General features: G+C 46.2%; 1 protein-coding gene, 1 long non-coding RNA gene, 4 other non-coding genes and 1 pseudogene across 7 annotated transcripts in view; 2 read left to right on the forward strand and 5 right to left on the reverse strand.

Moving 5' to 3' along the window:
- Positions 1-2,175, reverse strand: part of LOC109764378 (transcription termination factor MTERF8, chloroplastic) — a 2,622-nt gene extending 447 nt beyond the window's left edge. Inside the window, exons 1-2 of one of the 2 annotated variants that reach the window (XR_012189969.1) lie at positions 148-1,271; positions 1-79 (exon numbers count right to left, since the gene is read on the reverse strand). The exon at positions 1-79 is cut by the window's left edge and continues 447 nt beyond it. This is a non-coding gene — a transcript (transcription termination factor MTERF8, chloroplastic). The other variant, XR_005763532.3, reaches the window with a different exon arrangement.
- A 22,879-nt stretch (positions 2,176-25,054) lies between these two features.
- LOC109764379 (transcription termination factor MTERF8, chloroplastic) lies at positions 25,055-27,550 on the reverse strand. Its single transcript, XR_005763815.3, has one exon. It is a non-coding gene; the product is annotated as a transcription termination factor MTERF8, chloroplastic (transcript).
- A 4,463-nt stretch (positions 27,551-32,013) lies between these two features.
- LOC109764380 (uncharacterized) lies at positions 32,014-34,946 on the reverse strand. Its single transcript, XR_002233162.4, has 5 exons — positions 34,444-34,946; positions 33,942-34,010; positions 33,062-33,710; positions 32,688-32,803; positions 32,014-32,332 (listed from the first exon to the last, which is right to left on the reverse strand). It is a non-coding gene; the product is annotated as an uncharacterized lncRNA (long non-coding RNA).
- A 2,255-nt stretch (positions 34,947-37,201) lies between these two features.
- Positions 37,202-37,362, forward strand: LOC120970012 (U1 spliceosomal RNA). The gene has a single exon (XR_005764785.2). It is a non-coding gene; the product is annotated as a U1 spliceosomal RNA (small nuclear RNA).
- Positions 37,363-37,432: 70 nt separating this feature from the next.
- Positions 37,433-38,426, reverse strand: LOC109764392 (17.4 kDa class I heat shock protein-like). Its single transcript, XM_020323226.4, has 2 exons — positions 38,138-38,426; positions 37,433-38,044 (listed from the first exon to the last, which is right to left on the reverse strand). The coding sequence occupies exons 1-2, from the start codon at positions 38,346-38,348 to the stop codon at positions 37,773-37,775; spliced, it is 483 nt and encodes a 160-aa protein (XP_020178815.1). The 5' UTR covers positions 38,349-38,426; the 3' UTR covers positions 37,433-37,772.
- A 27,481-nt stretch (positions 38,427-65,907) lies between these two features.
- Positions 65,908-66,068, forward strand: LOC120970219 (U1 spliceosomal RNA). The gene has a single exon (XR_005764950.2). It is a non-coding gene; the product is annotated as a U1 spliceosomal RNA (small nuclear RNA).
- Positions 66,069-66,207: 139 nt separating this feature from the next.
- LOC109764393 (16.9 kDa class I heat shock protein 2-like) lies at positions 66,208-67,095 on the reverse strand (annotated as a pseudogene).
- Positions 67,096-72,089: the final 4,994 nt, after the last annotated feature.

Here is a 72,089-nt window from a genome sequence, read left to right on the forward strand (position 1 = left end):
TAGTCTTCAGCGAGGCGAGGCGCAGCTTCCTTGTGAGGACGTATGAACTTCTCCACGAATACCTTCTCGCTCACCTGGGCTGCGGTGTAGAAGCTTCGGTTAGGCTTTAGCAATCCATGTTCTTTAAGAAACTTCACAACATAGTACCGAGGTTTGAGCCGAGCCTCTAAGCTACAAGCGAGCATTGCCGGCCTGTGAGCAATGTACTCCGGCTCTAACCCAACCTCCGACATCAAGAATTCCGACATGCGCAGCAGCCTCTCCTGGGAGTTCCTCAGCACCACCGGAAGCTTGGCAACAGCAATGGCCACCTCAGCTTCCGACCACCTGAATGTCTTCTTCAGGAACTCCACCTTAGCAGCAATCTTCTCCTCGCTGAGGAATGCAACAGCCAGCAGCGCGTGCCTGAACATCGCAGAGCCACGGGGCACACCGACATCTTCGGCACGCGCCACCATGGCCTGGATGCGCTCTGGCTTGCTGGTGAGCAGCCTCGGCACGGGGATGCATAGCTTGGCAATATCACAGTCACCTAACCCGCACTCCCGGAGGAGCGCGACGTTGGGCTTGACAACGTTCTCCAGGTCGGAGCTGAGGAGGTAGGAGTTGTACTTGAGCGCCTGGAGGAGGTTCTCGAAGGAGCCGAAGAGGGGGACGTAGTACTGCAGCTTGGAGATGATGGTGGGGCGGCGGAAGCGGGCGGGGTCGACCAGGACGAGGCGGGCGATCTGGGACGGGGAGAGCCCGAGGTCCCGGAGCTCGGCGAGGCGCGGGGCCAGGGTCTTGTCGACCTCGGAGCAGAGGAGGAGAGGGTCGTACACGACGACGGCGGCGACGTCGGCGTCGGAGAGGCCGAGGTCGGAGAGGAAGGCGAGGACGGCCTCGGGCTTGGAGGGGGACTTGAGGCGGGAGAGGACCTTGGAGGCCTTGACGGCCTGCGCCAGGGTGAGGTGGCAAGACGTGACGAGGTAGTCCTCCATGGCGAACGGAGCAGGGCTAGCCGACGCTGCCACGGCGGCGGTGGCGGCGAATCGGGTGTTGGAGAAGAGGCATCGGTGGCGGAACGCGAGTATGGCACTTGTGGCGCGGGGACGGAGAGAGAGGAGGAGGACGTGTTTCTTGAGGAGAAGCATGGCTGGCGGCGGCGGCGGAGGCGACAGCGGGGGGAGGGCACGGCGCCGGCGAGAGTCGTAAGAAAGAAAAGTAAAGTGTGGAAGTAGACCTAGCACCACACGTCCACACCTGAAGATTTGGCCAAGACTTAGAGCATCTCCAGCCGTTGGGCCTCTCAGAACGCATTTTTTTCGCCGTTTGAGGGGCTGCCGGCGAAAATTTTAGGACGTGGGTGAAAAATTTTCACACGTTGTCCCTCCCACCCTCTCGTCTGTCTCTCCTCTGCTCCTCCTCCTCTCCATTCACCACAACCCGCTGCTGCAGCCACCTCCGGACCTCGTCGCCGCCACGTCCTTGCTGGCCGCCGACTCCTTCTTGTCCTTGAAGAACCCGAAGACCGGCCGCGAGCAGACCGGCACGTTGAGCACCACGGGCGCCACGCGGACGCCGGACGAGTAGGACCTGGCCACGGCGTGGAGGCTGCACGGGGAGCTGCAGCTGCGCTCCAGGCCCTGCTGGAAGACGATCTTGCCCGAGGAGTTCATGCGCGGGGAGTCCACGGAGAGGCACCTAGACGCGTTCTGCCTGGGCGGCAACGGTCGGCGGCACGCGGGGTTGTGGGCCGCGCGGCTGGACATGGAGTGGCGGTGCAAGGAGCGGCCACGGCGAGCTCCGCCCCTGCCTCGCCGTCGCGTTCGACATCGCCGAGAAGACCTGGGCGCGGTGTCGTGGCGTCCCGGACCGTCGTGCCGAGCGCGCCCGTCCGGCTGCTGCTGCCCGTGCATGCCCGGCCACGCAGAGGCGGGCGCGGGCGAGCTCCGCCCCGGCCCGCTCAAGCGCTGGTCGGACTGGGGCCTCGGTTGGCTGGTCTCCAAGAAGCTCGGCTTCGCCGGCGACCTGGAGATGAACGAGGAGGAGGCGGCCACGCTCGGCCGCCATAGCAGGGACACCGGGGCCGGCCACGCAGAGGCGGGCGCGGGCGAGCTTCGCCCCGGCCACGCGCGACAAGTGCGAGCTCCGGCCATGGCTCCTCCCCGTGCAGCTCGGCGCGCAGAGTTCTCTTCCACTAGGCAGAAGGAAAGAGAAAAGAGATGATAGAGAGGAGGAGAGGAGAGGAGAGAGAGGGGTGGGTGGCTGACGTGGGCCAATTAGATTGGTTAAACAAAAGCACCGGTGCCCCCAGATGCCCCCGATGGCCTGGGTGTGGGCTGGGCTCGCCGGCGGTATTTTTTTTGTCTAATCCAGTGAAAAGTGAGGTCCTGGGGGCCTTAGTGGGGTGTTTTTTGCCCGCCGGCGCCCAAAAGGTGGCTTGGGGGCTTCTTGGGGGCACTAGTGGAGATACTCCTAGTGTAGAACCAAAAGTACAACGCAAAAAGACTGCACACAAAAGATGAAATTGGGCAGAAAAGAAAATTCCAGCTTAGTCTGGGTTGAGACGCAGGCATATCAATCCTTGGCAGTTTGAAACTGAATAAATATTCATAGTATGCCACTAGGGAGAAATACGGTTGCATGCATTGCTAATGAACAAACAAAACATATCCCAGATTTTCAGGCCTAAACAGATTTCCAGAATCAAACTTGCAGGGGTAACTTCTGCAGAATTGCTGCTAATTTTGCAAAAGTATAGAGGAGAATAGAGATTTAAGAATCTAATCTACCAATTTACATATTTTAGACCGATTTATTGTGTTGAGCTACAGGACATATGTCAGGCTACCACATACTCTGATTCCCCTGTTCCAGCGTGCCTGAAGATATGAGAGCCGTTGATCCTCCATCGGGCGATCCTGAGCCTACCCCGCGTTGTTGTTCACTTCCTGAAAAGCGGGTTTACCTTTCTGTTGCTGCTTTCCTTCAGCTAGCGTTGTAATGGCTATATAGCCACCCTTTTCCTTTGCTTAGAGACATCATATTGTAATCGGGTTGAACCCCTAAAGCCGCCTGTGGCGTGCGGAGCTACTTTCCCCTTTCCTACGCAATACAAACCCTAACTCAATTCCCCAATTCCCTCTGAAACTGTGATGATTTAGTGTTAAATTCAATGAATCCTTGTCTAGTTCCTGACAATTGGTATTAGAGGCCAGTCTTTCCTCGGTGCCGGTGTTGATTTGGGGCGGTGTGAGGTTGGTTTCGGCTGTAAAATCCCTCTCTCCCCTCGAATCTGGCGGCGGCGAATTCTGGAGAAGGTCGAAGTGGCAGCGATCGGGTACAGTCAGAGCTACAGCCTGGTTGCCTGAGATTCTTCCTCGGGTGGTAAAATCCCAGCTCATGTGGTCCAACCGTGTACCATCGGAGGTGGGCGCAGGTGGCGGCGTAGGCGGCGGTGAGTAGCGGACCGACATCACTCCCTCCCATCCCACCCCCTGTTCTTGTTAAGGGCCTCGGTGGGCGCAAGAAGCCATGTCTGGGCCGCCAGAATCCACAACAGCGGCGGATTTGCAGCTGCAGTAGCTAGAACTGGACATCAAGGCATTGCAGCACAACTGGGAGCAAGATCGCAAGGAATTTCAGGCTATGGTCAACAGGAATTTTGCTACTATGCAAACAAACTTTGACAAGATCCCGACAAATTTCAGACGGTTGTTGCTTGAACCAGAGCCTGAAGAGCAGTCAGTGGACCAATCGGAGCAGGGCAGTGCACAGAACAAGGCACCAGAAGTACAAACTCCTGTGATTCCGGTAGGACGGCCAAAGCAATTGTTGCCCAACACCCCTCCTGCAGGAGTTGGACATGAAAAAGAGCAACATGTAGTACGAGGATCTGCAGTTCTGAAAGATCACACTGGCAAGGAGCTGAATTTAGATGGAACACCAAAGATGCCATATAGACATCGCAATTTTGGTAGTAATAAGGAAGTGGCTCCTGCAATTGGAACATGTGCAGTACAGCAACAACAACATCTTCTCCTTATAGAGGATGCAAACCTTGAGGAATGGCCTGATGGACATAGACACAGGCAGTACACACCTCAGGATAACAAGAGAACTGTGTTGACAGTGAAACCAGCAAAGCTGAATATTTCTGAGTTTGAGGGGAATGACTCTGAGTCATGGATTCAGAACTTGGAACAGTATTTTGCTGCAGCTAGAACACCAATTGAACACAGAACTGAATTAGCAGTGTCATATCTGAAAGGCCCTGATGTGCAATGGTGGAGGGGCACTGGTTATGCTCTCAGTAATGTGCCCTGGCACAAGTTCTGCTCTTATCTCTCTGAGGGATTTGCTACAGAATCAGTGTGTGATGTGGTGAGCTCCTTTCATGCAGCACAACAAACTTCTACAGTGGTTGTCTATGTGGATAAGTTTGAGCACTTGATGAATATCATGAGGAGAGAAAATCCTGGTATACCTGACGATTACTATGTCACAAGCTTTGTGTCTGAGCTGACTCCTTACATTAAGAGCCATGTGGAATGTTTCAAGCCTAAGGATATGCAAACTGTTGTCTGGTATGCTAGAAGAATGGAAAAAGCCCAAATTCCAGTGCAACCAGTGCAAACTAGAGCTTATGTGCCACAACCAAGGAGGCAAATGATCTTTGAGCAACCAAAGATACCTACAGTCCAGCCACTGCAAAACAGAAACACAATCATTCAACAAGCTAAACATAATCAGGTTTGCTATAAATGCAGGGAACCTTGGGTACCTGGCCACAGGCAAGTGTGTAAAATGAGGCAAAAGGCTCAAATTCAAGCTTTACAAGCTCAAGAAGCAGAATGGCCTAAAACTATTTATGGAACTGATTTTGAAGATCCAGATTTAGAGAATATGGAGCCTCCAGCAGCTGATGCAGTCCTGCAAGTATCAATGCATGCAGCTATGGGAATTGGGGCAGCCAAAAATACCTTTATCTTAACAGTAAAGGTGGGCAGCACTATTGCAACAACACTAGTTGATAGTGGTAGTACTTCTACATTTGTCTCACCTGAAAGGGATGCTAAACTACCTATTACTCCTGTTGCAACACCTAAAGTGAAAGTGGTAGTGGCTAGTGGAGGAGTTTTGTGGAGTGAATTCATGTCTCAGAATTGCCCCTATGAAATACAAGGCCAAAAATTCTCTGACAGTTTCAGGGTGTTAAAACTCAAAGGGTATGATATGATTTTGGGAGTGGACTGGCTGAGGAAATATAGTCCTATCCAAATGGATTTTATTAAGATGCGGTTGAAGGTGTCCACAAATAATGGACTGGTTACTTTTGTGGATGAAATTGTACCTCTGACACAACCTACTGCTGCTGATAACAATACTGATAGATTGTTGGAACAAGCAGTTTGTGGATTTTTCTTGCTAACTACCTGTTGTGTGGAACTGGTAGCAGAAATCCAAGAAGTCCCTCCAGATCTGCAGCCTCTCTTACAACAATATGAACAGTTGTTCCAAGAACCTACTGAGCTACCTCCCAACAGACCCTGTGATCATAGAATTCCTCTAATGGAAGGAGCCAAGGTAGTAAATCAAAGGCCATATAGAATGCCTCATCACTAGAAGGAAATACTGGAAAGAATTATAAAGGACCTTTTAAAAGCTGGTGTAATTCGACCTAGCACTAGTCCTTTTTCCTCACTGGTGCTACTGGTCAAAAAGAAAGATGGTTCATGGAGGCTCTTCACTGATTATAGGAAACTCAATTCCATCACAATAAAAAATAAGTACCCCATACCAGTGATAGAAGATATGTTAGACCAGTTGAGAGGAGCCAAAAAAAATCCAAGATTGATCTCAGAAATGGTTATCATCAAATCAGGATGGTTGAAGAAGATATTCACAAAACTGCATTTTCCACTTACATGGGCCTGTTTGAATATCTAGTGATGTCATTTGGCCTCACTAATGCCCCCCCTACATTCCAGGCCCTCATGAATATGCTATTTGGTCACTTGAAGTTTTTAGTAGTGTTCTTTGATGATATTCTAGTGTTCAGTATTTCCATGAAAAAGCACAAAGAACACTTAACTCAAGTATTTGATATTTTGCAAGCCAACAAGTTATATGCAAAAATGGAAAGTGTTCCTTTGGACAACAGCAAGTGGAATATCTTGGACATATTATTAACCAAGAGGGGGTGGCTACTGATCCTTCCAAAATCCAGGCTATCCAGGAATGGCCAGCACCTAAAACTGTGACTGAGCTGAGGAGCTTTTTGGGCTTAAGTGGTTATTATAGGAGGTTCATAAAGGGATATGGTGTGGTGTGCAGACCCCTGTTTGATTGTCTTAGGAAAGATGCCTTTGTGTGGGGAACAGAACAAGATAAAGCTTTTGCAGTCCTGAAAAAGAAACTCACCAACACCCCTGTTCTGGCCTTGCCTGATTTTTCAAAGCCCTTCATACTGGAGGCTGATGCTAGTGGGTATGGACTAGGAGCTGTGCTAATGCAGGAAGGAAGGCCTATATCTTATTTTAGCAAAACCATTGGGCCTAAAGCTGCTGCTATGTCAACTTATGACAAGGAGGCTGTTGCTATAGTAGAAGCTGTTAAGAAATGGAGACATTACTTTCTGGCAACTGCATTGGTTATCAGAACAGATCAAGAGAGCCTTAAATACATGCAGGAGCAAAAATTAGCTGAGGGCATTCAACATAAGTTATTGCTCAAGCTGTTAGGATACAACTTCACTGTGGAGTACAAGAAAGGCAAGGAAAACAGGGCTGCTGATACTTTGTCAAGGGTCAAGTATGTGGTGTCTATGCTCACTGCTAGCACCAATACACCCACTTGGGTCAAAGAGGTGGTTAAGAGTTACACTGATGACAGCAAAATTAAGGAGCTTATTGTTGAATGTTCTATGGACAAGAAAAGTGATACTGCTTATTCTTTTAGAAATGGTCTTCTCAGATTTCACAACAAGATTGTAGTGGGTCCTGCCACTTCTCTCAGGCAGGACATATTAAAAACCTTCCACAATTCGGAATTGGGAGGTCACTCTGGAGAAAGAGCAACATATCACAGAGTAAAGCTGGTGTTTCACTCGCATGGCCTTAAGCAAGATGCTATACAGTTTGCCAAATCTTGTCCAGTTTGTCAGCTCAATAAAGCTGAGCACTGCCCTTATCCTGGCTTATTGGAGCCATTACCAGTTTCTGATTTTGCATGGGCACATGTAAGCATGGACTTTGTGGAAGGACTGCCTGTGTCTGAAAATAAGCATTTAATACTGGTGGTAGTGGATAGATTCACTAAGTATGCACATTTTATTGCAATGAAACATCCTATCACAGTACAATCTATGGCTAGAGCATTTTCTGAAACAGTGTTCAAGTTACATGGGATGCCACTAGTTATTGTGACAGACAGGGACAGAATATTCACCAGTAACTTGTGGCAGCAACTGTTCAAATCCCTCAAGATCAAGCTCCACATGAGTACTAGTTATCACCCATAGACCGATGGTCAAACTGGGAGTGTTAACCAATGTTTAGAAAACTATCTCAGGTGCATGTGTTTTCAGCAGCCTAGGAAATGGCAGGGATGGTTAGCTCTAGCAGAGTGGTGGTACAATACCAGCTTTCACACGTCCTTGCAAATGACACCATTTCAGGCTCTATATGGATTTCCTCCTCCTATGTGAAGGAAATATGCCCTAGAGGCAATAATAAAGTTATTATTTATTTCCTTATATCATGATAAATGTTTATTATTCATGCTAGAATTGTATCAACCGGAAACTTGATACATGTGTGAATACATAAACAAACAGAGTGTCACTAGTATGCCTCTACTTGACTAGCTCGTTGATCAAAGATGGTTATGTTTCCTAGACATAGACATGAGTTGTCATTTGATTAACGGGATCACATCATTAGGAGAATGATGTGATTGACTTGACCCATTCCGTTAGCTTAGCACTCGATCGTTTAGTATGTTGCTATTGCTTTCTTCATGACTTATACATGTTCCGGAGGAACACTTTGTGTGCTACCAAACGTCACAACGTAACTGGGTGATTATAAAGGTGCTCTACAGGTGTCTCCGAAGGTACTTGTTGGGTTGGCGTATTTCAAGATTAGGATTTGTCACTCCGATTGTCGGAGAGGTATCTCTGGGCCCACTCGGTAATGCACATCACTATAAGCCTTGCAAGCATTGCAACTAATGAGCTAGTTGTGGGATGATGTATTACGGAACGAGTAAAGAGACTTGTCGGTAACGAGATTGAACTAGGTATTGAGATACCGACAATCGAATCTCGGGCAAGTAACATACCGATGACAAAGGGAGCAACGTATGTTGTTATGCGGTTTGACCGATAAAGATCTTCGTAGAATATGTGGGAGCCAATATGAGCATCCAGGTTCCGCTATTGGTTATTGACCGGAGACGTGTCCTGGTCATGTCTACATAGTTCTCGAACCCGTAGGGTCCGCACGCTTAAAGTTAGATGATGGTTATATTATGAGTTTATGTGTTTTGATGTACCGAAGGAGTTCAGAGTCCCGGATGAGATCAGGGACATGACGAGGAGTCTCGAAATGGCCGAGATGTAAAGATCGATATATTGGACGACTATATTCGGACTTCGGAAAGGTTCCGAGTGATTCGGGTATTTATCGGAGTACCGGAGAGTTACGAGAATTCGCCGGGGAGAAGTATTGGGCCTTATTGGGCCATACGGGAATAGAGGAGAGAGGCCAAAAGGAAGGAGGCGCGCACCCCCCCCCTCTGGTCCGAATTGGACAAGGGGTGCAGCCCCTTTTTCCTTCTCCCTCTCCCCCTCTTTCCTTCTCTCCTACTCCAACAAGGAAAGGAGGAGTCCTACTCCCGGTGGGAGTAGGACTCCCCCTTTGGCGCGCCCTCCTCCTAGGCCGGCCGCCTCCCCCCTTGCTCCTTTATATACGGGGGCAGGGGCACCCCAAAGACACAACAATTGATCTATTGATCTCTTAGCCGTGTGCGGTGCCCCCCTCCACCATATTACACCTCGATAATATCGTAGCGGCGCTGAAGCGAAGCACTGCATCGGTAGAACATCATCATCGTCACCACGCCGTCGTGCTGACGAAACTCTCCCTCAACACTCGGCTGGATCGGAGTTCGAGAGACGTCATCGAGCTGAACGTGTGCTCAACTCGGAGGTGACGTACGTTCAATACTTGATCGGTCGGATCGTGAAGATGTACGACTACATTAACCGCGTTGTTTTAACACTTCCGCTTTCGGTCTACGAGGGTACGTGGACAACACTCTCCCCTCTCGTTGCTATGCATCACCATGATCTTGCGTGTGCATAGGAAATTTTTTGAAATTGCTACGTTCCCCAACAGTGGCATCCGAGCCTGGTTTTATGCGTAGATGTCATATGCACGAGTAGATCACAAGTGAGTTGTGGGCGATATAAGTCATACTGCTTACCAGCATGTCATACTTTGGTTCGGCGGTACTGTTGGATGAAGCGGCCCGGACCGACATTACGCGTACGCTTACGCGAGACTGGTTCTACCGACGTGCTTTGCACACAGGTGGCTGGCGGGTGTCAGTTTCTCCAATTTTAGTTGAACCGAGTGTGGCTACGCCCGGTCCTTGCGAAGGTTAAAACAGCACCAACTTGACAAACTATCGTTGTGGTTTTGATGCGTAGGTAAGAACAATTCTTGCTAAGCCCAGTAGCAGCCACGTAAAACTTGCAACAACAAAGTAGAGGACGTCTAACTTGTTTTTGTAGGGCATGTTGTGATGTGATATGGTCAAGGCATGATGCTATATTTTATTGTATGTGATGATCGGGTTTGATAGGCTCTATGTTCAAATACAACGGGTGCAAAACAGTTGCACACGCGGAATACTCAGGTTAAACTTGACGAGCCTAGCATATAACATATATGGTCTCAGAACACGGAGACCGAAAGGTCGAGCGTGAATCATATAGTAGATATGATCAACATAGTGATGTTCACCGTTGAAACTACTCCATCTCACGTGATGATCGGACATGGTTTAGTTGATATGGATCACGTGATCACTTAGAGGATTAGAGGGATGTCTATCTAAGTGGGAGTTCTTAAGTAATATGATTAATTGAACTTAAATTTATCATGAACTTAGTCCTGATAGTATTTTGCAAATTATGTTGTAGATCAATAGCTCGCGTTGTTGTTTCCCTATGTTTATTTTGATATGTTCCTAGAGAAAAATTATGTCGAAAGATGTTAGTAGCAATGATGCGGATTGGATCCGTGATCTGAGGATTATCCTCATTGCTGCACAGAAGAATTATGTCCTTGATGCACCGCTAGGTAACAGACCTATTGCAGGAGCAGATGCAGACGTTATGAACGTTTGGCTAGCTCAATATGATGACTACTTGATAGTTTAGTGCATCATGCTTAACGGCTTAGAATCGGGACTTCAAAAACATTTTGAACATCATAGACCATATGAGATGTTCCAGGAGTTGAAGTTAATATTTCAAGCAAATACCCGAGTTGAGAGATATGAAATCTCCAACAAGTTCTACAGCTAAAAGATGGAGGAGAATAGCTCAAGCAGTGAGCATGTGCTCAGATTGTCCGGGTACTACAATCGCTTGAATCAAGTGGGAGTTAATCTTCCAGATAAGATAGTGATTGACAGAATTCTCTAGTCACCATCACCAAGTTAGTAGAACTTCGTGATGAACTATAATATGCAAGGGATAACAGAAACAATTCCCAAGCTCTTCGTGATGCTGAAATCGACGAAGGTAGAAATCAAGAAAAACATCAAGTGTTGATGGTTGACGAGACCACTAGTTTCAAGAAAAGGGCAAAGGGAAGAAGGGGAACTTCAAGAAGAACGACAAGCAAGTTGCTGCTCAAGTGAAGAAGCCCAAGTCTGGTCCTAAGCCGGAGACTAAGTGCTTCTACTGCAAAGGGACTGGTCACTGGAAGCGGAACTGCCCCAAGTATTTGGCGGATAAGAAGGATGGCCAAGTGAACAAAGATATATTTGATATACAGATTATTGATGTGTATTTTACTGGTGTTCGTAGCAACCCCTCGGTATTTGATACTGGTTCAGTTACTAAGAGTAGTAACTCGAAACAGGAGTTGTGGAATGAACAGAGACTAGTTAAGGGTGAAGTGACGATGTGTGTTGGAAGTGGTTCCAAGATTGATATGATCATCATCGCACGCTCCCTACACTTTCGGGATTAGTGTTGAACCTAAATAAGTGTTATTTGGTGTTTGCGTTGAGCATGAATATGATTTGATCATGTTTATTGCAATACGGTTATTCATTTAAGTTAGAGAATAATTGTTGTTCTATTTACATGAATAAAACCTTCTATGGTCATACACCCAATGAAAATGGTTTGTTGGATCTCGATCGTAGTGATACACATATTCATAATATTGAAGCCAAAAGATGCAAAGTTAATAATGATAGTGCAACTTATTTGTGGCACTGACGTTTAGGTCATATTGGTGTAAAGCGCATGAAGAAACTCCATACTGATGGGATTTTGGAATCACTTGATTATGAATCACTTGATGCTTGCGAACCGTGCCTCATGGGCAAGATGACTAAAACGCCGTTCTGCGGAACTATGGAGAGAGCAACAGATTTGTTGGAAATCATACATACTGATGTATGTGGTCCGATGAATATTGAGGCTCGTAGCGGGTATCATTATTTTCTGACCTTCACAGATGATTTGAGCAGATATGGGTATATCTACTTAATGAAACAGAAGTCTAAAACATTTGAAAAGCTCATATAATTTCAGAGTGAAGTGGAAAATCATTGTAACAAGAAAATAAAGTTTCTACGATCTGATCGTGGAGAAGAGTATTTGAGTTACGAGTTTGGTCTTCAGTTAAAACAATGTGAAATAGTTTCACTGCTCACGCCACCTGGAACACCACAGTGTAATGGTGTGTCCGAACATCGTAACCGTACTTTATTAGATATGGTGCAATCTATGATGTCTCTTACCGATTTACCACTATCGTTTGGGGTTATGCATTAAAGACAGCTGTATCCACGTTAAAAAGGGCACCGTCTAAGTCCGTTGAGACGACACAATATGAACTGTGGTTTGGCAAGAAACCAAAGTTGTCGTTTCTTAAAGTTTGGGGTTATGATGCTTATGTGAAAAAACCTTCAACCTGATAAGCTCGAACCCAAATCGGAGAAATGTGTCTTCATAGGATACCCAAAGGAGACTGTTGGGTACACCTTCTATCACAGATCCGAAGGCAAAACTTTTGTTGCTAAATTCAGAATTTTTCTGGAGAAGGAGTTTCTCTCGAAAGAAGTGAGTGGGAGGAAAGTAGAACTTGATGAGGTAACTGTACCTGCTCCCTTATTGGAAAGTAGTTCATCACAGAAACCGGTTTCTGCGACACCTACACCAATTAGTGAGGAAGTTAATGATGATGATCATGAAACTTCAGATCAAGTTATTACTGAACCTCGTAGGTCAACCAGAGTAAGATCCGTAGCAGAGTGGTACGGTAATCCAGTTCTGGAGGTCATGTTACTTGACCATGACGAACCTACGAACTATGAGGAAGCGATGATGAGCCCAGATTCCGCAAAATGGCTTGAGGCCATGAAATCTGAGATGGGATCCATGTATGAGAACAAAGTGTGGACTTTGGTTGACTTGCCGGTGATCGGCAAGCCATAGAAAATAAATGGATCTTCAAGAGGAAGACGGACGCTGATAATAGTGTTACTATCTACAAAGCTAGACTTGTCGGAAAAAGGTTTTTGACAAAGTTCAAGGTGTTGACTACGATGAGATTTTCTCACTCGTAGCGATGCTTAAGTCTGTCTGAATCATGTTAGCAAATTGCCACATTTTATGAAATCTGGCAAATGGATGTCGAAACTACATTCCTTAATGGATTTCTTAAAAAAGAGTTGTATATAATGCAACCAGAAGGTTTTGTCAATCCTAAAGGTGCTAACAAAATATGCAAGCTCCAGCGATCCATATATGGACTAGTGCAAGCATCTCGGAGTTGGAATATACGCTTTGATAAGTTGATCAAAGGATATAGTTTTATACAGACTTGCGGTAAAGCCTGTATTTACAAGAAAGTGAGTGGGAGCACTACAACATTTCTGATAAGTATATGTGAATGACATATTGTTGATCGGAAATAATGTAGAATTATTCTGCAAAAAAAATGAGTGTTTGAAAGGAGTTTTTCAAAGAAAGACCTCGGTGAAGCTGCTTACATATTGAGCATCAAGATCTATAGAGATAGATCAAGACGCTTGATAAGTTTTTTCAATGAGTACATAACTTAACAAGATTTTGAAGTGGTTCAAAATGGAAGAGTCAAAGAAAGAGTTTCTTGCCTGTGTTACAAGGTGTGAAATTGAGTAAGACTCAAAGCCCGACCACGGCAGAAGATAGAAAAAGAATGAAAGTCATTCCCTATGCCTCGGCCATAGGTTCTATAAAGTATGCCATGTTGCGTACCAGATCTATTATATACCCTACACTGATTTTGGCAAGGGAGTACAATAGTGATCTAGGAGTAGATCACTGGACAGCGGTCAAAAGTATCCTTAGTGGAATAAGGATATGTTTCTCGATTATGGAAGTGACAAAAGGTTCGTCGTAATGGGTTACGTCGATGCAAGTTTTGACACTAATCTAGATGACTCTAAGTCTCGGTCTAGATACATATTGAAAGTGGGAGCAATTAGCTAGAGTAGCTCCGTGCAGAGCATTGTAGACATAGAAATTTGCAAAATACTTACGGACCTGAATGTGACAGACCCGTTGACTAAAATTATCTCACAAGCAAAACATGATCACACCTTAGTACTCTTTGGGTGTTAATCACATAGCGATGTGAACTAGATTACTGACTCTAGTAAACCCTTTGGGTGTTGGTCACATGACGATGTGAACTATGGGTGTTAATCACATGGTGATGTGAACTATTGATGTTAAATCACATGGCGATGTGAACTAGATTATTGACTCTAGTGCAAGTGGGAGACTGAAGGAAATATGCCCTAGAGGCAATAATAAAGTTATTATTTATTTTCTTATATCATGATAAATGTTTATTATTCATGCTAGAATTGTATCAACCGGAAACTTGATACATGTGTGAATACATAGACAAACAGAGTGTCACTAGTATGCCTCTACTTGACTAGCTCGTTGATCAAAGATGGTTATGTTTCCTAGCCATAGACATGAGTTGTCATTTGATTAACGGGATCACATCATTAGGAGAATGATGTGATTGACTTGACCCATTCCGTTAGCTTAGCACTCGATCGTTTAGTATGTTGCTATTGCTTTCTTCATGACTTATACATGTTCCTATGACTATGAGATTATGCAACTCCCGTTTACCGGAGGAACACTTTGTGTGCTACCAAACGTCACAACATAACTGGGTGATTATAAAGGTGCTCTACAGGTGTCTCCGAAGGTACTTGTTGGGTTGGCGTATTTCGAGATTAGGATTTGTCACTCCGATTGTCAGAGAGGTATCTCTAGGCCCACTCGGTAATGCACATCACTATAAGCCTTGCAAGCATTGCAACTAATGAGCTAGTTGTGGGATGATGTATTACGGAACGAGTAAAGAGACTTGCCGGTAACGAGATTGAACTAGGTATTGAGATACCGACGATCGAATCTCGGGCAAGTAACATACCGATGACAAAGGGAACAACGTATGTTGTTATGCGGTTTGACCGATAAAGATCTTCGTAGAATATGTGGGAGCCAATATGAGCATCCAGGTTCCGCTATTGGTTATTGACCGGAGACGTGTCTCGGTCATGTCTACATAGTTCTCGAACCCGTAGGGTCCGCACGCTTAAAGTTAGATGATGGTTATATTATGAGTTTATGTGTTTTGATGTACCGAAGGAGTTCGGAGTCCCGGATGAGATCAGTGACATGACGAGGAGTCTCGAAATGGCTGAGACGTAAAGATCGATATATTGGACGACTATATTCGGACTTCGGAAAGGTTCCGAGTGATTCGGGTATTTATCGGAGTACCGGAGAGTTACGGGAATTCGCCGGGGAGAAGTATTGGGCCTTATTGGGCCATACGGGAATAGAGGAGAGAGGCCAAAAGGAAGGAGGCGCGCAGCCCCCCTCTGGTCCGAATTGGACAAGGGGTGCAGCCCCTTTTTCCTTCTCCCTCTCCCCCTCTTTCCTTCTCTCCTACTCCAACAAGGAAAGGAGGAGTCCTACTCCCGGTGGGAGTAGGACTCCCCCTTTGGCGCGCCCTCCTCCTAGGCCGACCGCCTCCCCCCTTGCTCCTTTATATACGGGGGCAGGGGGCACCCCAAAGACACAACAATTGATCTATTGATCTCTTAGCCGTGTGCGGTGCCCCCCTCCACCATATTACACCTCGATAATATCGTAGCGGCGCTGAGGCGAAGCACTGCGTCGGTAGAACATCATCATAGTCAGCACGCCGTCGTGCTGACGAAACTCTCCCTCAACACTCGGCTGGATCGGAGTTCGAGAGACGTCATCGAGCTGAATGTGTGCTCAACTCGGAGGTGACGTACGTTCAATACTTGATCGGTCGGATCGTGAAGATGTATGACTACATCAACCGCGTTGTGTTAACACTTCCGCTTTCGGTCTACGAGGGTACGTGGACAACACTCTCCCCTCTCGTTGCTATGCATCACCATGATCTTGCGTGTGCGTAGGAAATTTTTTGAAATTGCTACGTTCCCCAACACTATGGTGGCTGAGTCAGCTTTGCCTAATACTATATGTGAGGACAGTGAGAACTTGCTCCAGAACATAGAATTAGCACTGGAAGTAATTAATCAGAATCTGATCAAAGCGCAAGCAAGAATGAAATTTTATGCAGATAAAAAGAGGAAGGAAAGAGAATTTGATGTGGGCGACATGGTTTACTTGAAACTACAGCCCTATAGGCACACTTCTCTTAGTCTACACAGACATCTGAAGTTGCACTCCAAATTCTATGGCCCTTTCAGAATTATGCAAAGGATTGGTCATCATGCTTATAAATTGTTGTTGCCTGAAGGCTGTCAGTTGCACAATACCTTCCATGTAAGCTAGCTCAAGAGGCACATTGGACCAACAGTGGTTCCTTCCAAGCATCTCCCCCTTGTTGGCCCTGATGGTGTAATCAAGCTAGAGCCTGAAGTAGTTCTGGAGAGAAAGCTCGTTCCAAGAGTGCAGGGCAATATCAGTATTTCGATGGTAAGATGGTTGGTTAAATGGATCAACTTGCCAGTGGAAGAGGCCACTTGGGAGGATTCGGCCTTCATTCTAAAGGTTTTCCCTTCGTTCGCAGCTTGAGGGCAAGTTGCATCTTATCGGGGGGGGGGGGGTATTGTCAGGCTACCACATACTCTGTTTCCCCTGTTCCAGCGTGCCTGAAGATACGAGAGCCGTTGATCCTCCATTGGACGATCCTGAGCCTACCCCGCATCGTTGTTCACTTTCCGAAAAGCGGGTTTACCTTTCTGTTGCTGCTTTCCTTCAGCTAGCGTTGTAATGGCTATATAGCCACCCTTTTTCTTCGCTTAGAGACATCATATTGTAATCGGGTTGAACCCCTAAAGCCGCATGTGGCGTGCGGAGCTACTTTCCCCTTTCCTAAGTAATACAAACCCTAGCTCAATTCCCCAATTTCCTCTGAAACTGTGATGATTTAGTGTTAAGTTCAGTGAATCCTTGTCTAGTTCCTGACAACATATCCCAGATCCGCTGTCAAGCCTCATACGGTCATACCTCAGTCACAGGACAAAATATGCGAGGATGGACGACAGGAACAAGGTGTCAATTTTACAGCTCAGTTCAATAATTTGGGCTAAATATGTGGCTTCGCAAAATTAATATCAAAGTATGTAGTTTTCCTCGAAAGTTTTGCTAGTAGAATCTATACAGTTTTCTGAATGAATAAGGTTTCACCATGTAGGGCCTGAAATAAGAGAGACGTAGCCTAAACATCCAAGTTGTAGCTTGCTATATGCAAGGCCTAACATCCAGCATTTTATTTCTTCGTGCCCCAACCAGTAAACAACCCATGGCAGTTCTAACCCTATTAAATTAATTAACTAAAGGACAAAGTAAAGAAATCATGGTGAATTGATAGTTTCGTCTTATAAAGCTTTCTGTCTAGCTTATTCAAAATCATATAGTCTGTCTAACTATATATGAGATCTCTGATTTTCAGAACTGTCATTCTATAACGGAGGCTCACACACATTTTCGGCTTGGTTTGTGCACAGCAAAGGAAAACTTATTAAAAATAAATTTAGTCCAAAAAGATAGCAGCAAACTAATCCAGATATGTATTTATTCAAACCCTAGCTCAATTCCCAATTTTCCTCTGAAACTGTGACGATTTAGTGTTAAATTCAGTGAATCCTTGTCTAGTTCCTGACAACATATACCAGATCCGCTGTTAAGCCTCATACGGTCATACCTCAGTCACAGAACAAAATATGCGAGGATGGACGACAATAATAAGGTGTCAATATTACAGCTCAGTTCAATAATTTGGGCTAAGTATGTGTGTCACGCCCTGAGAACGGGCCTAGGCGAGACAGCCGCCGCGAGCCTATAGACCGCGAGGCCTATAAGGCGTGATTAAGCAGGCATAAACCAGCAGTGGATCACAAAAGCTCATATATTTACTTTTACAAATTCTTTACATTTACAAACATCTCAAATAAATCAGTCTATAGTCGCTTCCCACCCACTGGTCCAGCCTAATTTTAGATGACGACATCTTCTGAACATGCTTAAGTTACATCGTCTGCATCTAAAAAATTAGAGGAAGCAAGGGTGAGTATGACAATTCATACTCAGCAAGCAGAAGCAAGGGTGAGTATGACAATTCATACTCAGCAAGCAGACACTTCACTATTCAACAAGGAGCAATGATATGACGGTGTAGATCAACAGATGAACTAAATTCAAAGGATAACAAGGTAATGACCATTGGAATCGTATGTAAATGGACAAAAGAACAAAAATACTAGATTTAGTGAAAACAACAAGGATTTTTATTGGCGTCACACATGACCGCAAGCTTCCCGACCCGGGAGTCACAGGGGTGAAATTTCACACTTTTACACTCTTAAGAGAGGTACTCCGACGTCGACAGCCTCGGCCAGAACCACATAGGTTCCAGAAGAGCAGAGCTCTTTGATCCCTCAAGAACCGACCACCCGACTTACTAGCGTCGATCGCTCCTTCGGATCCATCATCGACACGCTTCTGAACGACTGTCGTTCCTAGCGGAGAGCTCAGACAGTCCCATACCTAAGTTGTGACCGGTACTATACATTTGCCGTCATGACACCAATAAATGGATATGTGGTTGAGTCAACGATAGGATCACTGAAATATCAGTCAAAGACAATACACTCATGACTTTTCATGAGTTCCTCCAAAATACTCTGATTCCACTAACAGATTACGAGGACTACATGTCACTCTCTCAATTACAACAAGGATCAACGGATGATCAATAAAGATCATGGTGCAACAATATAATCAGATAATCAAAGGAAGATAACGGATTTGAGAGTTAGTAAAGAAGCTACTTGCCTTAGTAACAAGATTTCTCCTTTAAAATGGACGCGGAGTTTTGGCTCCCGAGCTCATCTGCACCCACGCTCAGAAAAAAAATCAAAACAAATACTAGAAAAATTCAAAAAATTCCAATATTTTTTGGGTGATAGATAATTTGACGCGCGAGATCCGCTCCAAACTTCAACTCATTTGAGCATCTGAGCAGCTCTCGGCAAAAAAGACAAAATCGGGGTCTGTAAAAATGTTTACTGTTCACGCATTGTTCTGACCCGATTTGTCTTTTTTGCCGAGAGCTACTCAGATGTCCAAATAAGTTGAAATTTAAAGCAAACCTCACACAACGGATTATCTGTGACGCCCCCGATTTGACCGTACACTAATCATGCACGCAAATGTGTACGATCAAGATCAGGGACTCACGGGAAGATATCACAACACAACTCTACAACATAAATAAGTCATACAAGCATCATAATATAAGCCAGGGGCCCCGAGGGCTCGAATACAATTGTTCGATCATAGACGAGTCAGCGGAAGCAACAATATCTGAGTACAGACATAAGTTAAACAAGTTTGCCTTAAGAAGGCTAGTACAAAAGTAGCAACGATCGAAAAGGCAAGACCTCCTGCCTGGGACCTCCTAACTACTCCTCGAAGCTGAATCCATGTAAAAACATCCTCGGGATCTCTAGCTCCTGGACTCCAGCATCTGGTTGCGACAATCAGGTATAGAAAGGGGAAAAGAGGGAGAAAAGCAACCGTGAGTACTCATCCAAAGTACTCGCAAGCAAGGATCTACACCACATATGCATGGGTATATGTGTAAAGGGCCATATCGGTGGACTGAACTGCAGAATGTCAGAATAAGAGGGGGATAGCTAATCCTGTCGAAGACTACGCTTCTGGCCACCTCCATCTTGCAGCGTGTAGAAGAGAGTAGATTGTAAGTTCACCAAGTAGCATCGCATAGCATAATCCTACCCGGCGATCCCCTCCTCGTCGCCCTGTTAGAGAGCGATCACCGGGTTGTATTTGGCACTTGGAAGGGTGTGTTTTATTAAGTATCCAGTTCTAGTTGTCATAATGTCAAGGTACAACTCCGGGTCGTCCTTTTACCGAGGGACACGGCTATTCGAATAGATAAACTTCCCTGCAGGGGTGCACCACATAACCCATCACGCTTGATCCCATTTGGCCGGACACACTTTTCTGGGTCATGCCCGGCCTCGTAAGATCAACACGTCGCAGCCCTACCTAGGCACAACAGAGAGGTCAGCACGCCGGTCTAAACCCTATGCGCGCAGGGGTCTGGGCCCATCGCCCATTGCACACCTGCATGTTGCGTACGCGGCCGGAAGCAGACCTAGCTCCCTTAATACAAGCGCGAGCTTACGGTCCAATGCGGCGCGCGCCACTCAGTCGCTGACGTCACGAAGGCTTCGGCTGATACCACGACGTCGGGATACCCATAACTACTCCCACGTAGATGGTTAGTGCGTATAGACCAAATGGCCAGACTCAGATCAAATACCAAGAACTCGTTAAGCGTGTTAAGTATCCGCGAACGCCGACCAGGGCCAGGCCCACCTCTCTCCTAGGTAGTCTCAACCCGCCCTGTCGCTCCGCCACAAAGTAACAGTCGGGGGCCGTCGGGAACCCAGGCCCACCTCTACCGGGATGGAGCCACCTGTCCTTTCAGCCCCATCATCAGTAGCACTTGCGGGTACTCAATGAGCCGACCCAACTTTAGTCACCACACGTGTCATATATATAGTATATAAGTATATACCCGTGATCACCTCCCGAAGTGATCACGGCCCAGCAGTATAGCATGGCAGACGGACAAGAGTGTAGGGCCACTGATGGAAAACTAGCATCCTATACTAAGCAGTAGGATAGCAGGCAAGGGAAACAGCTGTAGCAACAATGACAGGCTATGCAACAGAATAGGATTAACCGAAAGCAGTAACATGCTACACTACTCTAATGCAAGCAGTAGAGAGTAGAGTAGGCGATATCTGGTGATCAAGGGGGGGGCTTGCCTGGTTGCTCTGGCAAGGAGGGGTCGTCAACAGCGTAGTCGGTCGGGGCACCAGCAGCGGCGTCGGTCTCGTAGTCTACCGGAGAAGACGGGAAGAAACAATAAATATAATGCAAACATAAGCATGACGATGGAAGACATGTCAATGCGCGGTGCTAGGTGTGCCCTAACACGGTAGGAGGTGGTACCGGGAAAGGGGGGAAACATCCGGAAAAGTATTCCCGGTGTTTCGCGTTTTCGGAAGATGAACCGGAGGGGGAAAGTTGCGTGTTTGCTATGCTAGGTATGTGTGGCGGGCGAACAGGCTGCCTATCCAGATTCGTCTCGTCGTTCTGAGCAACTTTTATGTACAAAGTATTTCCATCCGACTTACGGTTTATTTTATATGATTTTTTAAAATTTTATAACATTCTAGAATTTATTTTAATTCGAAAACATTTACAGCGTCATCATGACGCCAGCGGTCAAAGTTGACCATTGACCAGTCAACTGACTGATGGGTCCCATTTGCATTGCCTCCACACTAATTAAAGAGTTAATCACTATAATTGGGCAGGTTAATTAGGTTAAGTTAATTAACCTAAATTAGTTAAGTTAATTAATTAATCTAATTATTAATTATATTTGTTATCTCTTTTTTTTGTTTATGGGGGAGGGCCCCACTGTCATTGCTAGCAGTTAACCTACTAATAATTAACCCCTAAGCTAATTTGCACGGCTGGCCGGTGGTGGCTGTGCCTACACACGCACACCACATGTGCTTGAACATGGCCACGTCCATGGCCATTAGCAGCAACTAGCACCGGCTGGAGCAGCAACTAACAGCGGCAGCTGGAGGAATTAGCAGCAGCATCTAGGAGCAGCCGTAGTCTAGCTAGAGCAGCAGCGGAGGCTACGCAGAAGAGTAGCAGTATGCAGCAACTAGCACCGCCGCAAGCCGTAGCAGTACAGCGCCGCAGCAGCAGCAGCATGGCAGGGCGCGGCCGACGTGTGGGCGAGGCGGCAGCGGGCATGCGCGGGGTGGCCAAGGGCGTGGCGGGAGCGCGGGCAAGGCTAGGCGGGCGCGGCCAGGAGCAGCAACAGTAGGCACACACGTATGTACGCATACGCGCGAGCTCGGATGAGCTCGGGACAGAGGCTATGGCAATGAATCGAAGGGGCAAGCAGGGGGGAATAGAGGAGGAGCTCACTACGGTGTTGTAGGGACAGGCAACGGGCTCGGGGAGGCTCCAGCGGCGGCGAATCGAAGGTGGCGACCGGCGATGTAGAAGGTTGAAGACGGGGCTGGATCCGGATATGGACAGGGGCCAGCTTGTTCCAGTGGGCGAGGAAGTCGAAGAAGACGCCGACGGAGCTTCTGGACACGTCGGTAGGCTGCGGGGTAGACGGTCGCTGCGGAGGAGTGCGACGAACGGCGACGGAGACGCTCGGGATGGTGGGGGAGAGAGAGCGATGCGAGGCGGGGAAAAGACAGAGGGGGCTAGGGTTTCGGGGAGGGAGAGGGAGCGGCTGGGGTCGCTCTTATCCCCTCGCGTCTCGGCCGTGTGCGGCGCCGGGTGCCCGCGGCCATGGCACCCCGGCCTTCTCCTGTAGCGAGGAGGAGGAGGAAAGGCTGGGGGCGGTTGGGCTGGGCCGCACTGTGTGCGCCTAGAGCCCAGTCTAACAGTGCGCCCGGTTTTTTTTCTTTTTTTCTTTTTCTCTTTTTTATATTTTCTGTTTCCTAAATTTTGTTACTGTTTTATGTTAAGTTGAGCTCCAAATGGATTTTGTAAAATACGAAACTTGTCATATGACTACTATGCAATATTTTTGAATGCCACAAAAAGTTTGAGGGTTATCTGAATTCATTTGAATTTGGTTAAATATAATAACTGAGTTAAAAGTTGCTATTTTGGTCCTGTTTTAAAAAAGGTTAGAGGCATTTCACTAGTTCAAATAATTGTTGGTTTCACCATGAAAATTACTTTGTAATTAATTGAAAAACTATGAACACTTTAGGTTCCATGTCGGCAGAAATAATAATTAGACTTGCGTTTTGAAATTGAATTTGAACTTAGTTTGTAACAAATGAGGTTGAGTAAAATTTTAATTATGATGACCTGGCATCATTAACAGGGGTTTACTGTAGCTTAACTATCGGAGTGTCACATTATCTATCACAAAAAAAAAAATAGAATTTTTTAAATTTTTCTAGTATTTATTTTGATTTTTTTTTCTGAGCAGGAGCAGATGAGCCTGGGCACCGAATTAGATATCTGCTTTAAAATAACATATACTCTTCCGATCATATGACTCAGTTCTTCCCTCCATTAGTGCCTACACGCTCTCTGTATAATCTCCCAGACGCATGATGGATTCTTCATCTCTCTCTCTATCTTCTCACTCTTTCTCTTTCTCCTATGCTCACTGCACTGGTCTCTGTTTCTTTCTCTCGAAGGTGTGCTGTGAGGCAACAGCAGGAGCGTCCTATTTATAGGGTCTGTTTGGTTCCAATAAGCCACCTGACTTATAAGTCAGGTGACTTAAAACCAATGACTTATAAGTCATGTCTGTTTGATTGTCACCTGACTTATAAATCATCTAACTACACCTTCCCACCTTGTTTTTTTATATAAAAATGATGAGACCCACGTAAAAGGGGATGATTTATAAGTTTTAAGTTGGGGTGAAGCAACTTATGACTTATAAGTTGGGTCTGTTTGACAAAATAAGTCATTTTTTCACTTTTCAACTTATAAATTGGTGACTTATTTGAAACCAAGCAGGTTGTTCGTCGGCCGGTAGCTAAAATATCTCAAACGTGGCTGACCCTTGGAACTGGTAAAAGGCAACGTCGGCCGCCGCTTCAGATAAGCAAAATGAGTTGCTCTCATTGTATCTTCCTCTCACACGTGTCAAACATACTTGGGTTGACTACCAACAGGCAACAGTCTATGTGTGAGGCTAGAAATACCAAGCCACTAGCTAGGCTGCCAACGCAACATCTATTTACACATATGTTTACTTAGCTTGGAAGGATAGTACATGCGTGTGCACTCTCATCATTACATGCATGCATATCTTCTAGGACCTGGCAATCGTCTCCTTACTAGCTTGTACTACCAACTAACTAGTAGTAGTATTTCTTTCCATTCTAATACCACATGGATGCATGGATGCTAGTCTCAAACGCATATATACATACTTCTCCTTAGCGTATAACTATTTTTGTCTAATATTTTATTCATGAGGAAAATACATTTCTATTATAATTCTTTGAAACAATGAACTAGCATATCTTATTTACTCAATTATTTATTTACAAAAATAATACAATTTATTTATTCATCCTAGTTTTTAACATAAAATAAAAACCCCAAAAATTCGGGTTATTACAATGTGGCTTTGCGAACTTAATATCAAAATATGTAGTTTTCCTCGAAAGTTTTGCTACCAGAATCCATACAGTTTTCTGAACGAATAAGGTTTCACCATATCCACACAAAAAAAAAATTAAGGTTTCACCATGTAGGGTCTGAAATAAGAGCGACGTAGCCTAAACATCCAAGCTGTAGCTTGCTGTATGCAAGGCCTAACAATAACATCCAGCATTTTATTTCTTCGTGCCCCAACCAGTAAACAACCCATGGCAGTTCTAACCCTATTAAATTAATTAACTAAAGGACAAAGTAAAGAAATCATGGTGAATTGATAGTTTCGTCTTATAAAGCTTTCTGTCTAGCTTATTCAAAATCATATAGTCTGTCTAACTATATATGAGATCTCTGATTTTCAGAACTGTCATTCTATAACGAAGGCTCACACACATTTTCGGCTTGGTTTGTGCACAGCAAAGGAAAACTTATTAAAAATAAATTTAGCCCAAAAAGATAGCAGCAAACTAATCCAGATATGTATTTATTCAAAAACTTGCTAGTTTCAACTAACTAACTTCCAGAATAATAGAAATGAACAGTGTACTGAACTAAGTTAGCCAAGCAAATAACACAAAAATATATACATATGCATCCGGTTGTGAAGAACCTAAGAAACAGATCGGTAAATCCACTATGAAATTTTATTCAGCAATCCATACCTAGCTACAGACGGAAAGTTGGCGTGTAAAGCATAGTTCTTCATCAGTTAGTAATGCTGTAACTGATAACTCATAGCAAAACTGTAAAACATTGCAGGAATGAACACTGGATATGACAAACCTTAGAACACTTCTTTCTTACTACAACTTTCTACAACAAGTGTCAGCACTTCCTCTTTACCTACGTTGTTCCACAGAACAGCTCTGTTGGCATTTTCAACAACAGCTAGAAGAGTAAGTATCAGCAAGGCCTGGAACACTATCCTCATAAGGATGCACAAAATCGTGTGGAGTATGCCAATCGAAATAATAAGTAATGTACAGTACTGTATTAGGGAAGCTGTTGATACACATTACAAGGCATGTTTTTAATGCAGAATTCCACAAGAGTTAACAATAATAAGTTTATTTCCTAAAGGAACAGGACGATTCTAACGTCCCAACTGAGACCTAAAAGACGCTGATAGTTGTCTGATCTTAGTACAAAATGCAGACTGAACAAGCCAGGTTCAGAAACTTGTGTGTTAGCATGACATATGAAGAACCAATTCATGACTGTGCCATGCTTTCTTCTCTACTGGATGACGACCAAAACATATATTCGAATTCAGAAAATATTAGCAACTACCAAAACTGCAAGTGACATACTATAGTGGACACCAAACATCCAGTTAGAGTGTTAGAAAAACAACACAGAAACAGGACTTGCCAGCTTGCTGTGCAGACTCCAGAGTGAAAACTTCATTGTGCAAAAAAGCAGTTAAATACTATTCAAGCCTTCTTGGTTCTTGCATCTAAATCTAGTGGGGACTTCCCCTTTGAGAGTGGCAGCATAGTCTTCAGCGAGGCGAGGCGCAGCTCCCTTGTGAGGACGTATGAACTTCTCCATGAATACCTTCTCGCTCACCTGGGCTGCGGTGTAGAAGCTTCGGTTAGGCTTTAGCAATCCATTTTCTTTAAGGAACTTCACAACATAGTACCGAGGTTTGAGTCGGGCCTCTAGGCTATAAGTGAGCATTGCCGGCCTGTGAGCAATGTACTCCGGCTCTAACCCAACCTCGGACATCAAGAATTCCGACATGCGCAGCAGCCTCTCCTGGGAGTTCCTCAGCACGACCGGAAGCTTGGCGACAGCAATGGCCACCTCAGCTTCCGACCACCTGAAAGTCTTCTTCAGGAACTCCACCTTAGCAGCAATCTTCTCCTCGCTGAGGAATGCGACAGCCAGCAGCGCGTGCCTGAACATCGCAGAGCCACGGGGCACACCGACATCTTCGGCACGCGCCACCATGGCCTGGATGCGCTCTGGCTTACTGGTGAGCAGCCTCGGCACGGGGATGCATAGCTTGGCAATATCACAGTCACCTAACCCGCACTCCCGGAGGAGCGCGACGTTGGGCTTGACAACGTTCTCCAGGTCGGAGCTGAGGAGGTAGGAGTTGTACTTGAGCGCCTGGAGGAGGTTCTCGAAGGAGCCGAAGAGGGGGACGTAGTACTGCAGCTTGGAGATGATGGTGGGGCGGCGGAAGCGGGCGGGGTCGACCAGGACGAGGCGGGCGATCTGGGACGGGGAGAGCCCGAGGTCCCGGAGCTCGGCGAGGCGCGGGGCCAGGGTCTTGTCGACCTCGGAGCAGAGGAGGAGAGGGTCGTACACGACGACGGCGGCGACGTCGGCGTCGGAGAGGCCGAGGTCGGAGAGGAAGGCGAGGACGGCCTCGGGCTTGGAGGGGGACTTGAGGTGGGAGAGGACCTTGGAGGCCTTGACGGCCTGCGCCGGGGTGAGGTGGCAAGACGCGACGAGGTAGTCCGCCACGGCGAACGGCGCAGGGCTAGCCGACGCCGCCACGGCGGCGGCGGCGGCGAATCGGGTGTTGGAGAAGAGGCATCGGTGCCGGAAGGAGAGTAGGGCACTCGTGGCGCGGGGACGGAGAGAGAGGAGGAGGACGTGTTCCTGGAGGAGAAGCATGGCTGGCGGCGGCGGCGGAGGCGACAGCTGGGGGAGGGCGCGGCGCCGGCGAGAGTCAGACAGGGAGAGCGAAGAGATAGCGGCTATCGTCACGCCGAATGTTATCTTTCCAATTTTTATGAGCAACGGTAATTTCGTGAGCGCCAGTTTTCTGGCGGTTGTAGGCGAGGAAAAGATACAAATCAAACGTCAGATTTTTCTACGTGACAAATCGGACGTGCAAATGCGAACCAACGGTTGGATTGATTAGAAAGACAGCGGTATCCCCACCACCAGGGTTTAAGTTTTGATACTCGCATTATTTTCACATTATTTCTGAATTTATTTTAGGATTTTCAACGATGTGCTTTTGGTGTGAGGAGACGTTCATGGCTCAGTCTTTCGAATCTGCACATAGGGATAGAGTGTGCGTGTGTGCATTCATAGGGGCGAGTGTATGCGCGTATATATGAGCGCTTTCGTCTGTATTGTGTTAAAAAATGAACATGCAAAATATATATTATAATGAGAATGTCAATTTTAAAAATTGCCATGAAAAATGATTTCAGCTTTTTGCGTGGAATTGTCATGCTTGCCAAATGAATGGGAAACACTCCCACCAAGTAGTTTGATCAGAAGTGAAGCATCGGACCTATCGAAAGCCGTCGATCCTAGCAGAATCTCACGGTCACATAATCTAATCCGGTTGCCACTTTTCAACCAAAAAAATAGAATAAGGAAGTAAATCGCCCAGACCCTGCTAATTTTCCCCTCTAGTCACTCCCTCGTTGTCTCTTTCCTTGGAGTGTTGCCCAAACCAAGCTCATCGTCCACCCACACCGCTCCCCATCTTCGGATTGGACTCCAGCCAACAAAGAAGTTTCTCCCCACGCCTCCCCACCTCACTCCCCAGTCCCGTGACGCCCTCCACCCTGACCCATTGTCCTCTACTCCAATGCGGCCCTGAGGCGACACTACATGTGCTCCATCACGGCCTTAGGGGGGGCGCAACCCCCATCTCCATCTCGATTGGGGTCTATGCTGCCATCCATCTTCCCACCCCCTGACGGAAGACCAGGATTTCTTCACTGGTTTTCTCTCTCTTCAAAGTGTCTCTCATCATAATCAAAGGTATTATACTGCGACAATCCACCCAATCCTTCCCCAAGCATGCGATTAGCATCTGTGCCCGCTTTCGACCACACCATACTTGATATTTTGAAATGTCAATTTTTGCATTTACGTCTATAATGTGTACTTTGCCTAGTACTAATTGGTTCATGTGTTCATTGTGTGCATGTTTTTGCTCTTCATGTATTGGGTCGGATAATAATTAGAAAATAATAATTTTTGAGATAGCAAACATTATGTGTGCTTCGTACTCCAGAGATATGCCTCCCAATTTGGCAGCAACAATTGTTTTCATTTTATTTTCAAAATCCTGAGCTTCCAAGTAAGACTACTGATGCACCAAGTTCACATTTTCATGCTTCTGATTAGCTTGCATTCACAGTATGCTTCCAAGTATCAGTACTGATGTACCCAACACACTGTCTCATGCTTCGTATTAATCGCGCACACTATATTCCTTTTGTTTCATGCTGCTTCTTATTACCGTGCGTCCAGATTCTGCTTCCGAGTATTAGTACAAATGTACCCAGTACACTTTTTTTTTATGCTTCTTTCGCATCATGCTTCCACATTAAATTCCTTTTGTTTCATACAACTAAAAGTTTACTTCCACTCAAAACACTTTATTAAGGTTTACTAACAAACTAAATTTCTTATGTTCTCAGTTGACCCGCGACAATGAAGGAGGACGAACCCCAATGGATGCTCAAGAGCCGATATGCGGCTGGAAGGTTACATGATCTCCATCAGGAAAACCACGAGCAGATATGCGGCTGGAAGATTACATGATCTCCATCAGGAAAACCACGATACTCGATCTCACGGGTTAGGTGTGGTATTTTTGCTGCATCGGGAGAGAAGCATCCGACCAGGAAGCACTGTTTGAGAGTGAAAGAAGGGCACCTAGAGAGAGAAGGAGTGAAAGAAGGGCACCTAGAGAGAGAAGCGATGGGGTGGGCGTATCTTGCGGGATCAATTTCTTATATGGAAGCACTTAATCATCGTGCCCTAGAAGGGCTCATCTAAGACTAAGAAGCAGATTTGATGCCCATCTAGTTTCTAATCCAATGGCCAAACACTGGTCTGATAGGATGCAAAGCATCAACTGCCATCATGGTTCTCAATGGTTCTCAATTGTTCTGATGGCCAGTGGTTCCCAATGGTTTTCAATTTCAATCCAACGACCAAACACTGGTTAGGATGCAAAGCATGAGCTGTCTGATAGCTAGTGGTTCCCAAATATAGTTGAGTTTTATTTAGGGGAAAATAGAATTGAGATAAGGATCAAGAGATTGCCACGGAGGTTTCCTAGGCATTTCTTTACATCCAGTTGGCCCAAAGAACCCAGTTCAATTCAATATTTTTGACAATCCACTAAAATGGCTAGTGGTTCCCAAATAGAATTGAGATTCTTTTTTTGGGGGAAATAGAATTGAGATAAGGGTCAAGAGATTGCTACGGAGATTTCCTAGGCATTCCTTTACATCCGGTTGGCCCAAAGAACCCAGTTCAATACTAGTAGAATGCCCGTGCGTTGCTACGGGCAAAAACCGAATACCTATACTTTGCCATGAAATATAAAAATATGGACACATAGATCAAATTATTTTTTAATTGAAATATACACATTAAGCATTGTGTCTTCCTATTTTCATCATACTCTTTCACATTTTTCCTTCTCGGCAATCTCCCTATCTTCTTAACATGCCAAATCGCTCACCATCCAAGAACTTATAACTTGATATATACCACCCATGATTAAATAGCATAGTAGAATGCCCGTAGCATGAGCTACAATACATATAAATGACTTAAACAAATGATTAAGGCGTCTTCATGGTCGAAACTCATTTCTCCTTCATATGTTTGGGCAGGTTCAAACATCAAATGGGCGCCCAGTGGGCTCCCCAAAATTCAACCGTCTAGATAATCAAGGCTTTCTCAAATCTAGCTCATGTGGGGGTGAAATGTGGTTTCCCGGTATATCCCAACACACACAAAAAAACACCCCGCAACGCACCCTTCCCTTTCCCTGCCGAACCGTCTCCTTTCTACTCGGTTTTCCGCCATAGCACGGCATTTCTCGCTGAAGCCCTCTCCTTTAAAATCAGATGATGCCCATCTTCGTCATGGCACCCTCTCTCCATCACACCATAACTAAACAAACCAACTCCAACCCTTATTCCGGTCATTCTCAACCCTCACTCTTATCACAAAATCCACTAATTTGTTGTCTAATTGAGCCAGCGATCGACGTCGTCGTGGCAGGCCAACAACAAGGGACATGGGCAGCAACCGCCTCCCCATCTTAGTGCTAGGAGGTGAGCTAGAGCACCCAATGCCCTCCCCCTCGCCGGCCAGCAAAAAACAGAGCACTGTGGAGTGCTCTGCTCGCCGGCGATGTGGCATATATAGGCAACTCATTGGTCTCGGTTCGTGGCAGGAACCGGGACAGAAGGGCATCCTTCTGTCCCGGTTCCTGCCACGAACCGAGACCAATGGTTGTGGGCCAGGAGCGAGGCCCATTGGTCGCGGTTCGTGCCAAGAACCGGGACAAATGGGCCCAGACGAACCGGGACCAATACCTACGAGGCCCCGGCCGGCCCCCTGGGCTCACGAACCGGGACAAATGCCTCCATTGGTCCCGGTTTGTGGCAGAACCGGGACTAATGGGCTGACCAAGCCCGAACGAAAGCCCCTTTTTCTACTTGTGTCTCCCACACAGCTAGCCAGCCGTTGGCCGTTTGCCGCATTATCATACCCCCAAGCTATCAAACAGTATTGTTGACACTGCATATTTGGCTTCACGCAAAACTTTAGATCTCGTGTTGAATCTAACCTCGTAGATTGAGTATGAAAACATTTACAAATATGTTGATACTAATGATAATAATATAATATATGATTCTGTCTACACCCGAGCATCTTCTCTAGCAGAATGCTCGGGTGTTGCCATAGAACAATATAAGAGAAATGCATCCAACTAAGTGTTTCATCTTAATATTAACAGGTATAATGCAAGGGAGGGCGATATGCCCCAATACCAACATGTGTCATTGATTGGTTGATGTGTGAAGTGTGATACTCTTGTTCTTATCTATGTCTTCAATAATGTGGATCGAGGTCCTTGCTTCCTCCTTCTATGTGCTTCACATCTCTTTGTCCTCATGGGTTTACTCTTCTATGTCCATCACATCTCTTTCACCTCATTGTGTCTCCTACATCATCACCTCATAAGGTGACTCGTGCTTGTGTCCTAGTTTTCTTAATTTTCGCAAACCCCTTGGTGTGTACTTTCATATATTCGTAGTAAAATTAAGGGATAGTGTACGAATGGCGAAAAACAACTCATAATTGCCACAAATGATTGTTGAGTAAAATAAGAAACAACACATAGTTGCATGAGACCAAGAAAATATCAAGTCTGCATGATTTATTAACTATTTAAAAATATTCCTAGATGAAATGACAAATGTTTTTGTAGTGCCAAATTAATTTTGATAAAATTGTAGAACCAGATCCTGTTTTACGAATTAGTCATTCGATTCCAGAGAGGGCATCACAACTTACATGTTTTGAGACAGCAAATCGCTCTGCAGTTGTTCGCTGAAAAAAAGTATCCAGTAATTATCCTTCCACATGTTGTTGCCCAATCACTGGACTTTCCTTGTTGGGAAGTAAGTTCCTATTGTAGATGAATTCCTTAATCGTTATCTTCAAAATTCAATTAATACAAGATATATAGCATAACAGCAGAAACAACGCTAAGGCAAAAAACTGGTGCATAACAGGGGTAGGTTCTTTTGAGCACATATCACCTAGCTTCCTAGTCAAATAGCCTTAATTGGACCTTCAAGGGTTCACGTCAAATTACTAAATACTATATTTGCAACAAAATAATCAACAACTTTGAATATGTTTAGGCATCTACGCTGTCATTGGAAAATTCAAGAAAGGAAACAGCCAAAGACGACACTAATACTACAAGAAAGCAGTGACAGTAAGCCATGCCTATGCACTTAAGATTACGTCGGAGACAGTGATCGACGCTGTTTTATTTCATGAAATTCATTGCATAAAAAGGAGATATTTATCTACTGATATTATTCATTGTGCAATATGATGGAGAAATAAGCACACAGTGGAATCTTTGATCAAGCTAGATGTCAAGACTTCATGCAAGATACTGATTTAAATAATTGTAGTTATAAATTATAAATCATGTGACCATGAGCAGCAGTAAGGCATGCTTTTGCAGATCAGATAATAATTCAACATTGAGCATGAATCCATGAACCGCAAAAAAATGGCATGTTTCTTTTACTAACAGGAAAACTCAAGTCAACACATAGAAAGTTACGGTAAGTATACTTCATTCCCGAGTGGTCATTCCCGAGTGGTTTGCGTTAGCCTGATAGTATGCGTGTCTAATAGATATTGCTTATCTCTCATGACAATTGATGCTCTCCTTTAGCTTAGGGCCTTCCAAGATTGAAAGGTAAATGATTTCTGCAAAAAGAAAGAAACATGAAAAATCTATTAGATAACAATAATCTTGGATATTGCCAAATGTGACTATATCAGAATTCTAAGCGCACATGCATTCTGTAGTTTTTTATGGACAAACAGGTATTTCCAAAACCAACATACAGCCTCCTGCCCTCCTGCATAAAGCTATTGGTTTTAAGCCCCAGACAAACCAGGCAGTAAAACACGCTTTTATTGTATGAATTATGAATGAATGAAAGGGAGATGTACATTTTTAAGAAAAAACGCATAACAAATAGAACAACACTACAGAGGACTCAAAAAAGTTAATACATATTTTTTTTGGGGGGGGGGGGGGGGGGGGGGCATTACATACCCAGTGGTCATTCACATTGGCTGCCTCGGCCTCGCGTCGTTGTCCAACAGTACATCGTTCAGGGTTGAATCGGCAACATGAGAGATGACATCCGATTTGTTATTAGTCCAGTTTACCTGTCATAAATTCAGAGAAACATCAATTAGATCACAGGGCTGTGTTGTAAATGAACAGGAACCGGTGCACTAAACATCTGTAAAATTAGGCCTGCTCATGAGAGCTCAGCAATAATACATAAAATCTTCCCAGTACCAATATGTAACAACGACATCAATATTAATCAAAAAAATATCCATAGCTAAGTGTTCCAAACTGAAAATTGAGACAACCCAATAATGCACAAGGAACCAGAGGAGGAGACATGGAGCATCTACCAGTGGTGGCCAACAAATCTAACCAGGTCTCTTCGCGCACCTCTCCAGGGTCTCCGGCAGCGACAAGCTCGAACTGCCCCCACTTTCGTCTTCGTCACCCCCGCCTGCTCTGGAGTCTCACAGTCCAGCTCGTAGTTGGTGACGAGATCGAAGTGCGTCTTGTCAAGCTCGAGCACGAGCACGAGCCCCTCGCCCTAGTCAAGCTCATACACGTCACGGGTGTTCTGGGACCCGCCAAGCATACGAACGGCGGGGCGTACCCACTGACGCCATACTCGTCGGAGATGAGTCGGGCGATGGGGGAATCGACCCCACCAAGACGGGCGGGGTCGTTGAAGCAAGCAAGGGTGAGGGAATCAATTTCCTACTTTGTGTTGTTCTCCCTCCAGACTCCACTTGCTAACACCACCAATGGAGTAGTGCTTTCATCGTCTTTGACTCGTTGTGGTATGTAGTCACGGAAGATTCTTTTATTGTTTTCTCATAAGTAATGTCTGCTCTTTTGCTCATGGCAGCAGTCTTGATTAGTTTGCACCCGCAGCATTTCATCAGACGTAAATATAAGGGTATGCCCGAACATTGCTTGTCAGATTATCCATTCCTTTCCTCTCATCCGAGATGCATCAAGAAAGTGAGCCAAAACTGGGAACTAAAGGTGCATATAGTGAATTGGTAATGCACATAGATAGACATATAAAATGTGGCAAACTAACCATGAGGAACTCTTTGCCTCTTAGAAATGAAATAACAACTTGGTTCAGGTAGAAAATGAAATACTCCCTCTGTCCCAAAATAAATGTCACGGATTTAGTACAACTTTAGTGCAAAGGTGTACTAAGTTAACGGCACTTATTTTCGAACAAAGGTAGTAGTAAGTTACCTGAGATAATGTACGTATGATTTAATGATTAAATGACCTGACAAAAGGGCTCCCTCTGTATTAATCATTCTGCAGAAAAAACAAAATTATGAGTTCCTTGCTCTGAAGCACCTAACTGCAGTTTTGTAGTAAATGTCTGAAAAGTAAAATCATGCTAAAATACATGATATATGTCAGCAAATACAAACTTTTTTTTCATTTATATGTTTAGTAGAACTAAATCAACATATATAAATGGCAGGCATTACATCCATCAGAGTCCAAGGCTCTTTTTCGTGTCTTCAAATGCTGCACCCACTACTACCGGTTGGCTGGAACAATTGCTGATTTTTAATGACTCCCTCCATCTTAATCTTTCAGTATAACTACAATTGATTAAGAGCTCCTAGCTGTGAAGAACCTAACTGCAGTTTTTTTAATAAATGTCTGAAAAGTAAAATCATACTAAAATGGATGATATATGTTGCAAATATGAAGTATAAAAAGAAAGTTAATAATATACCATACAGTAATATGAGTAAACTCTGCAGATCTGAACATGCAGGCTTTAGCATCAGGGATTATAGCTTTGGCAGTGAGTTTCTCCTTCCAGCACACAGACATTGCCTTGTATCTCTTTGTACAGACCTCAACATGAGAATCTTGTGAACTTATTTCCATTACCTTGGGATGGTGAAATCTTTATGATACAAAGCTGATGCATGTATTAGTTAACCTGCAGAGAATTCCATATTTTGATCTATATAAGTAAGAAAGCGTACAAATGAGGAATAGCTTTATTTAGGGCTTCTCATATAGGCCATTGAGTAAATTGCATGAAAAAGAGTCTTATGTATTAAAATAGAAATACACAATTCATAAAATATTCAGGAACAAACAAAATATAGTAAACAAATAGAAACATGTAGTTGGTAAAGGAATCACACAAATAAATTATGATATATGATAGAAATTGCCAATGGCCTTAGTTACTGCTATCCAATATTCTGATTTCTGCAGTTAACTACTAACCCATGACCTGTAATCCAATATTACTACTCCGGATTAGTAGCATCCTCCTCATTCCCATCTTGTTCATCGTCCCTGTTACAAAGAAACATCATCTCGATGTAAAATCATAGTGCTTGAAACTAATTCGTATCTCTAGCAGTACATTACATCCGATGTACTGACTGAAAAAAATATAATCAATTTCTAGCAGTACATTACATCAATGTTAGGAAAAATGTGTAGTTGGCTATGTCGCATGTCCGTTGCTGGAAAAGGGCCAGAAGAATACCTTGGTCCAGAGAAATGGGGTTCAGTGCACACAACCCTCGTAAAATAACCTGGCTGAAAGGATATTAGAGTATCAGGTACCCACAGCGACACACATCCTAATTAAAACGTTGGATAACCTGATAAAAGTGTTTCTCCGTGTACCAGAAGCACGGGTGCATGAGGTGGACTAACTATGAGATGCAAAACTCTGTGTATTTGTAGGCATCTTTTGTTTTTCTCAAGCATCAAGAAGAAAATGGGGAATACGCGAAATACACATCAAGTTTTATGTGTGGAAAATACCTGAGAGCACAACCAAAGCACGCCCCTCAATTTTTTCCCTCAGATATTACTCTGCTCAACTCCTTCACCGGGTCCAGTGAAACATCAACCTAAAACAGCAATTACAACCAGTAAACCAAATGCTTGATACTTTTATTATTCAGAAAACACACAAAAGTTAGGTGGAGGGTTAAGACTACATCTCATGTTTGAGTTGTACCAAAGGCCAAGGGTGGAAACAGTTTGACAGAGCACATAGTTAGAACCAAGAGGGTGGAAGAAATTAGTAGTTACTACCTTGGGGAGATTAGGCATTGGTCCATTGACGAACTGCAAAACACAGTATCACATATTGGGCAAGTCTGAAACCACATTAGCATGGCAAATCAGAGCGGAAAACACGATTTTGGATGAGGATGGTTTGTACCTGCACATGTGCAAAGAGACCCGTGAGATCAGGCTGCGCGCGGTCCAGCAGCGTGTCCTCCTCGTCCTCGGCCGCCTCCGTCTCCTCCTCCTTCTCCTTCTCCTCGTCCACAGGCTCGGCGGCGGCGACGGGGTCGGCCACCGCTGCTCGGGCTCATCAGCGCGGCTCAAGCGGCGAGGCAGCGAGGCATGGCGGGATAGGGTTCGAGTTGCGTGCGGGAGCGGCGCTTGGGGGCGGAGTCGCGGCAAAGGGTCGTGAGGCAGGAGGTGGCGGCGGCGCCCGTGGCAGGAGGTGCTGCTCCACCGACGTGGAGGCTCTACGGCGCCTCCCCCGACCGGATCTGGCACTCTCTCCGTCAGATCGGATTGGGGAGGGAAGCTCCGCAGGGATTGCGAGTTAACGGAGGTGGGAGGATGACGAAAAAAACCGAAGGTGGAAGGATGACGAAAAAATCCAGCGAAATTAAACCGCGTAGACTATTCACCAAGTCGTCCATTAGAGTAGAGATTTTCGACAATCCACTAAAATGGCTAGTGGTTCCCAAATAGAATTGAGATTTTTTTTAGGGGGAAATAGAATTGAGATAAGGATCAAGAGATTGCTACGGAGGTTTCCCAGGCATTCCTTTACATCCAGCTGGCACAAAGAACCCAGTTCAATATTTTCGACAATGCACTAAAATCGGGCATCATAATTTTTTGGGTTTGCAATCACGGTAGTAAGGGGTACCATCCATGTGCTTTGGGAGCAACCAGGTGACATTATTCGCGCGCATCCCTTGAAACTTCTACTAGTTCGGATGGACAAAATGAATCTATTTTTTTGAGTGAAAATTACCGAATCCTTGGCAAAGTTGTTCTAGCACACATCTATATTATTCACCAGACATTTGATTTATGTCATTTTCCCAATAAGAATAATGTTTTTTCGAGAGAAAACAGCACTCTATTATTAAGTGCGAAATTACGAATTAAACTCCCGCCGGTAGTTTTTTTCCAGGCAAACCAGTAGATTCCAGCCGAAAGGAAAACTATTGCCAGAAGGAACTACTGGGCTTTTTTTCCAGGCAAACCAGTAGATTCCAGCCGAAAGGAAAACTATTGCCAGAAGGAACTACTGGGCTTAGCAATTTAGAGCCCAACTCTTACAAATGACCACCAGAAATAGGCCCACGACTTGGAACCACCACGGCAGCGCAGGGGCGACTCAGGTTTAGTACCACCTCGCGAACGGGAGGAGGGTGTAGCTGGAGAGCCGCCTATATAATAGGCGCCTTGCCCAACGTTGCAAAGCACTTACCTGGACGGGGTCAACAGCCAATCAAGAAGAGCTGTGGCCTAGATCAATGGCTCACATCGCACCTTGTTAGAGTGTGTTGGCCTACCATCTTCCTACGGGGAGAGTGGACGTCATAATTTGTGCTAGAGGGGGTACGCGTTTGCGCGGCCCCTGCCAAACTTTGAAAATTAAATTTTGGTCCTTGCCTGGGTTTGTGTATGCTTCTCTGTTGTCCCTGCCAGTCTTAAAAATCTATTTCTGGTCCTTCGTACTGCAGTTTACGATGGATACTGAAGATGGGAAGTACAGTATGCTGTAGCAGCTATATGGCGCATCCAACACACTTCTAAACTACCGTAGCTATATGGCGCATACAACACACTTCTAAACTACCGTACAGAATAGCCTAGCCTTACAGTACATACTGCTAAAATAGAACACACGATACAGATTGGCTACTACCAGTACACGCAAATAAAGTAAGAGACACGTCATCGCCATACATAGTTCAGTGGTGTTGAAGGAGAGGGCATGTCACGCTAGGAAGCCGTTGACTGCATGCGTCGGTGCGGTGCTTTTAGCCGTTAGGCGATGTCGATGGAGCGGACGTTGCGCTGCTTCTGGGCTTGCTCGTCCTTGGGCACGACGACCCTGAGCACGCCGTCCTGCATGGTGCACCGGATGCCGTCCGCCTTGGCGTTCTCCGGCAGGCGGAACCGTCGCATGAAGGACCCGAAGCTGCGCTCCACCCGGTTCCAGGCGTCGCCCTTGTGCTCCTCCTCCCGCGTCTTCTCCCCGCTGATCTTGAGCACGTTGCCGTCCTCCACCTCCACCTTCACGTCCTCCTTCCTCACCCCTACACGCACCGCAGCAGCATCAGCCGATCAGATGGTTAAGAGTACTTCTCTGTGACCGCCTTGCTAGAAAAGAGACACGGAACTTTACGTACCGGGGATCTCGGCCGAGAAGATGTGCTCCTTGTCGTTCTCGTGCCAGTCGACGTTGGTGCGAGCCATGGCGGTGGCGTCGTCACGGCTGCCGCCTTCGCCGCCTCGGCGTCCGGCGTCCAAGGGCCACGAAGCGCCGAAGGGGTCCCAGAGGTCGGAGGAGAAGGGGTCCATCCCTCCCCGGCCGCCGCCGAACCAAGGCATGAGCGACATGGCTGACACGCACGGTGGTGTTTGGTTGACACGATCTCCCACGAGACAGATATGCTACCAGGCTGCTTGTGGTGGCAAGAGCGCTTCCACGTGGGCGGTTTTATAGTACTCCAAATCGCTTGCATGCATGGCCGCGTGGAGCATCGGCTTGACACGTTCGCTGTGTACGTGCCGCCCGCGTGCACAGGTGTTGCCGTGGCGACGACTCGCGTGATGCTTTGGCATGCAGCGAGGCTGCTCTGGCACCACACGCACATCTGGCGTGCATGTACGACAGTGGCGCTAGGCTGGGTTGCGGGCTTGCCACTTGGTGAGACGAGATACTTTCTCTCCATGGCATGCATCTGTACGTAGTCGAGGCCGACGATGGTAGTAAAACACAGATACTTAATAGTACATCTGCAACGGCGACCGCAAATTCCGCGTCCATCCACGGACCGAGGACCAATGTATGGACATTGTTACCGGAGACCGTCACTGTCTGCATACATTTCAATAACTATTTGAATTATCCTAATGTAATTCGTACAAAGCAGGCGGATTTTGACATAACCAGAACGAAGTTCATGTAAATTAGGATAATTTTTCATAAAACCGGACGATATTTTATTCAGCGAACTAAAAACCTTAAGAAAAACCTAAGCTACCATATACTTGATGGTGACCTCGTAAGCCATGTCAGGCTGGCCGGTGGCTCCTCCTCCGTCATCGTCGCCAGATTTGGTGTTGGAGTCGGGCTTCGGGCCGCGAAAGGGGGTGGCGTCGCGGCAGGGCTTCCCGGCAGTCGCCCGACGCTCGCTGATGATCCTTACTGCTTCTTCCTATGTCGTGCACAATGCTTCTGCGCCCACCTAAGGACGTGGGCTGGGGGAGAGGGCGGTGGTCCTTGAAGGAGGCAGTGTTGGTGGCACCGATCTCGCCGAGAGACCACTCCCGCCGTACTTGGCCATCTCGCCGTCGAGGCATTGGAGACGACGCTTAGCCGTCTCCAACGTCGTCACGGAGCAGTCCAGGGCCTAGGCGTACGCTAGGTCTGGATCCACCGTGATGTGTGGTGGCGGGACATCGGAGTCCGCAAAATTGGACCGGCGCGCCGCGTTGTGCCTATCCCGCCGGCGCTGCTCCCTGTCGGCGCACTCCTGCACCTTCATGGCGCTCCGGGACGACGAACAACTGCCACCACCCCAGCCGCTGCCGAGGTAGTGGAGAACGTGACCGCATGCCTTCGCTGCAATCGCATTGGGCAAGAGTGACGGTGAGCGACGCTCCTCCTTGACGCGCCGGGGGAGCAGCAAAATCTGCTCCTGCTTCATGTGGCGTCCGATTTGGACACCGCGGTTAGGCTTCAACTTCACAGGGATGTCGGCTTTAGCTTCACGGGGAGGAGTGTCACCGGTGGTGCCATCGGGCCATTCAGGTGGAGGACGGAGTGATGGAGCATCTGAAGGAAATATGCCCTAGAGGAAATAATAAAGTTATTATTTATTTCCTTATTTCATGATAAATGTTTATTATTCATGCTAGAATTGTATTAACTGGAAACATAATACATTGTGAATACATAGACAAACACAGTGTCACTAGTATGCCTCTACTTGACTAGCTCGTTGATCAAAGATGATTATGTTTCCTAGCCATAGACACGAGTTGTCATTTGATTAACGGGATCACATCATTAGGAGAATGATGTGATTGATTTGACCCATTCCGTTAGCTTACCACTCGATCGTTTAGTATGTTGCTATTGCTTTCTTCATGACTTATACATGCTCCTATGACTATGAGATTATGCAACTCCCGTTTACCGGAAGAATACTTTGTGTGCTACCAAACGTCACAACGTAACTGAGTGATTATAAAGGTGCTCTACAGGTGTCTTCGAAGGTACTTGTTGGGTTGGCGTATTTCGAGATTAGAATTTGTCACTCCGATTGTCGAAGAGGTATCTCTGGGCCCTCTCGGTAATTCACATCACTTAAGCCTTGCAAGCATTGCAACTAATGAGTTAGTTGTGGGATGATGTATTACGGAACGAGTAAAGAGACTTGCCGGTAACGAGATTGAACTAGGTATTGAGATACTGACGATCGAATCTCGGGCAAGTAACATACCGATGACAAAGGGAACAACGCATGTTGTTATGCGGTCTGACCGATAAAGATCTTCGTAGAATATGTGGGAGCCAATATGAGCATCCAGGTTCCGCTATTGGTTATTGACCGGAGACGTGTCTCGGTCATGTCTACATAGTTCTCGAACCCGTAGGGTCCGCACGCTTAACGTTTCGATGACAGTTATATTATGAGTTTATATGTTTTGATGTACCGAAGGTTGTTCGGAGTCCCGGATGTGATCACGGACATGACGAGGAGTCTCGAAATGGTCGAGACATGAAGATTGATATATTGGAAGCCTATATTTGGATATCGGAAGTGTTCCGGGTGAAATCGGGATTTTACCGAAGTACCGAGGGGTTACCGGAACCCCCCGGGGGCTTAATGGGCCATAGTGGGCCTTTGTGGAGAAGAGGAGAGGCGGCCAGGGCAGGGCCGTGCCCCCCTCCCCCCCTAGTCCGAATAGGACAAGGAGAGGGGGCGCCCCCCCTTTCCTTCCTCTCCTCCACCTCTTTCCCCCTTCTCCTATTCCAACAAGGAAGGGAGGGAGTCCTACTCCCGGTGGGAGTAGGAATCCTCCTGGCGCGCCTCCTCCCTGGCCGGCCGCACCTCCCCCCTTGCTCCTTTATATACGGGGGCAGGGGGGCACCCCAAGGACACAACAATTGATCGCTTGATCTTTTAGCTGTGTGCGGTGCCCCCCTCCACCATAGTCCACCTCGATAAAACTGTAGCGGTGCTTAGGCGAAGCCCTGCGTCGGTAGAGCATCATCATCGTCACCACGCCGTCGTGCTGACGAAACTCTCCCTCAACACTCGGCTGGATCAGAGTTCGAGGGACGTCATCGGGCTGAACGTGTGCTGAACTTGGAGGTGCCGTGCGTTCGGTACTTGATCGGTCGGATCGTGAAGACGTACGACTACATCAACCGCGTTGTGCTAACGCTTCCGCTTTCGGTCTACAAGGGTACGTAGACAACACTATCCCCTCTCGTTGCTATGCATCACCATGATCTTGCGTGTGGGTAGGAAATTTTTTGAAATTACTACGTTCCCCAACAGTGGCATCCGAGCCTGGTTTTATGCGTTGATGTTATATGCACGAGTAGAACACAAGTGAGTTGTGGGCGATATAAGTCATACTGCTTACCAGCATGTCATACTTTGGTTCGGCGGTATTGTTGGATGAAGCGGCCCGGACCGACATTACGCGTACGCTTACGCGAGACTCGTTCTACCGACGTGCTTTGCACACAGGTGGCTGGCGGGTGTCAGTTTCTCCAACTTTAGTTGAACTTAACTTGACGAACTATCGTTGTGGTTTTGATGCGTAGGTAAGAACAGTTCTTACTCAGCCCGTAGCAGCCACGTAAAACTTGCAACAACAAAGTAGATGACGTCTAACTTGTTTTTGCAGGGCATGTTTTGATATGGTCAAGACATGATGAGATATAAGTTGTTGTATGAGATGATCATGTTTTGTTCAAGTTATCGGCAACTGGCAGAAGCCTTATGGTTGTCTCTTTATTGCATAAGATGCAAGGGCCAAATAATTGCTTTACTTTATCGCTATGCGATAGCAATAGTTGGCGAGACGACCATGTGACGACACATTGATACAGATCAAGATGATGGAGATCATGGTGTCATGCCGGTGATGATGGAGATCATGACGATGCTTTGGAGATGGAGATCAAAGGCACAAGATGATGATGGCCATATCATGTCACAAATTATGATTGCATGTGATGTTTATCTTTTATACATCTTATCTTGCTTTGATTGACGGTAGCATTATAAGATGATCTCTCACTAAATTATCAAGGTATAAGTGTTCTCCCTGAGTATGCACCGTTGCGAAAGTTCTTCGTGCTGAGACACCATGTGATGATCGGGTGTGATAGGCTCTACGTTCAAATACAACGGGTGCAAAACAGTTGCACACGCGGAATACTCAGGTTAAACTTGACGAGCCTAGCATATAACAGATATGGCCTCGGACACTGAGACCGAAAGGTCGAGCGTGAATCATATAGTAGATATGATCAACATAGTGATGTTCACCATTGAAACTACTCCATCTCACGTGATGATCGGACATGGTTTAGTTGATTTGGATCACGTGATCACTTAGAGGATTAGAGGGATGTCTATCTAAGTGGGAGTTCTTAAGTAATATGATTAATTGAACTTAAATTTATCATGAACTTAGTCCTGGTAGTATTAGCATATCTATGTTGTAGATCAATAGCTCGCGTTTTGCTCCCCTGTTTTATTTTGATATGTTCCTAGAGAAAACTAAGTTGAAAGATGTTAGTAGCAATGATGCGGATTGGATCCGTGATCTGAGGTTTATCCTCATTGCTGCACAGAAGAATTATGTCCTTGATGCACCACTAGGTGACAAACCTATTGCAGGAGCAGACACAGATGTTATGAACGTTTGGCTAGCTCAATATGATGACTACTTGATAGTTTAGTGCACCATGCTTAAACGGCTTAGAATCGGGACTTCAAAGATGTTTTGAACGTCATGGACCATATGAGATGTTCCAGGAGTTGAAGTTAATATTTCAAGCAAATACCCGAGTTGAGAGATATGAAGTCTCCAACAAGTTCTATACCTAAAAGATGGAGGAGAATAGCTCAAGCAGTGAGCATGTGCTCAGATTGTCTAGGTACTACAATCGCTTGAATCAAGTGGGAGTTAATCTTCCAGACAAAATAGTGATTGACAGAATTCTCTAGTCACCATCACCAAGTTAGTAGAACTTCATGATGAACTATAATATGCAAGGGATAACGGAAACGATTCCCAAGCTCTTCGTGATGCTGAAATCGACGAAGGTAGAAACCAAGAAAAGCATCAAGTGTTGATGGTAAACAAAAACCACTAGTTTCAAGTAAAGGGACAAAGGGAAGAAAGGGAAACTTCAAGAAGAACGGCAAGCAAGTTGCTGCTCAGGTGAAAAAGCCCAAGTATAGACCTAAGCCTGAAACTGAGTGCTTCTACTGCAAAGGGACTGGTCACGGGAAGCGGAACTACCCCAAGTAATTGGCGGATAAGAAGGATGGCAAAGTGAACATAGGTATATTTGATATACATGTTATTGATGTGTACTTTACTAGTGTTTATAGCAACCCCTCAGTATTTGATACTAGTTCAGTTGCTAAGGATAGTAACTCGAAACGGGAGTTGCAAAATAAACAGAGACTAGTTAAGGGTGAAGTGACGATGTGTATTGGAAATGGTTCCAAGATTGATATAATCATCATCGCACACTTCCTATACTTTTGGGATTAGTGTTAAACCTAAATAAATGTTATTTGGCGTTTGCATTGAGCATGAATATGATTTGATCATGTTTATTGCAATACAGTTATTCATTTATAGTCAGAGAATAATTGTTGTTCTGTTTACATGAATAAAACCTTCGATGGTCATACACCCAATGAAAATAGTTTGTTGGATCTCGATTGTAGTGATACACATATTCATAATATTGATGCCAAAAGATGCAAAGTTGATAATGATAGTGCAACTTATTTGTGGCACTGCCGTTTGGGTCATATCGATGTAAAGCGCATGAAGAAAGTCCATAAAAATGGACTTTTGGAATCACTTGGTTATGAATCATTTGATGCTTGCGAACCGTGCCTTTTGGGCAAGATGACTAAAACTCCGTTCTCCGGAACAATGGAACGAGCTACTGACTTGTTGGAAATAATACATACCGATGTATGCAGTCCAATGAGTGTTGATGCTCGTGGCGGGTATCGTTATTTTCTGACCTTCACAGATGATTTAAGCAGATATGAGTACATCTACTTGATGAAACATAAGTCTGAAACATTTGAAAAGTTCATATAATTTCAGAGTGAAGTGGAAAATCATCGTAACAAGAAAATAAAGTTTCTACGATCTAATCGCGGAGACGAATATTTGAGTTACGAGTTTGGCCTTCAGTTAAAACAATGTGAAATAGTTTCGCTACTCACGCCACCTGGAGCACCACAGTGTAATGGTGTGTCCGAACGTCGTTACCGTACTTTATTAGATATGGTGCGATCTATGATGTCTCTTGCCGATCTACCACTATCGTTTTGGGGTTATGCATTAGAGACAGCTACATTTACGTTAAATAGGGCACCGTCTAAATCAACTATGGTTTGGCAAGAAACCTAAGCCGTCGTTTCTTAAAGTTTGAGGTTGCAATGCTTATGTGAAAAAGGTTTCAACCTGATAAGCTCAAACCCAAATCGGAGAAGTGCGTCTTCATAGGATACCCAAAAGAAAATGTTGGGTACACCTTCTATCACAGATCCGAAGGCAAGATATTCGTTGCTAAGAATGGATCTCTCAAAAGAAGTGAGTGGGAGGAAAGTAGAACTTGATGAGGTAACTGTACCTGCTCCCTTATTGGAAAGTAGTTCATTACAGAAATTTATTCCTGTGACTCCTACACCAATTAGTGAGGAAGCTAATGATGATGATCATGTAACTTCAGATCAAGTTACTACCGAACCTCGTAGGTCAACCAGAGTGAGATCCACACCAGAGTGGTACGGTAATCCTATTCTGGAGGTCATGTTACTTTACCATGACGAACCTACGAACTATGAGGAAGCGATGATGAGCCCAGATTCCGCGAAATGTCTTGAGGCCATGAAATCTGAGATGAGATCCATGTATGAGAACAAAGTATGGACTTTGATTGACTTGCCCAATGATCGGCGAGCCATTGAGATTAAATGGATCTTCAAGAGGAAGACGGACGCTGATAGTAGTGTTACTATCTACAAAGCTAGACTTGTCGAAAAAGGTTTTTGACAAAGCTCAAGGTGTTGGCTACGATGAGATTTTCTCACTCGTATCGATGCTTAAAGTCTGTCCGAATCATGTTAGCAATTGCCACATTTTATGAAATCTGGCAAATGGATAACAAAACTGCAATCCTTAATGGATTTATTAAAGAAGAGTTGTATATGATGCAACCAGAAGGTTTTGTCGATCCTAAAGGTGTTAACAAAATATGCAAGCTCCAGTGATCCATCTATGGACTGGTGCAAGCATCTCGGAGTTGGAATATACGCTTTGATAAGTTGATCAAAGGATATAGTTTTATACAGACTTGCGGTGAAGCCTATATTTACAAGAAAGTGAGCGGGAGCACTACAACATTGTTGATCAGAAATAATGTAGAATTATTCTGCAAAGCATAAAGGAGTGTTTGAAAGGAGTTTTTCAAAGAAAGACCTCGGTGAAGCTGCTTACATATTGAGCATCAAGATCTATAGAGATAGATCAAGACGCTTGATAAGTTTTTCAATGAGTACATACCTTGACAAGATTTTGAAGTAGTTCAAAATGGAACAGCCAAAGAAAGAGTTCTTGCCTGTGTTACAAGGTGTGAAATTGAGTAAGACTCAAAGCCCGACCACGGCAGAAGATAGAAATAGAATGAAAGTCATTCCCTATGCCTCAGCCATAGGTTCTATAAAGTATGCCATGCTGTGTACCAGATCTATTGTATACCCTACACCGATTTTGGCAAGGGAGTAGAATAGTGATCTAGGAGTAGATCACTAGACAGCGGTCAAAATTATCCTTAGTGGAATAAGGATATGTTTCTCGATTATGGAGGTGACAAAAAGGTTCGTCGTAAAGGGTTACGTCGATACAAGTTTTGACACTAATCCAGATGACTATAAGTCTCAATCTGGATACATATTGAAAGTGGGAGCAATTAGCTAGAGTAGCTCCGTGCAGAGCATTGTAGACATAGAATTTTGCGAAATACATACGGATCTGAATTTGGCAGACCCGTTGACTAAATTTCTCTCACAAGCAAAACATGATCACTCTTTGGGTGTTAATCACATAGCGATGTGAACTGGATTATTGACTCTAGTAAACCCTTTGGGTGTTAGTCACATGGAGATGTGAACTAATCACATAAAGATGTGAACTATTGGTGTTAAATCACATGGTGATGTGAGCTAGATTATTGACTCTAGTGCAAGTGGGAGACTGAAGGAAATATGCCCTAGAGGCAATAATAAAGTTATTATTTATTTTCTTATTTCATGATAAATGTTTATTATTCATGCTAGAATTGTATTAACCGGAAACATAATACATGTGTGAATACGTAGACAAACAGAGTGTGACTAGTATGCCTCTACTTGACTAGCTCGTTGATCAAAGATGGTTATGTTTCCTAGCCATAGACATGAGTTGTCATTTGATTAACGGGATCACATCATTAGGAGAATGATGTGATTGACTTGACCCATTCCGTTAGCTTAGCACTCGATCGTTTAGTATGTTGCTATTGCTTTCTTCATGACTTATACATGTTCCTATGACTATGAGATTATGCAACTCCCGTTTACCGGAGGAACACTTTGTGTGCTACCAAACGTCACAACGTAACTGGGTGATTATAAAGGTGCTCTACAGGTGTCTCCGAAGGTACTTGTTGGGTTGGCGTATTTCGAGATTAGGATTTGTCACTCCGATTGTCGGAGAGGTATCTCTGGGCCCTCTCGGTAATGCACATCACTTAAGCCTTGCAAGCATTGCAACTAATGAGTTAGTTGTGGGATGATGTATTACGGAACGAGTAAAGAGACTTGCCAGTAACGAGATTGAACTAGGTATTGAGATACCGACGATTGAATCTCGGGCAAGTAACATACCGATGACAAAGGGAACAACGTATGTTGTTATGCGGTCTGACCGATAAAGATCTTCGTAGAATATGTGGGAGCCAATATGAGCATCCAGGTTCCGCTATTGGTTATTGACCAGAGACGTGTCTGGGTCATGTCTACATAGTTCTCGAACCTGTAGGGTCCGCACGCTTAACGTTTCGATGACAGTTATATTATGAGTTTATATGTTTTGATGTACCGAAGGTTGTTCGGAGTCCCGGATGTGATCACGGACATGACGAGGAGTCTCGAAATGGTCGAGACATGAAGATTGATATATTGAAAGCCTATATTTGGATATCGGAAGTGTTCCGGGTGAAATCGGGATTTTACCGGAGTACCGAGGGGTTACCGGAACCCCCCAGGGGCTTAATGGGCCATAGTGGGCCTTTGTGGAGAAGAGGAGAGGCGGCCAGGGCAGGGCCGCGCGCCCCTCCCCCCTAGTCCGAATAGGACAAGGAGAGGGGGGCGGCGCCCCCCTTTCCTTCCTCTCCCCCACCTCTTTCCCCCTTCTCCTATTCCAACAAGGAAGGGAGGGAGTCGTACTCCCGGTGGGAGTAGGACTCCTCCTGGCGCGCCTCCTCCCTGGCCGGCCGCACCTCCCCCTTGCTCCTTTATATACGGGGGCAGGGGGGCACCCCAAGGACACAACAATTGACCGCTTGATCTTTTAGCCGTGTGCGGTGCCCCCCCTCCACCATAGTCCACCTCGATAATACTGTAGCGGTGCTTAGGCGAAGCCCTGCGTCGGTAGAACATCATCATCGTCACCACGCCGTCGTGCTGACGAAACTCTTCCTCAACACTCGGCTGGATCGGAGTTCGAGGGACGTCATCGGGCTGAACGCGTGCTGAACTCGGAGGTGCCGTGCGTTCGGTACTGGTTCGGTCGGATCGTGAAGACGTACGACTACATCAACCGTGTTGTGCTAACGCTTCCGCTTTCGGTCTACGGGGGTAGGTAGACAACACTCTCCCCTCTCGTTGCTATGCATCACCATGATCTTGCGTGTGCGTAGGAATTTTTTTGAAATTACTACGTTCCCCAACAGCATCAACTAGCCCCATCTGCTGCTCGTACTCCTCGTCTGTGGCGGTGTACACCTGGGCTTGCGCCGCCGATGCGGACTGCTGCTGCAGCTGGTCCTCCTCGTCGCCAGAGAATATGACGATCTCCGCCTTCATCGAGGAGACGCCCGCCGATGAGGATGATGACCCTAGAGTTTGAGGGCAGTGTCGCCACGGAAAGCCCTAGCAGTAGCGCATGATTTTGTAATAGCAGTAGGGCGGGCGGGGGCGCTACTAGTATGTCACTACGGCTAAAGTTTATCAGTAGCGCGGTTCACAACCGTGCTACTGATACCTCAAATAGTAGTAGCGCCGGCCCAAAGACGCGCTACTGATAGTTACTAGTAGCGAGCCCATGACACGTGCTACTACTACTCGTCTGTATTACATTTCTCTATTGTTTTGTAGTGTATTTATACATCGTTATACAAGTTTTGATATAGTAGCAATTTAGAGATTGTTATATCATTATGAGTTATTATATCAGTATGTGAAGGAAACATGGATTAGATTTAGCATCATCATCATGATCATAATGATATAACAACTCAACATCATCATTATCATAATAACAAGTCATACTCATCATCATCATAGTCATCTAACAACTCATCATTATATTCCTTTTGCTACATTTTGCTTCTTATTACCGTGCGTCTAGATTCTGCTTCCAAGTATTAGTACAAATGTACTCAATACACTTTTTTATGCTTCTTTCGCATCATGCTTCCACATTAAATTCATTTTGTTTCATACAAGTAAAAGTTTACTTCCACTGAAAACACTTTATTAAGGTTTACTAACAAACTTAATTTCTTATGTTCTCAGTTGACACGCGACAATCGAAGAGGACGAACCCCAATGGATGCTCAAGAGCCGATATGCGGCTGGAAGGTTACATGATCTCCACCAGGAAAACCACGATACTTGATCTCACGCTTTAAGTGTGGCATTTTGGCTGCATTGGGAGAGAAGCATCCGACCAGGAAGCACTCTTTGAGAGCGAAAGAAGGGCGCCTAGAGAGAGAAGCGATGGGGTGGGTGTCGTGGAATTGTCACGTCAGATGTCCTAGTGTGAGGACTTAGTCGTGGAGCCATCGCAACTAGGTTAGCTTAAAGGGTTTAAACGGGACAAAGGACACAGAGATTTTATACTGGTTCGACCCCTTGCGGTGAAGGTAAAGGCCTAATCCAGTTTGAGGTGGTATTGCTTATGTCTCGATTACCAGGGAGATACGCTTGACCTAGCTTCGATTTGTCCTAAGTCGCCGCCGGGTCGTCCCTTTATATACACAGGTCGACGCCCGACGGGTTATGGAGTCCCGACCGGCTCATAAACAGCGTGTCCGGCTCGGTAACTAACCGTACATGCCTTACAATACAAGTCATACATATATGGAGGTTTACACTTATTGGGCCTTAAATCGCCTTTGGGCTTCGAGCCTTCAATGAGTCTGCATAGTGAACCGCCCTCTTCAGCATCTTCACGGGCTTTGTGTTGATAAACCGTCCTGAGCATAACCCGGCCCCTCCTGGGCGGGTTACACTCAATGGTTACCTCCCCAACATTAGGCCCCAGGTTGATTTGAACTTGTTCATATCAATCTTCAACACTTAGAAAAATCCTTCTTCATTATCTTTGTGAAGCCTTGTAACTTGCCGTGACGTCATCTCCTTGGATCATGGTACCCCGCTGTGACGTCATCTGTTATTAATATTTCACAAAGCCCATATCTTAATATATATCCTTTGCTTTAATGAGTCTCCGAAAATCGAAGCATCTGCGTTGTCACATCCATTTTTTGGCCTCCTCGATTCCTGTGCATGTCACTTATCCTTTCATCTTATAAATAGGGCCGGGGGTCCCTTTCACTTTCCACCCTTGCCTCTTCGTCTCTGTCTTCCACCTCGCAACGCCCGAACACTCGAACTCTGCCGCCGCCGTCGACCTTTGCCTCTGCCTCGACAACGGCCGCTGCATCAACCTGTTTGGACCAGATTTCGTCCACACACCTCCGCTGTCCAACAGCCCTGGTACACTTTTCTTCTCTCCTTTCTCATAGATCCCATTAGGGTTTCCCGAAGTTCATCGAAGTTCGTCCTCGTTCTTGGCTGTAGCACTCATTTTTGATTCGAACTTGGTATCTTTCCTGCGCGGTAATATTCATAGCACTTATTTTCACTATCAGGGCATCTCCTTTTGAACGGAAAACTCGATCTGGATCTTATGAACTGCTCAAGCACCGTAATTTAGGTCTAGATATTTTCCATTATCTGACGCACCGTAGATCCAAAATTATGATATCAATCTGTGAAACCTGTTTCCCATCACTTAGCAGTTTTTCCTTTGTTAGATCTGTAAACCAATGACTGTGTGGGCGGCTTAACTTTTTAAACCGTAATCCGCCAGGCACCATTAGTCCCCTCTTAAGCCGCCAATCTCTGGCTTAACACCTGTGTATGCTTTATTATTATTTTCCCTTTAACCATAATCCGGCTTAACACCTTTGTATGCTTTATTATTATTTGCCCTTTAACCATAATCCGGCTTAACCATGTAAACTTGAACCGGCGTAACCTTTCTTTCAGATCATTGAGGAAATGGCTAAGACATATACTTCTTGCAACTGGGTCCAATCCCGGGTTACTGAAGAAGAGCTGAACAACCTTGTCGCAATCGGCGCCTTAGCCAAAAAAGAGGTCATCCACTGGAGGGTCCCTGGTGAAGTATTTCCTCCTCAACCGAAAGATGGAGAAGTAATTATTTTTGCTGACCACTTCAGTCGGGGATTCAGTCCACCCGGATCAAAGTTTTTTCGTGATGTGCTTCATTTCCTTCAACTTCACCCTCAAGACATTGGACCCAATTCCGTGTCCAACATCTGTAACTTCCAAGTATTCTGTGAAGCTTACCTTCAAGAAGAGCCCACAGTTGATTTATTCAGGGAGTTCTATTATTTAAACCGGCAAACAGAGTTCACTGACGGGCCGTGCCAAGAACTCAGTGGAGTCTCAATTCAAAAGAGGAAAGAAGTCAGCTTTCCTCATGCCAAGCCGCATAGTCACCCCAAAGACTGGAACCAAACTTGGTCCTACTGTCAAGATACATCTCCAGCCGGTGAGAACCCTCTGCCGGGTTACCGTGAACACCGACTTAGCAGCACACATCCACTCCCCCAATGGCTTAATGTGAAGGAACGAGCAAAATACGCACCATCCTTCTCAAAGCTCAGGGCCTTTATGGCCAATGGCTTAACTGGCGTCGATTTTGTACGTTGCTGGTTGTCTTGGAGTATCTTGCCATTAAGCCGTCACCCCGGCTTAATGTGCGAATACACTGGTGAGGCGACAGATCCCCAGCACCACTGTGACATTCAGCTGTCTGATGCGGAAATTACTAAAGCTACCAAGAAACTGCTGAATGAACCTGTGAAGGAGTGTAGCAAAACGGAACTTAGTCCTTTCTATACCTTAAACAAGCCGCCAGCTGTAAGAACTGCACACCTTCTACTCAATCCATATTTTCAATAATTATGCCTACTTATGATCTTTTCAACCTCAATAGGCCGACTCTCCATTTTGGAAGAAGAAAACGCAGGATAAACCGGCCAAACCGGCTCGTGTCAAAACCAAGGCCACCAAGAAGTCTACCAAGAAGACTACTGAGTCCGCTGATGATAATGAGGATAATGAGTCAGAGGTAGAACTTGACTCTATTGGCTCCTTTTTTATACATCTCATTGACAATGATTGTTATCAGGACGACGCAGAGGCCAGCCGTGCAGGTGACGCAGAGGTAATTATTCTTCCTTTCGGCTCAGAACCTCTGCCAACATAGAAAACCCGACAAGCAAGCCGGAAAGTAAGCTTTTCTCACCCTCTAGCTCACTTGGATCCCAACTTTCTTTTGAAGAAACAGCAACACGAAGCTCGCCGAGTTACCCGGCATAGTGGTGGGCAGATCACTTCTTCCGGCTTACCAAATACGCCGACTCGCAAACACCGCCCAGAGGTCTTTCATATTTCTGATATACTTTATCCCAAGGCAGGTCATTTCCGACAACCTCTTAACCCATCTGATTCGAACTATCAGGGGACTTCTCATTCCTCCTCTGGCGAGTCATCAGGGACACAAATCCCGGCTTTCAAACTGTACCTGGGTAAGGATATATTTTAACCATTCACACCTTATGCTTGATCATTATACTGACCTCTTTACACTTCTTATTTTCAGGGGCCAAGACAAGCCCAGCAAGAAAGCCAAGCTGAATAAGCCGGCCGACGATCTCAATCTGTCTGAGCCAGAGAAACAACCAGAGTCTCCTCATCCAACTGCAGAAGCCACCATTGACAAATCACCTCCGGAAGACCATGAGCCTTCCATGGATCATATGGATGTTGAGCCGGCTATCTCTAAGCCGCCAAGCCCAATCAAACCTGCCGAGGAGAAGACTGATGACGTTATTGTCACCGGCTTTGGATTCACAGCTCCGGGTCAACCTACTGTCTTATCTAGGCACATCGCTAAAGAAGAAATTTCTGCTGAAGATAAAGGCAAGTGGAAAGCAGACTTGGAGAGCTATACCCATTTCAGTGCTCAAGACCTCCACTCTGGTTACTTAAACTGTCTGTACACCAGCCGTGACTTTAAAGCCGGCTTAGTGAACCTGATGAAGGAGTGCTATGAGGTAAACACTGCAACTCCTTGTTACATGAATATTCTTCCCCTTAGCCGCCAAGTTTATTGGACATGATAGAATAACATGTGCTGTAAACTTCAATAGCTACATAGATCAACTCCAGTAGCCCCCAAGGACCGGTTTATACTTGCAATATAAATTGGGACTTCATAATACCAGCGCCTCAACTTTGCATCTGTAGCCCCCAAGGGCCGGCTTAATAAATATGTTAAGCCGGGACTTTAACTCAGCAAGAATTAACATTGTGTCTGTAGCCCCCAAGGGTCGGCTTAACAAATATGTTAAGTCGAGACTAATCATCTTCTAGAAATCCCATTCATAGCCTTCATAAACCAGATCACCGCCATTTGTCCGGGTTAGCAAATAAAGCCATTTTTGAAGAGCAATATGCATTAGCCCCCAAGTGCCAAGTATAATACTTGTATTGTACTTGGAACTTCACAATATTTCAAGAAGCAATAGACATTAGCCCCCAAGTGCCAAGTATAATACTTGTATTGTGCTTGGGACTTCAAATAAATTCATTGCCATCTCATTTATTGTTTTACTTCTTGTACACTGAGCTTAGCAGTAAAGAATCCCAAGTCGCTGACCTTCAAGAAAACATCAAGTCTCAACAAGCAGAAACTCCAAGGCCAAGGATGAGTTGACTAGTGCCTTAGCAGCGATGGAGAAATTGAAGGAAGGCTTCAAAGCTGAACAAGCGGGTTGGGATACAGAGAAGTCAGCCCTGCTGAAGAGGGCTGAAGATGCTGAAGCGGCCCTTGAGCCGGTATCTGCAGAGCTTGCTGGCTTAAAAAAACAAATTAATGCCATGACTGCTGCTGTTTTTGGTAAAATAGCTTCCTCTTAACCTTTTATAATATGTTATCCAATGTGCTCCCGGCTTACAAACATCCTTGATGTTACAGGATCCCGGGTTACCCATCTTGGCTCAGACATGCGGAAAAAGCTGAAAGCTGCTTACACGCTCATAGAACAGCTATATACTGGCACACAACGGGTCATCTGCACAACTGCTCACAACAAACCGGCTCCAACCCTTATCAAGGACACGTTGGATAAACTATCTATGATGCCTGCACGGATCGAAGAGTTGAAGAAATCAGCTGCAAGAGCCGGTGCACTTACCGCGCTAACCCCGGCCAAAGCATGGCTAGTTGATCTTGTCCCGGCGGACTTGGCAAACGACTGTCCGAGTATAAAAGAAGATGGGTCACCCTTCAGTGCAGACGACTTCGCCACCCTTACGAGGGAATTGCGTTCTTTGGCTAGTAAACTGGATGAAGACACTGATCTTACCCATTACCAACCGGTTTATGATGCCAACAATAAGAAGGTGAAAGCGCCGACTCATGATGCGCCGGACCTGACTCCTCCGATCTGTAAGCACACTTATGCCCCTGATGTTGATCCATCCACACTTATAAGTGATGAAGCTGTATTCAGAGCTTTAACTGGGATCGACTGGTCAACCACTGACTTCCAGCCGTTGGGTGAAGAGGAGGCAGATGAACCGGTGCTGGACGAGCCGCAACCTTCAACTCAGCAAGGCCAAGAGTCATAAGCCGTGGGTCAGCTTAGCGTCTGCTTTTTGCGAAACTGCTAAGACAATTATTCCCGTGGGGCATCAAATGCCTTTGCAATAGGCTAGTTAAACTCATGATCCGCCATGCCATCGTGCATGTTTTATTTTGTCTGATACTGCTGATCCATCAGTTGAAGATATGCAATTATTTTGATGATATCCTTATATAGAGCAGCTGTGTATCTCTTGTTCTGCATAAAAAACAAATCACCAAATTGCTCTGGCGGTTTACCGCCAGGCGGGTCATAACGCCCAACATAAACCTACTGGTGACTATAAAAGGCCATAACAAGGCTGGTTTAACTAGAACCATATATAACAAAAATGTCATACCTGTGATATTTGACTACACTGCCGGCTTACCATACCAACGCAGTAAGGGTGATAATATTGCCGACTTACAACACCATATGCAGCAAGGGGTAATATCCCGAAACTCAGAGCACAATGCTTCCAAGTATTTAATATCATCATATACTGGCGACTTATAGTCCAAAGTCAGGCCGGGTTATCAGAAACCATGGATAGACTCAAATATGAGCCATAGAGAGTTAGGCTACATGGCCTGAATTGTTTTAAACCATATGTTAATACGGCGTAAATATATAAATCCCAAAAAATGCTCAGAAAAAAGGATAAGGAATCAAAATCGAGAAAACGAGGCTTTCATGGGCCGCCAAGCCACTGAGTTAACCTTTTACACTTTGTGAATCCGGCCTCACATGATCGCCGGTTTAACGTTGACAAGTTCAGGGTCTATATAAGATTGACTGTCAAGAGTTCAGCTTGTCATTCCGGGATTACCCAGGCGGAGTGGCAGATTCTACAAAGCAGGATAACCCGGAAGGTTTTGGTGAATACACCTGGTGTTCAAAGCCAGTTCACGAGGGTAGTAATGCTATGTTCTCTTTGGTGAATACAGCTATGTTTGAACAGGAAGCCCCCAAGTGCTTTGTAAACATGGCGTATAAGCCGGACCAAGAGGGATATTCACAGCTATGCTCAATGAGCAAGAAGCCCCCAAGTGGTTTGTGGCGTTTTAGCCGAATCAAGAGGGATATTCACAGCTATGCTCAATGAGCAGGAAGCCCCCAAGTGTTTTGTAAGTGTGGCGTATTAGCCGGATCAAGAGGGATATTCACAGCTATGCTCCATGAGCAGGAAGCCCCCAAGTGACCATCTGTAAGAGTGGCGTATAAGCCGGATCAAGAGGGATATTCACAGCTATGCTCCATGAGCAGGAAGCCCCAAAATGACCATCTGTAGTGATAAAGACTTCATTATTCTTAGAAATGAAACGAAAGAGGCCCTGATTTATCAGGGATGCCGACTTTATTATATTGATTATAATATATACATTGTCAAAATATGTACATCAGGAGAGCCGGTGGCTCAGATATAGTAAGGCCGAAGTTGAGCAATATTCCACGGCCGGCGGGTCACCTCCTCCGATGTGCGTGTGTCCTTGCGGTTTCGAACATCGATAAGGTAGTATGACCCATTGTTTAGATTTTTGCTGACCACAAAGGGCCCTTCCCAAGGTGGGGATAGCTTGTGCATATCAGATTGATCCTGGATAAGCCGGAGCACCAAGTCACCTTCTTGAAAGGTTCTGGTTTTAACCCGGCGGCTGTGATAACGGCGCAGATCTTGTTGGTAAATCGCCGAACGAGCCGCCGCAAGGTCACGCTCCTCATCTAACAGGTCAAGTGCATCCTGATGTGCTTTTTCATTGTCAGCTTCAACATAAGCCGCCACCCGGGGCGAGTTGTGACGGATGTCACTAGGGAGAACCGCCTCGGCTCCGTAAACCATGAAGAAAGGCGTGTAACCCGTAGATCTACTGGGGGTAGTATTGATACTCCATCACTGAGGGTAACTCCTCCACCCAACAACCCGACGTCCTCTGCAAAGGAACCATAAGCCGGGGCTTGATGCCTCTCGGGATCTCTTGATTGGCTCGCTCAGCTTGACCATTAGACTGGGGGTGAGCCACCGATGAGACATCAAGCCGGATATGCTCACGTTGACAAAATTCTTTCATAGCACCCTTGGATAGATTAGTGCCATTATCAGTTATAATACTATGGGGAAAACCAAAAAGGAAAATCACCTTTTTGATGAATTGAACTGCCGACGCCGCATCACATTTACTGACTGGCTCTGCCACAACCCTCTTTGTAAACTTGTCAACCGCTACCAGGAGGTGTGTCTTCTTATCCTTGGACCTTTTGAAAGGCCCAACCATATCAAGCCCCTAGACTGCAAACGGCCAAGTAATTGCAATCATCCTCAATTCTTGAGCCCACACATGAGCTCGTCGTGAGAATTTATGACAACCGTCACATCTACTGACTAGATCTTCAGCATCAGCGTGAGCCGTCAGCCAATAAAACCCATGACGGAAAGCCTTGGCTACAAGAGATTTAGAACCAGCATGATGACCACAATCTCCTTCATGAATCTCCCGTAAAATCTCACAGCCTTCTTCAGGAGAGACATAACGTTGAAACGCCCCTGTAACATTGCGATGATGCAACTCTCCATTGACAATAGTCATTGACTTAGACCGCCGAGTTATCTGCCTGGCTAAAGTTTCATCCTCAGGTAACTCGCCCCGGGTCATATAAGCCAAATATGGAACTGTTCAATCAGGAATAACATGAAGAGCCGCCACCAGTTGTGCTTCCGGGTCAGGGATAGCAAGATCCTCCTCTGTAGGCAATTTGACAGAAGGGTTATGCAGAATATCCAGGAAAGTGTTAGGTGGCACCGGCTTATGCTGAGACCCTAACTGGCTTAAAGCATCAGCCGCCTCATTTTTCCTGCGATCAACATGTTCAACTTGATAACCCTTGAAATGACCTGCAATAGCATCAACCTCTCGACGATAAGCCGCCATGAGTGGATCCTTAGAGTCCCAAGTGCCAGAAACTTGTTGAGCCACCAGATCTGAGTCACCGAAACACCTCACCCGGCTTAAGTTCATCTCCTTAGCCATCCGAAGACCATGGAGCAAGGCTTCATACTCAGCTGCATTGTTAGTACAATGGAACATCAACCGAAGAACATAAGAAAATTTATCACATCGCGGGGAAGTCAAGACAACACCAGCCCCCGAGCCTTCCAACTGCCTAGACCCATCGAACTGAATAGTCCAATATGTGTTATTCGGCTTCTCCTCGGGAATCTACAACTCTGTCCAATCATTGATGAAATCCACAAGTGCTTGAGACTTGATGGTTGTACGAGGCACATACTTTAGACCATGAGGTCCAAGCTCAATGGCCCACTTGGCTACCCGACCTGTGGCTTCTCGATTTTGAATAATATCCCCTAAAGGAGCAGAACTAACCACAGTGATAGGATGACCCAAAAAATATTGCTTGAGCTTTCGACTAGCCATGAAAACCCCATACACCAGCTTCTGCCAATGTGGATACCTCTGCTTGGACTCAATAAGTACCTCACTGATGTAGTAAACCGGCCGTTGAACCGGATGCTCTTTCCATGACTCCTTCCTTTCCACCACAATGGCTACACTGGTAGCTCGGCTATTGGCAGCCACATATAATAATAAAGGCTCCTTATCAATAGGAGCAGCAAGAACCGGCAGCTCACCCAATTGTTTCTTCAAGGCTTCAAATGCCTGATCAGCAGCATCACTCCAGACAAAGTGATCTGTCTTCTTCATCATCTGGTACAGAGGGATAGCCTTCTCACCCAACCGGCTTACGAACCGGCTTAAGGCCGCAATATGACCCGCCAAACGTTGAACATCATTGATACACGCCGGTTAAGCCAAAGAGGTGATAGCCTTTATCTTCTCCGATTTAGCTTCAATACCGCGTTCTGAAACCAAAAAGCCCAAGAGCTTGCCTGCTGGTACACCAAAGAAACACTTGGTTGGATTAAGCATCATCTTGTAGACCCGGAGATTGTCGAAAGTTCTCCTTTAAATCATCAATCAGGGTCTCCTTCTTCCTGGACTTCACCATAATATCATCCACATGGGCATGAACATAACGCCCGGTCTGATCATGAAGGCAATTCTGCACACACAGTTGGTAAGTCACCTGGGCGCTCTTAAACCCAAAAGGCATAGACACATAGTAGAAGGCTCCAAAAGGAGTGATGAAAGCTGTCTTCTCCTGGTCCTTAACTGCCATCTTGATCTGGTGATAACCAGAATAAGCATCCAAATAACTCAAATGCTCACAACCCGCCGTAGCATCAATAATCTGATCAATACGGGGGAGAGCAAAAGGATCCGCCGGACAAGCCTTGTTTAAATCTGTGTAGTCCAGACACATACGCCAAGTGCCATTTTTCTTAAGCACCAGCACCGGGTTAGCCAACCACTCAGGATGAAAAACTTCAACAATGAACCCAGCCGCCAAGAGCCGGGTCACTTCTTCACCAATGGCCTTACGCCTCTCTTCATTAAAACGACGAAGAAATTGCTTGACCGGTTTAAACTTTGGATCAATATTAAGAGTGTGCTCAGCGAGTTCCCTCGGTACACGTGGCATGTCAGAAGGTTTCCATGCAAAGATGTCCCGGTTCTCACGGATGAACTCGATGAGTGCACTTTCCTATTTCGGATCCAGATTAGCACTGATGATGAACTGCTTGGATGAATCGCGAGGAACGAAATCAACTAGCTTAGTGTCATCAGCCGACTTAAACTTCAAGACCGGATCATGCTCCGTAGTTGGCTTTTTCAAAGATGTCATATCTGCCGGGTCAACATTGTCATTATAAAACTTCAATTCCTCTGTTGCGCAGACAGACTCAGCATAAGCAGCGTCACCTTCTTCACACTCCAAGGCTATCTTGCAACTCCCATGCACTGTTATAGTGCCCTTGTGACCCGGCATCTTCAGCTGCAAGTAAACATAACAAGGCCTTGCCATAAACTTAGCATAAGCCGTCCGCCCAAACAGAGCATGATAAGGGCTCTTGATCTTAACCACTTCAAAGGTCAACGTCTCAGATCTGGAATCATACTCATCTCGAAAAGCAACCTCCAGAGCTATTTTACCAACCGGGTATGCTGACTTACCAGGCACCACACGGTGAAAAACAGTGTTCGACGGCTTAAGATTTTTATCAGTCAATCCCATGTGACGGAAAGTTTCATAATAAAGGATATTGATGCTGCTACCCCCATCCATGAGTACCTTAGTGAATTTATATCCTCCAACCAGAGGCGCCACCACCAAAGCCAAGTGACCCGGATTATCAACCCGGGGCGGGTGATCCTCACGACTCCACACAATGGGCTGCTCAGACCATCACAAGTAATGGGGAACCGCCGGCTCAACGGCGTTCACAACCCTTTTATGGAGCTTTTGATCCCGCTTGCATAAACTTGTGGTGAAGACGTGGTACTTCCCACTATTCAACTGCTTCGGGTTACTCTGATAACCAGATTGCTGCTGCTGATTCCCCTGATTGTTCTGCTGGTTGTAGCCACCTTGATTGCCTTGGCCCTGGAAACCGGAATTAGACGCGCTACCACCGTAACCCGGACCATGAGAGCCGGAACCTGAGCCGCCGCCCGGCCCATGACTGTTCTGGAAAAGATCGGAATTTTTATACTCCTTCATAATGTGGCAATACTTCCAGAGGTGACCGGACGGCCTTTCCCGTGTACCATGCTTTGGGCAGGGCTGATTCAGCATCTGCTCAAGATTGAAACCTGTCCCTCCCATCCGAGGAGGTGGCTTTCCCTTACGATGCTGGCCATTATTCTGTGTGTTGGTATTAGCCACAAAATCCAAATTGTTATTAGCCTTGCGCTTACCATTGCCCCCTTGACTCGTCGGGTTATGATGCTGCCCCTTGGTGTTGCTACTCTTCTTTCCCTTACCCGGCCTTTCTTCATCAGACTCGGGGTCCTTGGTACTATCAGAGTCGGCATATATAACCAGAGCTGCCATGAGCGTCCCCATGTCATCGCAGTGGCGTTTGAGCCACCCTAATTTCTGCTTCAGGGGCGTGAAACGACAATTGCTCTCCAACATTAAGACTGCCGAATCGGCATTGATGCGATCCGACGAGTGCAGGATCGCTGAAACCCGGCGCACCCAATGGGTTGTCGACTCACCCTCTTCTTGGACACATGAGGCCAAATCTACAATCGACATAGGTTGCTTGCACATATCCTTAAAATTCTGGATAAACCGGGCTTTTAACTCGGCCCATGACCCAATGGAGTTGGCTAGCAGCCCCTTCAACCAAGTGCGGGCCGTTCCTTCCAACATCATGGTGAAGTACTTAGCACATGCAGCATCGTCGACATCCAACAACTCCATCGCCATCTCATAACTCTCAACCCACGCTTCAGGGGGTAAGTCAACTGTGTAGTTGGGCACCTTACGAGGACCCTTGAAATCCTTGGGCAATCATACGTTACGTAAAGCCGTCACTAAACATGGCACTCCCAAGGTTCTAGAGGTTACACCTATCTCCACCGAAGTCGTCGGATAAATCGGAGGATGCTGATGAGCCGCTTGCTGAGCCGCCAGCTCAGCCTCTCGACGTGCTCTGCCCTGGTCTACCAAATCCTGAGCACCATCACGCGCTGGGTCATGTCCACGAGGCTGGTTATGGCGCCTGTCACTGCTTGAAACGACCGGTGAGTCAATGTGTCTTCTATAACCCCGGCTTGGGCGAGGGGTTGAGTGAATCCTCTCACGACTGTAAGAATAAGTCTCCTGCTGTACCAATGCTGTCTGAAGAAGCTCTCTAGCCCTCCGCGTTTCAATCGCAGCTGGAGACTCGCCTTCAACTGGGAGAGCCGCCAATCGTGTCCTCGCAGCGATCATATTATCCAAAGGGTTAGAATAATGACCCGGTGGCATCAGCATATATTGTGGCGGGATATTATTCAGACGAGGCGGATCTGTTCTGTGCAGCTGAGCCGGCGCTCCGGTCCTAGGCGTGGCTACCACCCGGTTTATCTCTGGCGGGTTACTGGCCCCCGCTCCAGGCGTGTTGAAGAGGTTCCTTGCCTCGTAAACTGGAGGTAGACGACTCCGGTGCCTTCTCCTCATGACTTCGTTTGAAGCGTTCTGATCCAACGTGAGCCGTAAGGAATCAACCTGGATCCGTTGTGCCTGAGCATCCAGAGCGGCTCGCTCCGCAGTCATCCTCGCATCCTCAGCCGCCAGATCCTCCTTGGCTTGAGCTATCTCGTCTCGCAGTTTTGCAACTTCCGCGTTATGCTGAGCTTGATTTGCCGGATTAACCTCTGCTGTCAACGACAATGTTGTGAAAGTGTCCAATAAGTCGGACAAGACCCGAGCCGGTGGCCGCACAGGGCCTCCTACCCCGGCCGCCGCCGCCGTTGCTGACCCGGAAATCATTGCCGCTGCAGTCGTACTGCCATGGCTGTGTACCGGCCATGAAAATCGCGACCCGATTCGGCGGCTCATAGGGGTCCGGAATACTATCGCCATCGGAACAGCCCCCAAGCCTGCCGTCTTGCAGTTGATACAATGAAGTAGTCTCGCCCTTGGACGACTCACCATCAGAATAGATGGCCGTCTCACCGCGAGACACGGATCCTTCCTCAAAATCCGTCCCATGGGTGAATCCAACGAAGGCGTGCTTCACGGCGGGTTGAACCCGGGCGGGTCGTGCACGCTGAGCCGTCTCGATGATGTCGTTGCAGATGTCCGGCTCAGGGCCCGGTTCGCCGATCTTGCCGATGAAGACGTGAATCCCGCCGAAGGTGACCCGGTACCCGTACTCGATTGAGCCGGCCTCGGGGCCCCAGCCTGCGTCGTCGATGTAGAGCTTGCTGTGACGACTCTTGGTCATCCGGTCCACGGCGTACCCTTTGATCCCTTCAAAGTTGCCCTATAAGAACTCGAAACCACCGTGCGCTGGCCCCACGGTGGGCGCCAACTGTCGTGGAATTGTCACGTCAGATGTCCTAGTATGAGGACTTAGTCGTGGAGCCATCGCAACTAGGTTAGCTTAAAGGGGTTAAATGGGACAAAGGACACAGATAGTTTATACTGGTTCGGCCCCTTGCGGTGAAGGTGGTATTGCTTATGTCTCAATTACCAGGGAGCGAATACGCTTGACCTAGCTTTCGATCTCTTGTTTCTTGTCCTAAGTCACCGCAGGGTCGTCCCTTTATATACACAGGTCGATGCCCGGCGGCTTACGAAGTCCTGACCGGCTCATAAACAGCGTGTCCGGCTCGGTAACTAACCGTACATGCCTTATAATACAAGTCATACATATATGACGATTTACACTTATTAGGCCTTAAATCGCCTTTGGACTTCGAGCCTTCAATGAGTCTGCATAGTGAACCGCCCTCTTCAGCATCTTCACGGGCTTTGTGTTGATAAACCATCCTGAGCATAACCCGGCCTCTCCTGGGCGGGTTACACTCAATGGTTACCTCCCCAACAGTGGGCGTATCTCGCGGGATCAATTTCTTATATGGAAGCACTTAATCATCGTGCCCTAGAAGGGCTCATCTAAGACTAAGAAGCAGATTTGACGTCCATCTGGTTTCCAACGATCAAACACTGGTGTGATAGGATGCAAAACATCAGCCGTCTGATAGCTAGTGATTCCCAAATCGAATTGAGATTTTTTCTCGAGGGGAAAATAGAATGGAGATAAGGATCAAGAGATTGCTACAGAGGTTTCCTAGGCATTCCTTTACATCCAATTGGCCCAAAGAACCCGGTTCAATATTTTCGACAATCCACTAAAACGGGGCATCACAATTTTTTTGGGTTTGCAATCACGGTAGCACCAAGGGATAGTGGCACCATCCATGTGCTTTGGGAGCAACCAGGTGATATTATTCACGCGCATCCATTGAAACTTACTAGTTCGGATGGACAAAATGAATCGTATTATTTTGAGTGAAAATTACTTAATCCTTGGCAAAATTGTTATAGCACACATCTATATTATTCACCAAACATTTGATTTATGTCATTTTTTCTATACAAAAATACTATTTTTTTGAGAGAAAACAGTACTGTACTAGTATTAGTTTTTTCTGTTCTCAGCAAAACTGTACTATTAAGTGAGAAATTACGAATTAAACTCCCGCCGGTAGTTTTTCTTTTCAAGGGAAACCAGTAAATTGCTAAATAAATGGGAAAAGCTCCCACCCAGTAGTCTGATCAGAAGCCAAGCGTCGCGTCGGACATGTCAAAAGCTGTCGATCCTATCAGAATCTCACGGTCACATGATCTATACCCGTCGCCACTTTTCAACAAAAAAATAGAATAAGAAAGTAAATCGTCCAGACCCTCGCTATTTCCCCCCTCTAATCACTCCCCCGTCGTCTCTTTCCTTGGAGCGTTCCCAAACAGAGCTCACGATCCATCGTCCTCTGCTCCGATGCGGCCCTAGGGCGACACTACAGTCTATAGGTGCTCCATCGTGGCCTTAGGGGGCGCAGCCCCCCATCTCCAGCTCGATTGGGGCCTGGGCTGCCATCCATCATCCATCTTCCCATACCCCGACGGAAGACCATGATTTCTCCACTGCCCCCCCCCCCCCCCCCCCCAATCAAAATCAAAGGTATTGTAACGCGACAACCCACCCAATCCCTTCCTCAGGCATGTGATTAGCATATGTGCCCTTTGAAGTGCCTCTCATCAAAATCAAAGGTATTGTACCGTGACAACCCACCCAATCCCTTCCCCAGGCGTGTGATTAGGATCTGTGCCCGCTTCCGGCCACAGCCATACTCGATGTTTTGTAATGACAATTTTTGCATTTAGGTTTGTAATGCGTACTCTCCCTAGTACTAATTGGTTCATGTGTTCATTGTGTGCATGTTAGTGTTCTGCTCTTCATATATTAGGTCAGATAATAATTAGAAAATAATATTTTTTGGGATAGCAAACATTATGTGTGCTTCCTACTCCAGAGATATGCCTCCCCATTTGGCGGCAATATTTATTTTCATTTCATTTTCAAATTTCCGAGCTTCCAAGTAAGACTACCGATGCACCAAGTTCACATTTTTATGCCTTTGATTAGCTTGCACCACAGTATGCTTCCAAGCAACAACGCTCATGTACCCAGCACACTGTCTCATGCTTTGTATTAATCGCGCTTCCACATTATATTCCTTTTGTTTCATTCAGCTAAAAATTTGCTTCTTATTATCGCGCGTCCAGATTCTACTTCCCAGTATTAGTACAAATGTATTCAGTACACCTTTTTGATGCTTCTTTCGCATCATGCTTCCACATTAAATTTCTTTTGTTTCGTACAGCTAAAAGTTTACTTCCACTCAGAACACTTCATTAAGGTTTACTAACAAAGTAAAATTTTTATGTTCTTAGTTGACCTGCGACAATGAAAAAGGACGAACCCCAATGGATGCTCGAGCCGATGTGCGGCTGGAAGGTTACACAATCTCCATTAGGAAAACCACAATACTCGATCTCACGGGTTAGGTGTGCCATTTTTGCTGCGTCGAGACTTGGGAGAGAAGCATCCGACTAAGAAGCACTGTTTGAGGGTGGAAGAAGGGCGCCTAGAGACCATCGTGCCATAGAAGGGCTCATCTAAGAAGAAAAACTTACGTTCATCTCGTTTCCAATCCAACGGCCAAACACTTGTCTAATAGGATGCAAAGCCAAAGCATGTCTGATGGCTAGAGGTTCCCAATAGAGAGACAAGGTCAAGAGATTGCTACGGAAGTTTCCTAGGCATTCCTTTACATCCAGTTGGCCCAAAGAGCCCAGTTCAATATTTTCGACAATCCACTAAAATGGGGCATGCTCTCAAAAAAAAAAAAAAACTAAAATGGGGCATCACAATTTTTTGGGTTCACAATCACGGTAGCACCAAGGGGTAGTGGCACCATCCATGTGCTTTGGGAGCAACCAGGTGACATTATTCGGGCGCATTCATTGAAACTTACTAGTTCGGATGGACAAAATGAATCCTATTTTTTTGAGTGAAAACTACTGAATTCTTGGTAAATTTGTTCTAGCACACATCTATATTATTCACCGAGCATTTGATACTGTTTTTTCAGAGAGAACAGTACTGCACTACTAGGTTTTTCTGTTCTCAGCAAAACTGTACTATTATTAAGTGCGAAATTACGAATTAAACTCCCGCCGGTAGTTTTTTTCCAGGCAAACCAGTAGATTCCAGCCGAAAGGAAAACTATTGCCAGAAGGAACTACTGGGCTTAGCAATTTAGAGCCCAACTCTTACAAATGACCACCAGAAATAGGCCCACGACTTGGAACCACCACGGCAGCGCAGGGGCGACTCACGTTTAGTACCACCTCGCGAACGGGAGGAGGGTGTAGCTAGAGAGCCGCCTATATAATAGGCGCCTTGGCCAACATTGCAAAGCACTTACCTGGACGGGGTCAACAGCTGATCAAGAAGAGCTGTGGCCTAGATCAATGGCTCACATTGCACCTTGTTAGAGTGTGTTGGCCTACCATCTTCCTACGGGGAGAGTGGACGTCATAATTTGTGCTAGAGGGGGTACGCGTTCGCGCGGCCCCTGCCAAACTTTGAAAATTAAATTTTGGTCCTTGCCTGGGGTTGTGCATGCTTCTCTGTTGTCCCTGCCAGTCTTAAAAATCTAGTTCTGGTCCTTCGTACTGCAGTTTACGATGGTTACTGGAGATGGGAGGCCGGTGCACTAGTAGTAAACTTTTGGACGCGAACACGATTAGAGCTACAGTATGCTGTAGGGCGCATACAACACTTCTAAACTACCGTACAGAATAGCCTAGCCTTACAGTACATACTGCTAAAATAGAACACACGATACACGCTAATAAAATAAGAGACACGTCCACCGCCATACAGTGTAGTGGTACACTGGTACCGGAGGAGATGGCATGTCACGCTAGGAAGCCGTTGACTGCATGCGTAGGTGCGGTGCCTTTAGGCGATGTCGATGGAGCGGACGTTGCGCTGCTTCTGGGCTTCCTCGTCCTTGGGCACGACGACTCTGAGCACGCCGTCCTGCATGGTGCACCGGATGCCGTCCGCCTTGGCGTTCTCAGGCAGGCGGAACCGGCGCATGAAGGACCCGAAGCTGCGCTCCACCCGGTTCCAGGCGTCGCCCTTGTGCTCCTCCTCCCGCGTCTTCGCCCCGCTGATCTTGAGCACGTTGCCGTCCTCCACCTCCACCTTCACGTCCTCCTTCCTCACCCCTACACGCACGGCAGCAGCACCAGCCGATCAGATGGTTAAGAATACTTCTTTGTAGCCACCTTGCCAGAAAAGAGAAGACACGGAACTTCACCTACCCGGGATCTCGGCCGAGAAGATTGCTCCTTGTCGTTCTCGTGCCAGTCGACGTTGGTGCGAGCCATGGCGGTCGCGTCGTCGCGGCTGCCCCCTTCGCCGCCTCGGCGTCCGGCGTCCATGGGCCAGGAAGCGCCGAAGGGGTCCCAGAGGTCGGAGGAGAAGGGGTCCATCCCTCCCCGGCCGCCGAACCAAGGCATGAGCGACATGGCTGACACGTACGGTGTTTGGTTGAAACGATATCCCAGGAGACAGGTATGCTACCGGACTGTTTGTAGTGGCAAGAGCGCTTCCGCCTGGGCAGTTATATAGTAGTACACCAAATCGAATGCATGCATGGCCGCGTGGGGCATCGCCTTGACACGTTTGCTGTGTACGTGCCGCCTGCGTGCACACGTGTTGCCGCAGCGACGACTCGTGTGATGCTTTGGCATGCGACGAGGTTCCCTTGGCACCGCACGCACATCTGGCGTGCATGCACGACAGTGGCGCCAGGCTGGGTTACGGGTTGCCGCTTGGTGAGACGAGATACTTTCTCTCCGTGTCATGCATTTGTACGTGGTCGAGGCCGACGATGGTAAAACAGTGGACCCTTAAACCGGATCGAATGGTTTAAACGTGTTCTGTCATTCAAACGGGGCTTGTATAAATCCTTTAAGTGGACAGATCAGCATACACTCAGGACTCCGACCCCTGAATCATCTAAAACCCCACCAAAATCCTTCCCAGGCCCGCACCTTTATCCTCTTATTTTTTCTCCTTTCTTTTTCTCTCTTGCCTTCGTCGCCGCTCCAACCACCCCGGCCGTGTAACACCCCGGATGTAACTTTCCATATTTATAACTCCAACTCTTGCCATTTTCGGCTATGTGTTATGATATTCCCAAAGGGAGAAAGAGTGGGAGTTGAAAGCGACAGAGATAAAGTACCAGCAGCTGCAGTCGTAGGTGAAAGCCTTTCTTTCTTCTTGGACGTATTGAGCTTGGCGCTCCTTGAGATCTCGGAATAGCTCCGAACCAGCGACCTTGAGCGGGTCTCCTCAAAACCACCGTAACTACCCGCTGCGAGCCATGGTCCTTGTATGCTAAGGCGGAGATTAATTAATTGCTACCAGTCGGGTTTTGTTTTTCGTTTTGTATTTTTGTTCATGTCATGCATCTCATATCATGTCATCATGTGCATTGCATTTGCGTACGTGTTCGTCTCATGCATCCGAGCATTTTCCCCGTTGTCCGTTTTGCAATCCGGCACTCCCACCTCCTCCGGCGCACCCCTCTGATTTTATTTCGTGAGCGGGTGTCAAACGTTCTCGGAATGGACCGAGGCTTGTCAAGTGGCCTTGGTATACCACCGGTCAAGTTTCGTTCCATTTGAAGGTCGTTTGTTACTCCAACGGTTAACCGGGCAACCGCAATGTCCGTTTGTGTGTTGCAGCAAAACCCCTCTCTAAACAACCCAAAACCCAGCAAACTCACTTCCATGCTCTAGGTCGTTCGATCACGATCGTGTGGGCGAAAACCGTACTCCATTTGGAGTCTCCTAACTCCCTCTAGCTATATATATGTGAGTCCCCCGAAAACATTCGCAGTCCAAACCCTAACCCGCTCCTCCGCGCCGCCGGACGTGTTCGCCCGGGGCCGGACACATCGGCGCCACCGCTCCAGCCACTCGGAGGGCGACACGTGTCGCCTCCGTACGCCGCGCCGCCGCGGCCGGGAAGCCCGCGTTCGGCCCCCGCCGGGCCCGTGCCTCCCCGCGCCCGAGCCCGCGCAGCTCGCCGCCTCCTTCCTCCCTCCGCCCACCGGGCCCCGCGCCGCCATCGCCCCCACCGCCGTCCGCCGGGAGCCCGAGCTCCGCCGGCCGCCGCCGTCCTCCGCCCTCGCCACCGCGGCTCCGCGCCCCGAGGCGCCGCCGTAGCCCGTCGCCGGCGCCGGCGCGCCCGCACCCGACCTTCCCCGAGCCCCGGCGCCTCCTTCCTCCTTCACTCCGGCCGCCGACAGCAGCTCCTTCTCCGGCGAGCTCGAGGTCAGGCCGAGCTCGATCCCGATCCGGTCAACGCCCGCGGGTTGACTTTCTTTCTCCCCCCGAAATTTTCCTAAGTCTGCGATATTCTACATTCTGTTGCATACTTTCTCATGGTATAACTCTCTGCATATAGCTTCATTTCATGCGTGTGATATATTGAAATGTTTGCCTCATGATACTCTACATTTTGTTCAATTGCACCATGTTCATTTGAGGCCATATTATTGCCCAAATCCCTGGTGCAAGAGTGCTAGTTGCTGTTATCTGCTGTTACTTATCAGAACTTGGAGATTTGTTATTTTTGTTGCATTTAATTTGTGCATCTTATGAGCATGAGCTCTACATGTGTTTTGTTGTATTCCATGCCATCTTTACAAAGGTGTATGCCATGTATTTTTATGATCTCTGTGGTGACTAGCACAAGCATGCAAACTAGGCTTCATGATGTTTCTGATTTCAGGGACAGTAAAGTTTTTCTAAGTCTGTGACGGCTGTTATTTTGTTGCTATGTATCCATGTGGCTACAGAGAGATCCATGATTATTTTGGTGATGTTCAGTAAGAATGTTTTGTATATATGGTTGTCATTGATCCATTCATGCCCTTGTTTGCAATTATGGAGTGCCATAGCATGACTCAATCTTGCTCTACTTTTGCTATAAAATATTTCTGGCAGATTGTTTACGTGTTATTCAATTTTGCCAAGGTTGTTGTAGTTATTTCATACATGCTATGTAATCGCTCTTGCCATGGATAGATTTATAAACATGCCATCTTGCTGTAGGTATGCTTGTTTTGTCATGCATTACTTTGTGGTGAGTGCATCAAGCTCACCAAGATGCCTTTATATTATTGTTTCTGCCATGCTCTGTTTTCTGCTGTCTGAAACCTGTTAACGAAACTTGCTATGTTTACATGGTTGCGATCATATCTTCTGATCCTTTTTGGCTTATGGTCAGTAAGGGACTTTTGTCATATGAATTTACTACAATACTGTCATGCCTTGTTTTGCCATGTTAAGTTCCTGTAGCATATTGTTTTTGTGCTCTGAACATTGCTACCTGATGCTGTTTCAGGCATGTCCAGTAATTTCACTAAGTCTGTGAACCTGTTATCTTTTGCACTTTTTCCATGCTTGTTTGAACCTGTTATGTTGTGATCTAGCCTTAGCTCAGTGTTCATCTTTTGTCAAACATCTCCTGTAGATTACTGCCATATGCTTTTTTCCTACGTTGGAGTGCTGTAGCTTTGTTTCTTGTTGTATTCTAAGTGCTATCATGTTGTTAATCGCAGATTCGTGTCATCTTTGTTTTGCTTGCCTTTTGCAAACCGTGCATCCGTTTCCGGTGATCTTTATATCGATTTCGACCGAAATCATCTCATCTTTCCAGTGGCATGCTTGGTTTTCCAAGTTACTGCCTTGTTCATCATTTTCCTTCCGGAGCACGCATATGCATCGCATATCACATCTCGCATATCATTTATGTATTGCATCATGTTGTTTGTGCATTTCCCGTGTTTGATTGTGGTTCCGTTGCTTGTTGTTCTTGTTTTGGGTAGAGCCGGGAGACGAGTTCGTGAACGAGGAACCTGTTGAGTACGCTTACGAGGATCAAGCTTTCGACAACTCTGAGAACCTTGCAGGCAAGATGACCACACCCTCGAAATCACTTCTATCTTTGCTTTGCTAGTTGTTCGTTCTATTGCCATGCTGCGCTACCTACCACTTGCTATATCACGCCTCCCATATTGCCATGTCAACCTCTAACCATCCTTTCCTAGCAAACCGTTGTTTGGCTAAGTTACCGCTTTTGCTCAGCCCTTCTTATAGCGTTGCTAGTTGCAGGTGAAGTTGAAGTTGTTTCCATGTTGGAACGTGGATATTTTGGGATGTCACAATATCTCTTATTTAATTAATGCATCTATATATTGGGTAAAGGGTGGAAGGCTCGGCCTTATGCCTGGTGTTTTGTTCCACTCTTGCCGCCCTAGTTTTTGTCATACCGGTATTATGTTCCTTGAGTTTGCGTTCCTTACGCGGTTGGGTGATTTATGGGACCCCCTTGACAGTTCGCCTTGAATAAAACTCCTTCAATAAGGCCCAACTTTGGTTTTACCATTTGCCACCTAAGCCTTTTCCCCCGGGTTTTCGCGAGCCCGAGGGTCATCTTTATTTAAACCTCCGGGCCAGTGCTCCTCTGAGTATTGGTCCAACCTGTCAGTCGCCGGTGGCCACCAGGGGCAACTCTGGGCTCGCCTATCGGAAGCTTGGACAATCCGGTGTGCCCTAAGAACGAGATATGTGCAGCTCCTATCGGGATTTGTCGGCACATTCGGGTGGCTTTGCTGGTCTTGTTTTACCATTGTCAAAATGTCTTGTAAACCGGGATCCCGAGACTGATCGGGTCTTCCTGGGAGAAGGTTTATCCTTCGTTGACCGTGAGAGCTTATGATGGGCTAAGTTGGGACACTCCTGCAGGGTAATATCTTTCGAAAGCCGTGCCCGCGGTTATGAGGCAGATGTGAATTTGTTAATGTCCGGTTATAGAGAACTTGTCACTTGACTTAATTAAAATACTTCAATCGCGTGTGTAGCCGTGATGGTCTCTTCTCGGCGGAGTCCGGGAAGTGAACACGGTTTGAGTTATGAATGACGTAAGTAGGAGTTCAGGATCACTTCTTGGTCATTACTAGATGACGACAGTTCTGTTACTTCTCTTCTCGCTCTCTTTTGCGTATGTTAGCCACCATATATGCTTAGTGCCTGATGCTGCTCCACCTCATTACACCATCCTCTCCTATAAGCTTAAATAGTCTTGATCTCGCGGGTGTGAGATTGCTGAGTCCTCGTGACTCACAGATTCTACCAAAACAGTTGAAGGTGCCGACGATGCCAGTGCAGATGATGAAATCTACCTCAAGTGGGAGTTCGACGAGGAACGTGGTCGTTACTATGTGTCTTTTCCTGATGATCAGTAGTGGAGCCCAGTTGGGTCGATCGGGGATCTAGCATTTGGGGTTATCTTATTTTAATTTGGATTTTGACCGTAGTCGGTCTATGTGTGGATTTTGGATGATGTATGAATTATATTTATGTTTTGTGTGAAGTGGCGATTGTAAGCCAACTCTCGTTATCCCATTCTTGTTCATTACATGGGATTGTGTGAAGGTGACCCTTCTTACGACAAGACCACAATGCGGTTATGCCTCTAAGTCGTGCCTCGACACGTGGGAGATATAGCCGCA

This window comes from Aegilops tauschii, chromosome 7 (genome assembly GCF_002575655.3).
Source record: "Aegilops tauschii subsp. strangulata cultivar AL8/78 chromosome 7, Aet v6.0, whole genome shotgun sequence".
NCBI classification, from domain to species: Eukaryota; Viridiplantae; Streptophyta; class Magnoliopsida; order Poales; family Poaceae; genus Aegilops; species Aegilops tauschii.

Excerpts from the sequence above, each read along its gene's own strand:
- LOC109764392 (XM_020323226.4), bottom strand. The coding sequence starts at position 38,348 with ATGTCGCTCATGCCTTGGTTCGGCGGCGGCCGGGGAGGGATGGACCCC. Across the intron at positions 38,045-38,137 it reads CTTCTCGGCCGAGATCCCCG|GGGTGAGGAAGGAGGACGTG; the intron begins GTACGTAAAGTT and ends CGGTGCGTGTAG.